At 48.7% G+C, this 71524-nt stretch overlaps 1 protein-coding gene across 1 annotated transcript; it reads right to left on the bottom strand.

Annotated features, from left to right (window-relative positions):
• Positions 1 to 41493: 41493 nt before the first annotated feature.
• On the bottom strand, positions 41494 to 71179 carry Ahnak (AHNAK nucleoprotein). Its single transcript, XM_051146101.1, has 8 exons — positions 71012 to 71179; positions 60812 to 60916; positions 60306 to 60462; positions 59674 to 59861; positions 54401 to 58672; positions 53375 to 53815; positions 46058 to 53209; positions 41494 to 45835 (listed from the first exon to the last, which is right to left on the bottom strand). The coding sequence occupies exons 3-8, from the start codon at positions 60460 to 60462 to the stop codon at positions 42347 to 42349; spliced, it is 15699 nt and encodes a 5232-aa protein (XP_051002058.1). The 5' UTR covers positions 60812 to 60916; positions 71012 to 71179; the 3' UTR covers positions 41494 to 42346.
• Positions 71180 to 71524: the final 345 nt, after the last annotated feature.

The raw sequence follows: 71524 nt of genomic DNA, 5'->3' as shown, positions 1-71524 counted from the left end.
TCACTCACCTCCTCGCCTCTCTGAAGAACATTGCAGCTTTTTGTCCTCTCAGCAAAGACGAGCCCAGCAAGCAAATGCACTCTGAGGTCAATCCATAGGCCACGCAGAGCTGGGAATAAAGGTGTGCACCACCATCCACCAGCATCACCTAAGCGTTTTACAACTAACTCTTCAAAAGCATTTTGAGTTCTCCATAACTGAGGTGTTGCGTGTGTGTGTCTGTGTGTTTTCAAAAGTTACCTTCATAAATAAAAAGAGGCCAAGATGAGGGAGCAGAAGGAGGAGAGGAAAGGGAGGAAGTGATGAAATTACATTTTAATTATAAAAATTAAAAAAAAAAAAGTCACCTTCAAGTTATAAGACAGGACAAAATGGGAGCGATGGTCCAACAATTGATGTATCTGTGGTTGGCTCAATAAAGCCCTGTCTGTGTTGATGCCTTCGGGGAATGGGTGAGTCACTTTATGAGTGAGGGTAACTGAAGGTGAAGCCTTTACATGAGGAACATTTCAATTTTTAAATAGATGTTTCAAAAATGGCCTCTTGTCCCTGCCTTCTGAAAGAGCACAAGCCAGACACACGGAGGCTTATGCTTACAATCCTGGTACTGAGAAGGCTAAAGCAGGAGGATTGACACGAATATGAGACCAGCATGAGCCACATAGTCTCAAAGAAGAAGAAGAAGGAGGAGGAGGAGGAGGCACCAGTCAAGGACAATACAGGCGGTAAACTTTAAACCCCTTCCCAGATCTAGCCAATGGTCAGAACATTCTCCACAGTTGAGTGGAGAGTGGGATATGACTTTCTCACGTACTCTGGTGCCTCATATTTGACCATGTCCCCTGGAGGGGGAGACCTGGTGGCACTCAGAGGAAGGATAGCAGGTTACTGAGAAGAGACTTGATACCCTATGAGCATATACAGGGGGAGGTAATCCCCCTCAGGAACAGTCATAGGGGAGGGGAATAAGGGGAAAATGGGAGGAAGGGAAGAATGGGAGGATACAAGGGATGGGATAACCATTGAGACGTAACAAGAATAAATTAATAAAAAATTTAAAATAATAATAATAATAAAATAAGCAAGACAGAGCATATGAGTGTGGGATGGTGATCAGGAGAGATCCATTTACCCAGATTATGCAAAGTCCCCGAGTTTGATCCCAGGCCCCACAAAAAAAAATAATAAAACAATACAGAGGCAGAAGACGGTTACTCAGCAACCTCCTAAGGTGGCACAGTGGGCCCGGGAACCCCTGCATCCTTCCTGTCCATCAGTACCTCATATGAAGCCTCTCCCTCTCCACCCCAGGCTCTCCTCTCATCCCACCTCAGCCCTCCAACAACCACAGTTATTCGGAGCTCAGCTGCCACACCCCATGGGTCAGCAGTTTCCTCTATCCATATTTATTAAAGTTACAGAACTGGAAATTTCTGACTGCGATCCCAGACCACACTGCAAATACTCATCCTACCAGTCAGCACTCTTTTGACACAGGACGAGAAGTGTGCATACTTAACCCTTACACCCTGATAAGTGGCCAGCACGGGTCACTGTGGCCACTTTTTTTTTTTTTTTTTTTTTTGCTTTTTAATGATTCTTTGTGAATTTCACATTATCTACCCTAGGCCCCTTACCTCCCCATCCCTTGATCTTCACCCTCTCTCCTTACACTTGCCCCCAAAAGAAAACAAAAACAAAAATAATTAAATTTAATTTAAAATTTAAAAAGCGAAACAAAAAACAAGCAGAAAACCATCTTGCCGTGGAAGCTACAATGTGTCACACAGTATACTTTTGCCCAAACAGCTTTACTTGGAAATGTTTTTTGCACTGAGTCATTGGTCTGGTTCCAGGCCTCTGGCTTCTGCTGCACCATCAATACGAGATCCTCACCAGGACTCCTCTCAGATATCCTGTTGTTACCCTGTGTCACGGAGATCTGGCAGCTTTGCATCTGCAGGACCAGCCAGCCCTTCATGAGCTCCAACAGTTCAAAGATGGGGTAGATGTGGAGTGGGCCAACTCAAAGCCCTGGATCTGGGCCTGGGTGGTAGCTGAGTTGGTCAGCTCTCCCTCGCTCTCCAGCACTGCCCCAGTGAGGCGTGGGGTGTGGCCACATCTTTTTGGTTTTTGGAGACAAGGTTTCTCTGTGTGGCCTTGGCTGTCCTAGACTCACTTTGTAGACCAGGCTGGCCTCGAACTCACAGCAATCCACCTGCCTCTGCCTCCCAAGTGCTGGGATTAAAGGTGTGCGCCACCACGCCCAGTTTTTAAGACAGAACTAAGCTTTATAATTAAGTGAGCTTCACAGGCACCTGATCAGTAAATAGCAGGTATATAATATGAACACTTACAGCTCCAAACCCACATGCTCTGCAAATTATTGAAGTACCCACTCTGCTTAAGGATCCATTACCCAAAATCCACCAAGAGGGCTTGGAAAATGAATTCATGGGTGAGGAGCTTGTGTCCACACGTGAGGACCTAAATATGAGTCCCCAGAGCCTACCCAAAGCCTGGCACAGCGGTATGCCTTTGTTTGTTTTTGTGGGGGGTTCAGCCTTTTTTAAATGTGAGTGGGTGTTTTGCCTGCCCCATGTGTACACATATGTATACATGCACCATACGTATAAATGTCTGTGCACCATGTGTATTCAGCCCCCACGGAGGCCAGAAGAGGATATTAGATCTCCCAGAACTGGAGTTACAGCGGGTTATTAGCCACCACGTGGGTGCTAGAGACTAACCTGCGTCCCCTACAAGAGCAGCCAATGCTCTTAACCATTAAGCCAGTGTTTTCCCGGAGAAACGGGTGGTGGAGACAGAGGAATTGCTCCGGAGTTCTTAGCCTAGCTAGCCTGGCATGCATAGTAGGTGGGGAAAAAACCAAAGAGACTGTCTCAAACAAGGTGGAAGGTAAGAGCCAACAGCAGAAGCTGACCTCTGAACTACACACACACACACACACACACACACACACACACACACACACACACACACACACACACACACACGAGGATGAAGTCGTTATTTATTCTCAAGAGGTTGGCCACTGCTGTTTCCTTCCTGGTCCTACAGGCCCAGAATGTGTTGCCAATAATGTATCCGTTTTAATTATTTTCTAACAGTCGCAGTTTCCAATGAGTCTATTATAACAGGGTGTCAGCCCTTTGGCTCACTGCAGAGAAGTGCACACCCCACATTTAGGCCGACTAGTATCCCTGGAAATGCCCCTCCCTTTATTAGCAAACCCCCTTTCTCCTTCTGCATATGATGAGCCCACACCCCTTCTGTTCCCCCAGCCTGCCTCCCCCCACCACGTCTTTGCTCTCAGATGACAACCTCACAATTGAAATACTAAGAAAATAGAAGCCAAGACGAAAGGCTACCTCATCTTCAGTCTGTGCAGCCCTCTGCCTGCGTGCCTGCCTTCATCCAGCTCTGCGTTCTCACAGCAGGCCTGCTGTCTGATGCAATGATCACTTGCCCTGCTTCATCTGCGATGCAGGGTGTTCCTGGCATCTGGGACTTTTCATCTTAAAACTGGGCTTTTAGCGCTGTAGCTGGCCAGGTAACTCTAAGTAGGGATGGGCTATGCTTGTTCCTTGCTAGGGGGAAGAGCCCCTCCCCCACCCCCTCTCCCATTCCCAGAGAGGGGCTGTCATCCTGACTTTTGCCTCTTCCATCTCATCATTGCCCTAGGCAAGGCACACATTTTAATATCTGACATCTTAGAAAAAAATTTTTTTAATTTCCCAAGGCCTGCAGAGATGGCTCAGTTGTTAACAGCTCTTGCTGCTGTTCCAGAGGACCCGAGTTCAGTTCCTAGTACCCACATCAGGTGGCTCACAACTACCTGTAACTACAACTCCAGGAGCCCTGACTCTCCCTCTTATGCTCTCCACTGGTACCCACACGTAAACACAGAGATCTACACGTACACACAGATAAAAATAAAGGTAAATAAAATTTTAAAATACTTCCCTGGCCACAGCTTTCTTTTCTCCTACCATCCTGTTTCTTGTCAGATTTCTCTGTCCTCTATCAATTTCTGATCCTCCTCAGGCCTCCTTTCTCTTCTCCCCAAGAAAGCCTGTATCACACCAGTGGGGCCAAGTACAATGTAACAGAGGAAAGATTTATTTGGGCTACAGGTTTCAGAGAAGTCAGCTATGGTCTCTTAGCTCTGTGGACTTAGAACACAATGGTGCCAGGACTGTGGGGTGAAGGACAGAAGAAAGTTGAGTGAGGGAAACACAGGAAGAGGCCAGAGAAAGAGATAAGACAGACAGACAGACAGACAAACGACTCATGCGTTCTAGGACATCTTATATTCTCAGCCTCTAGCCGCTGCCACAGATTCCCAACACGCACATCTTGAGGAGGGTCGAGCCTGCCAACACTGAGGAAATGACACTAGAAGCCATTGCACTAGCGGCTTGCAAAGGGAAGATGAACGCTTGCCAACACCCCCTGCTGCAACCCTCAGCAGTTCTTCTCAGTGTGTGCTCAGTGGCCCAGGTTCGCCATTTTGCTTTTTTGAACTGCAGTTTAGCTCAAAAAGCACTTCCTGAAGGCTTATCTCCTCTCCTCAGGCTCTCTTGACATTGGAGAGGTCTCAGAGACAAGGGTTTACAGATAAGTCACGAAGACATGGTTCCTGTCGCTCAGAAGCATGGGAGGCAATTATATTAGTTGTATTAATTATATCAAGATTAATTGTAGCCAGGCTCGGTGACCAACATCTTTAATCACAGCACTCGGGAAGCAGAGGTAGGTGGATCGCTGTGAATTCGAGGCCTGCCTGGGCTACAAAGCAAGTCTAGAATAGCCAAGGCTACACAGAGAAACCCTGTCTTGAAAAACCAATAAATTTAAAAAAAAAAAAAAAAAAGAAAGAAAGAAAGAAAAGAAAAACCAATAAATTTTTTAAAAATTAGTTGTATTCATGGAACCATGCTACAGTAACGGTATGTGTGTGTGTGTGTGTGTGTGTGTGTGTGTGTGTGCGTGTGTGTGTACTTGAATACTCAAAGGTAAAGGAAGGTGACAATTGCTTTAGTTCATAATGTGGAAAAGATGGAGTGAGCAGTAAGCACTGTCTGCCCAAGCCTGTGTGCTCTAACATAAACCAAAGTGCAAGCCAGGCCTGACAGCTCACACCCATTACGCCAGCACTCAGTAGACTGAAGTGGAGTGAGACTCTTTCTCAGAGAGAAAGAGACAGAGAGACAGAAACAGAGACAGAGAGAGAAAGAGACAGAGAGACAGATAGAGAGACAGAGGCAGTGAGAGACAGAGAGATAGAGAGAACAAGAAAAAAAGAAAACTCCAGGGCTCCTCGCTACCAAAACCACAAGAGTTAGAACCTCACACCTTGTCACCCTGACACTCAGTCATGCCACAGAGTGAGGCTTGTTTGCTGGTGAGAGCCCCAGACACTCATCCCGGAGCCACAGAAGAAGGTCTGTGAATGATGGTTTACCTTAGGTCAACCTTCATTCCTCTCCCCGTGTTTCCTTGTGGAGAAAAAAAAAAGCAAAACATTCCTACACCGGCAAACTGTTCAGTTGTCCACAATAACCCTGTGCTTACCCGGCTAGTAAACGTCAAGAGAATAGAGAGGAAGTAGAGCTATGGAACCTACCAGAGCTCCTCGCAACACAACTCTCCTTGCAGGACAACCAAGCACTTCACCACAGTAGCAAACTCTGAAAGTTGAAAGAATGCCAGTGAAGGATCTGGAGGCACTCTTGCACGGAGAGCCTCATCTTCCTTAGCTGTAGGGCTGCAATATCCAAGCAACCCTAAAGCCAAGTGTCTCAGGAGAGAGAGAGAGAGAGAGAGAGAGAGAGAGAGAGAGAGAGAGAGAGAGAGAGAGAGAATAGTGTGTATGTGAATATGTGTGTGTGTGTGTGTGTGTGTGTGTGTATGGTGTGTGTGAGTGGACCTGTGATGTGTGTGATGTGTATGTAAGTGTGCATTGTGTGAGTGTGTGTGGTGTCTGTGTGTGTAAATGTGTGTGTGTGTGTGTGCATGGTATGTGTGTGAGTGTGTGTACCACAGTTCACATGTGGGAGTCAGTTCTGTGTTTCAACCATGTGAGTTCTGGGGATTAAATTCTGAACATCAGACTTAGCAACAAGCACCTTTACCCACTAAGCCATTCTGCCAGCCCAAGCAAACAGCAATTTTATCACTGTAGATGGGACAATTTTTTCTGGTGTCTTGGAGGACTCTGCTTTGCACTGTAGGCTACTTAGCAGCAATCCTGCCACCACATACTAGATGGCAGTAGAATCCCCTAGTTGTGGCAACTAAACGTGTACTCAGGCATTACCAAGATAGCACCGTTGACTGAGAACCACTGCCCAAGCATAGAAACCAAAGACCATGAAAAGGGGAGAGCCTCCTGTGAACTGCATGTCGGGAAATGCAGGGGCAGGACACAATGGGGACAGAGGAGTCTGGAAAGCCCTCTCTGGGGCTCCTCCAAGCCTCTCCTCTGGAGAGGGGAAACAGTGAAATCTAGATCTATCTCCATACCCACAGGCCTCATAAAATTAAGAAAGTATTTTCCATCTAACTTCTTAACGAAGAGAAAATTGCCATTTATCACTAGCCAAGTCAATATCATTTTTACTATTAAATATGTAACTGCCATTTGCCTGGACCACTCTAGTCTGAGAGAGTCTGAGGCCTTTTTGACAATAACTTGGATGGTGCTGGCTCTGCCCCCTGACGGCTGCAATAGGACCCTACCCTCCCACAACCCCCCTCTCATATACACATGATCATGGATGTGAATCCACATATATGATTAGGTGTGCAAAATACATTTTAAACCTATATGCGCATGAGTGTTCTATACATGTGTAGCATATGTGTGTGCCTATATAAACACAGGTGCATGTGTGTATATATGCATGCACACTGTTACATGACACAGGCATACATACACACATACACCCATAATTTCACTATCACGAGGTTGCAGTACAAGGATTACAGATTTGAGACTAGACTGCACCCACATAGCGAGATCTGTCTCAAAAATAAAAACAAAAATAAGAGCCAGGAGTAGATTGACCCCCTGTACCTCCTCCCATTTTCTGCTTTTATTTTTTATTTATCTACCTATTTTATTTGAGACAAGGTCTCATGTAGACTAGGCTAGCCTGAAGTCCACTATGTACCCAATGATGACTTCAAATTCTTGGTCCTCCTGCCTCTAAACCCCAAATTCTAGGATTACGGGTATGTGCCTCCAAGCCTGGACTGTTTGTTTCTTTGTTTGTTTGTTTGTGTCTTACCCTATAGCCCCAGCCTAGCCTGGATCTCATGCTAGGCTTATTTCCATTTGTCCTCCCATCCTGGGACTACAGGCATGAGGCCACACCAGCTGACTGTGGATGCAATGTGACAGCTGCGTCAATTTCCTGGGGCCATGACTTCTCCATCGTTGTGCCCAAGAACTCTGAACCAAAACAAGCTCTTCTTTCCTTGAGTGCTTTGCCAGGAATTTGCCACAGCAGGGAGGAGAGCAAGGACGCAGCCCCTTTCAAATACTCCTCCCCCCAACCCCAGGCTTTCCCAGCACATCCTGACCCCATTCACCTAGGCCAGTTTCCCCTACTGTCATTCAATTGCCCCTAGGCCCAGAGCAGAACCAGCCCTCTCTTCCCTGGGCTCCTCCACTTTGGTTGTCCCAAGTGGCTCTCACCCAGTGCCCGCCCTGGGTACCACAAACCCCATTCCATTTCTGGGTTCTTCATCATCCTGTCTTGTGAGCCACCACCTATGACATCTCTCCACCTTATATTCTTAGGCCTCTGTCAACCCCACCACCACTACTACTAAGTAACAGCTACAGAAGCCGGCCGCCTCCCCTCCCCCATGCAGCCAAGGGCCCCTCTGCGGCTGTTGGCCTTCCTCCTGCCGCCTCTGACTCATACCAGCCCTCATCAACCACATGAATTCAGCCCTCCCTTAATGCCTACGCCAGGACTACACTCCCTCTCCCTCACTTCCCACCCACTACCATAATTTCTCAAAGATCCAGACCCTGGCATGAGGATGACCAGAAGCCCTTGTTTAGAATACTCGACAGTGAAATAGACCAGACACCAAGGCAAACTCTGAGCACACCTTCTGGGGTTACTCAAATAGTTCGCTATGCAGGAATAAAATGGTGGTCGCAAGAGCTCAGCCAGGGGGATTAGGAAGATAGCATCCAACAGGGATGTTCGGTGGGGTCTGAGTTTTAGCTGCAGAAGGGGAGAAAGGTTCTAGAAATGGATGGAGGCGACAGCAAATGTGAGTGTATTTAAACCAGAGCACTGCACCCTTAGTGGTTAACACAGGGGTGTGTGCGTGTGTAGCTCAGTTGGCACAGTGCCTGCTTAGCATGCATGAGGCCCTGGCTTTGATGTCCAGAGCCAAACAGGCATGAAGGTACACACTCATAACCCCAGCACTCAGGGGGAGGTGGAACAGGGGACTGTAAAGTTCAAGGTCGTCCTTGCTACAGAGCAAGCTGGAGACCAGCCAGGCCTATATGAGACCACGTCTCCAAAAAAGGTATTAAAATTGCAAAGTCTTGTTGAGTTCACTCTACCTCAATTCGTTAAAGCTATGGAAAAAAAAAAAAAGCTTTTGGGAGTGGGGCCAAAGCCTATCTTTTTCACAAGCTTGCTGGTGGCTCTTATGCACCTTATGTACAAGAACCACTTATTGCTTGTGTCCCTTTCTGAGCGTGGTATGCTGTAAGTCCAGCACTTGTGGCCATCCTCAGCCACACAGTGAGGTCCAAGACATCCTGGATTAAAAAAAAATAAGCAAACTGTAACTTCAGCCAGGTACCAAATCTGCCAGCCTCACTTTTCTTATCTATAAAATGGACACATCCCCTTCTCAGGGGCTCTTCTGAGGGATGCAGAACGTGACTACCGGCTTCTCAAAAAAAGTAAGTCTGAAAATCAGGAGTGGAAGAGCACACTTTTAAATCTAGCACTCAGGAGATGGAGGCAGGCAGATCTCCATGAGTTTGAGGCCAGCCTGATCTAGACCCTAATCAGGGCTACATAGAGAGGCCTGTCTCAAGAAAAGAAAAAAGTGAGTTTGAGGGACTGAGATGGCTCAGCAAATAAAAAGTGCTGATGATATGAGTTTGATTTCTAAAACTCGAAGTAGAAGGAATTGGCTCCTACGAGTTGTCCTTTTACCTCTACATGAATGCTGTGGCATGCACGCACCCTTAGTCATACATGCTTTTTCCATATATATGTATTCTTCAAACACACGCACGTACACATATCAGTAATAATAATTAATTAATTATTTTATTTTTTATCTTTGTTTTGTTTTGTTTTTTAAGACAGGGTTTCTCTGGGTAGCCCTGGCTATTCTGGACTCATCCCATAAGCCAGGCTGGCCTTGAACTCAGAGATCCACCTGCCTCTATCTCCAAATGCTGGGATTAAAGGCATGCTCCATCATCGCTCAGCTGAATAAATAATTTTTTTAGAGATACCTCTTTTAAAGAAAAAAGTGACTTTGTCATTCAGCCATCTCATGAACACTTACTGAATACTTGCCAGGGACCTGGGGATTGAAAGGGGAGCAGACAGAAACTGTCTCAATATCCCAGGTGCTCACAGACATCAGAAGTGTCCTTTTTCCTATACCCGCCAGAAAGAATGACCTGAACTATTACTGGGCATTCCTGGTCAAAGATTAACTCACCAAAAGTCCCAGAGACCTTGATATATTTAAGGAAGAAAAAAAAAAAAAAAAAGAAGGCTGAGGTTGGTACCTGATGAGAAATGCACACCAGGAAGCCAGTCGTTTTACTGGGAGTTGGGGTTGGGTGTCTGAATCTAGGAGGCCTTCCTATATCAGCAGCCATGCAGGAAGCCGTCTTATACTCCTCTCTCAGTTGCCCTTTCTCGCAGGAATTCCTCTCCAGAGACACTGTTATCTTCAGAGGAGAGTGTATGTGGCTCCCTTATCTCCTCATCCGTCCTTCTCTCCCTGTGGTCATTTGGAGTCTGGATTCCAACACCCCCTCCTTGTCAGCGTAGCCTGGAGGCCTGCAAGGGTGGGCCGAGCCCCTGAATAGACCAGACCCTTCCTTCCCCCCTGCTAGCTATCAGTGTTCACCCCCAGCACATACATCAGGGGACATGGTTGGAAAACAACATCTGCCCTAGAGTGTAGCTTAGTAGTAGACTGCTTGCCAAGTAATGCACGCATGCAAGGCTGAGAGAGAGAGAGAGAGAGAGAGAGAGAGAGAGAGAGAGAGAGAGAGAGAGAGAGAAACACTAACGGAGGGAAGGGAGGAGGAGGAAAAAAGAACAGGTCCCCCAGAACTGGAGTTGCAAATAGTTGTTAGGAGCCATGAGGTGCTGAGAACCTAACCCCAGTCCTCTTTAAGAACAAGTGCTTTTAGCCCCTGGGCTATCTCTGCAGCTCCCAAATTGAGGCATGTAAGTTGATTTTTTTTTTTTTTTTTTTTAAGCACTAAGGATTGAACTCAGGATTTCATGTGTGCTAAGCATGAGCATTCCCAGCCTTTCCCCACTTTTTCCCCCTTTGAGCACCCCCAGCCTTTCCCCACTTTTTCCCCCTTTGAGGCAGTCTCTCTTTGTAGCCCTGGCTGGCCTGGAAATTCCTATACAGACCAGGCTGGATGAGGGGGCTTGGGATGGTGCTAGGGAGACAGCTCAGTTGGTAGTGTTTCCTGGGTGTGATGGTTTGAATAAGAATGGCCCCCACAGGCTCATGTATTTGAATGCTTAGTCATCAGGGAGTGACACAACTTGAGAAGGATTGGGAGGTGTGGCCTTGTTGGAGGAAGTGTGTCACAGAGGGCTAGGCTCTGGGGTTTGGAAGAGCCAAGCCAGGCCCAGTGTCTCTCTCTTCCTGCTGCCTACAGACCCGGATATAGAACTCTCAGCTGCTTCTCCAGCACAGCGTCTGCCTGTGTGCAGCCGTGCGCCCCCTCTCCATGGTGATAGAGGCCTAGCCCTCTGAAACTGCAAGCAAGCCCAACTAAATGCTTTCTTCTGTAAGAGTGGCCTTGGTCATAGTGTCTTTTCACAGCAATACAGTGACCAAGACACTGAACAAACATGAGGACCTTAATTTATGATGACCTGCATTCACAGTCCCAGAGCTGGGAAGCAACGAATCACAAGCTCCAAGCCACTTAGAGACTATGTCTCAAAGCAACAAAGTGGATGGCCCCTAAGGAACAGCATCCACGGTTGTCTAAAGCCTCCTGCCACATGCATGTTTATGTACATGAGCACACACACAAAATAAACACATAATTGTATAGTCTCTCTCTCTCTCTCTCTCTCTCTCACACACACACACACACACACACACACACAAAACTAATCTTTTACATTTGTTTTTCTCCGTTTAACTTTCCCAAATTGACTTCTGCAATTGGCAAAAGCAGCACGTATTTCACTATGAGGTGGTGGCCCACACCTTTAAGCCCAGCACTCAGGAGGCAGGGATAGGCAGATCTGTAAGTTCGAGGCCAGTCTGGTCTACAGAGCTTGTTTCATGATAGCCAGGGCTACAACGGGAAACCCTATCTCAAAATGAGCAACAACAAAAACAGAAAGAGAGAAAGAAAGAAAGCAAAAGAAAATCACATTAAAATGATCCCTCCTGGGACTCTGGGCCCACAGTTGAAGATCACAGAGCACCCACATCAGCACTCAGTGAAATAAGATAATTGTACAATTTTTAGAAGACTTTATTTTTTTTTTTCCTCTCAAGAGTCCACAACTTGTACAGTTTGAGGTCTACAAGTGGTGAATGTGTGAGGAAATTACCTAAACATTTTTGTCAGGACAACATTTTTGTCACTGGTACAAGGAAGGTTGGAAGGTTGCCGAGCTGCTCAGAACTCTCTTATTAAGATGTTTCTCTAAGAGCCTGTCACCATGCAGAGGGGAGCTGCCTGGACAAAGAGCAGGCCTCCACTCCGTTACCCAGTGCCTTCCACTCTGTGTGAGTCAGGTAAGGCTCGAAATCAAAATTCCTTCCAGAACCGCCTGGGAAATTGGATGACTGAGTCTTCGGTGCAACCCTGCCCCTTTGCCTGTGGCACTGGGAAGCCGTTCTCAGCAGCAGTCCAAAGCGGCTTTCGGGAATACGGGTATTTCGCCTCCTTGGGACGTCAGTGAAAAGCTTGGCTGGCTCCAAGGAGCTGGAATGCAGGGGAGAGGCAATAAGGTGCCAGGTACTCCTTCTGGCTTGAGTCTGCCAGGTTTGTAGGAGGGCATTCCGTCAGCTAGCCTCTCACCGTGGTGGCCACTGCCTAGCAGGGGAACAGCAGGCGAGGCTCTGAAGCCCCACCCAGGCCCTGCTCCCTGCCAAGGAGGTCAGTCCCCTGACCACCACCAGGCTTGCTGGGGGAAAAGCAGGCTAGACCCAGCGTTGGCAGTCCTGGATGGGGAGCATCAATCTTACCTCTCCTCTCGTCAAAGCCTCTCCGTGGCTGATAGTTTCCAAGAGGGAGAAAATGGAGCTGGCGGATAAGATTATTACCCCTGGTCCTGACAGAGTTCCTTCCGCATGTATCAACTCAGCGGCTTGCCAGGCAAATGTGGTATCAGCACAGAAGGGCCTGGCCCTTTCCAAATGGGCCCTGACCTCCAAAGCCCTGACCTCTGTCCTCAGGGCCCTCTTTCCCGGGCTCTCTGCTATGCAAGGAATTTTGTTGCAACGTAAAAACAAAAGCTCTCCCTGGGTCTGCTTCTTTCTTCCTTCCTTCCTTCCTTCCTTCCTTTCTTTCTTTCTTTCTTTTTTTTTTTTTTTTTTTTTTTTAAGGTTTTTTTGAGACAGAGTTTCTCTGTGTAACAGTCCTGGCTATCCTGGACTCGCTTTTGTAGACCAGGCTGGCCACAAACGCACAGTGATCCACCACCGTGCCCGGCTGGACCTGCTGCTTTCTGATCTGACCAAGTGAGAATATGCAATGTGGGGGCGAAAAGCTCCTTGCCTGACCCTGCACACCGGTCCCTGAAAAGAAACCCCAGTGACTGAAGTCCTCCACGTCCCCCAAAGCCCTGTAAGTGTCTTCCAAGCATTAAAAAAAGACGTGACCCACACAGCAAACTCTAGCAGCTGGATCTAAGCCAAATGGGGAGAAAGGTGACTGGGGCGTCTCCTCTCCTTTCCTCTGCATCGTCCAGGGCTGCCTTCCTAGCCTTACACTTCCCTCTGATTCGCTTTCAAGACCCTTCAAAGACTGTGTCCTTCCTCATCAACTCAAGCCCTAAACCTACATGTTAAAGCTTTTTTCTTTTCTTTTTGGTTTTTTAATTTGGGGGGAAGGGAGGGAAGAGAGAGAGAGAGAGAGAGAGAGAGAGAGAGAGAGAGAGAGAGAGAGAGAGAGCATGCCACCACTCATGCGCAGAGGCCAGAGGACAACTTTGCAAAGTTGACCACTCCTTTCTACCTTTCTGTGCCCTCGGGGGCGGCTTGTGTGGCAAGCGCTTTCACCCACGGAGCCTGTCTTCCCTTTCAAGACAGGGTTTCACAGTATAGTTCAAGATAGCCTGGCACTCGCTGCACTGCTGTGGCAGCTATTTCTGTGTCAACTTGACACAAGCCTCGATTGAGAAAAATGCCTCCATGAAATCGGGTCCTAAGCAAGCCTGTAAAGAATTTTCTTAATTAGTGATCGATGGGGCAGGGCCCAGCCAATTGTGGGCGGGGTCATCCCTGGGCTGGTGGTCCTGGGGTCTATAAGAAAGCAGGCTGAGCAAGCCATGGGGAGCAAGCCAGTAAGCAGCACCCCTCCATGGCCTCCGCATCAGCTCCTGCCTCCAGGTCCCTGCTCTGTTTGAGTTCCTGCCTTGACTTCCTTCAGTGATTAACCAGACTGTGGAAGTGTAAGCCAAAGAAGCCCTTGCCTCCCTGAGTTGTTTTTGGACTTGGTGTTTTTCATCATAGCAACAGAAACCCTAAGACAATAGCCCAAACTAACCTCAAACTCGCAACCATCCTCCTGCCTCAACCCTTCAAGTACTGGGATTACTGATGTGAGTTACCACACCAGGTAAGTTGGGGTTGTTTGTTTGTTTTGCTTTTGTTTTTCAAGACAGGGTCTCTCTACATAGCCCTGACTGTCCTGGAACTCACTATGTAGACCAAGCCAGCCTTGAACCCACAGCAATCCTCCTGCTTCAGCCTTTCAAGTACTGGGATCACAGAAGTGCATCACCATGCCCAGCAGACAAGACCTTTCGCAATCTGTCCTCTCTCCGGCCTCACCACCTTCCCCACCACTCACCAGGTCAGGTCACTTCTTTATTTCTTACTGAGTCTGCCTCTGTGTATGGGCCATCATTCAGATTGTCCCCGTGAGCAGAAAATATTCCTTATTTCTGAATGTGGCATGTGCAGAAGGGACCTTCCCCTTCCTGATTGCATTTAACCCCTAACAGACTTAGAGGAAAGATGGAGCCAAGCTGTGCAGGTAAGACATGCTAAGTCCTAAGACTCATGCTGGTGTGTGGCTGAACACCTCAGAAACATTTACAAACACCATGATTTCCACACCAAGAAACACTGCCTGGCTGGGCGGCAGTGGTGGCACATGCCTATAGTTCCAGCACTGGGGAGACAGAGGTAGGTGAGTCTCTGAATTCTGGACCATCCTGGTCTACAGAGTGAGTTCTAGGACAGGCAGGGCTATACTGAGAAACCTGTCCAGAAAACTAAAAAAAAAAAAAAAAAAGAAAGAAAGAAAGAAAGAAAAGGAAAGAAAGAAAGCCTGCCTAGAGAGTGGCCACATCAGAGCTGGATAACTCAACTAGCATCTGCCCCTCCTAATTACAGGAGACCCCAAAAGCCCAGAGCCATGGATTGCACCATTAGTCAACAAGAGCAACCAGGTTGAGAGGCTGTCAGAACTTCTGGTTTGCCAAAAGAAATGTGCAGGCTCATGAGTCAGTCCACTCACAGCTCAGGACCACCCAGGAGTCAGGGGTATTTCACCCTCACCAGGCCTCTGTTGCTGCAGCTTCAAATCAAGAGGGACTGGTGACCCAGACAGCTAAGGAATCAGCCAGTTTTGAAATTCTGCCCCCTGTCAGAGAGTTCGGCATGGTGTGTTCTCTGCAGGTCAAGGAAAGACAGCTCGGAAAGATGAGGTTTAAACACAGCTGCCAGGGCTCACAACCACCTGTAACTCCAGTCTCAGAGAGCCCAACTCCCTCTTCAGAGCTCCAGAGAGCACCAAGCATGCATGTGTTGCACAGACTTGCATGCAGGCAAAACATTCATATACATAAAGGTTTAAACATAAATAAACAGAATAACAAATAAATAAAGGCAGTTGCTGGGTGGGGCACACTAAATGTTTCTTCCCTAGCTTGTGTGGAGCTCCACCCTCACTACCAGAGGAGGGAGAGGGGGAGGGGGAGGGAGCTGCAGTGTAGCTATCTATAGCTTGATGAGTTCATCACTGGCCCCCATCTGGCTGATTAGTGACAAAGCCAAGGATGAATCGAGCAAAGTATTCAATTCATCTGTGTTCAGTTCCCAACTCTGACACTTGAAAGCAAGTTACTCAACCACGTGAAGACTCAGTCTGTTTAGCCATTACATAAGGCTGACAATAGCTCCTGCATTCATTTTTAATGAAAGCAGTTTCCATAGCACCTGAAGCGGAGGAGGCACTCGGATCCTTTCTCCACCCCGCCACTGTTGACTGGGTGCCCACGGAATGACAGGTGCTGTGTTCAAAGGGCCAAGAGCACGGGTTTTCAGCCACAGCTGAAGTCTCTTTGTGGAGTTTACTCTCAAAGGACATAGGAAATGGTGTAATCAAAACTAAATCAAGGCCATATTTTCTCAAATACACATAAAAGAAAAACATAAAGAGAAAAAAAAAACAATAAACAAGTGAATGGGATTTGAAGTGTGATTTCTATGTTGCCTCTGTAGAAAAGGCCAGCAGAGGGCCTTGAGTACAGATGTCAGGAGACGCAAAGTGTGGTCATTCTTAATATTCTTAATATGCTCTGGGTTTGGCAGTAACAAAATATTTTCTCAGTATCCAAAAGGGCTTTTAAAATGTTATTACAAGCTGAGCGTGGTGGCACCTGCCTTTAATTCCAGCACTTGAGAGGCAGGGGCAGGGGGATGGCTGTGAGTTTGAGGCCAGCCTGGTCTACAAAGCGAGTCCCAGGACAGCCAAGGCTACACAGAGAAACCCTGTCTCAATAAACAAAACAAACAAACAAAATGTTATTACATTTATTTGCTTGTATGTGGGAATGGTACATACATATCATAGCACATATGTGGAAGGCAGAGGACAGCTTACAGGAGTCTATTTTCTCGTCCCACCACATTGGTCCTGGGATCGAACTCAGCTCATCAAGCTTGGCACCTTTACCCACTCATCCATCTCCTAGCCGCCTCCACTCCTTTTTTAAGGCAGAATCTCACTGTGTAGCCCTAGGTGGCCTGAAACTTGATATTTAAACCAGACTGGCCTCTTACTCCAGAGATTCACCTGCCTCTGCCACCTGGGTGCTAGAATTAAATGTGCTTCACCACCCAGGACTGACATTGCCCCCTTTTTCAGACAGTGTCTCATACTGTAGTTTAAGGCTGGTCTGTAATTCACTGTGCAGCCTCCACTGACCTCAGCCTTACAATGAACTATCTGTTTCCGCATCCAATGGGCTTTTACACCCAATAAAGCTCCCCAAATGGATAGCAGGTAGGCAGGAACATCAAGAGTCTCCATCTTGTTATTTATTGATTAAGAAAGGAGATCAGGGGTTGGAGAGATGGCTCAGCGGTTAAGAGCGCCGCCTGCTCTTCCAGAGGTCCTGAGTTCAATTCCCAGCAAACACATGGTGGCTCACAACCACCTATAATGAGATCTGATGCCCTCTTCTGGCCTGCAGGTGTATATGCAAGTAGAACACTGTATATGTAATAATAAATAAGTAAAATATATTTTCTTTAATTACTAAAAGCCAAAGGTGGCAGCCATAGTGGTGGCTCATGTCTGTACTCCCAGCACTCTGGAGGCTGAGGCAGGAGTACTGAAGAGAGTTCAAGGTCAGCCTGAGCTACATAATGAGAAACATAGTGAAGAGGGAAGGAAGGGCTAGAGAGGGGCTGGGGGTGCAGAGAAGCATAAAAGGTATGTTAGAAGTCTCTCTGGTCAGATGACGTTTACCAAGAGAAGAACTTATCTAACAGAAAGACATTCCAGGCCTAGTTCATAGCAAGGAATGTGACTGCCAGATCAAAGATCAGCAAAGGATCAAGGGATGGAGAGCAGGAGTCCAATGCTGTGCAAGCTTTGTCATGGCTAACCCCGGAGCTATGCTTCACAGTGAGATGGAGAGCCACAGAAAGCTATGTGATAAATGACATGGCCAAGCAGGCCTGACTTGACAGATGTATTTTTGGAAGGATCAATCTTGGTACTGTGATATAAAAAGACCAGAGGGTCCAAGACACAGAAAGGGATCAGCTGCCATCATACTGGTGAGAGTTGGCGGCTCACATCAGGGCTGCTGTGGCAGACACAGAAAAGTGACCGCGTTACAGATATGGAAGATGCATTTTGCTCAGGGCCTGTTTATGTGAACCAGCTGACGTTTATGGGAATAAAATCTGTGAGCTGCAGCAGTAGAGAGTCAAGGATTAAAAAGAACTTCCCCCAGCAAGTGTTCAAACGTCTTTTGATTTATAAAGTTTACCTTGTACAAGCTAGGGGCCATGTCTGTAGGTTCTATTACTGGCTTTTTACCCAAAAGAAGTGGAAGCAGTAATGGAGATCGCTGCTGAGCCTGACGGCCTGAATTCAGTCCTCTAGACCCATGGTGGAAGGTGAGGACCGACTTCCAAAAGCTGTCCTCCTATCTCCACTGGCGCATTGCTGTACATTGGGGTGGGGGGAGCGGAATGTTTTGATACAGGGACTCATGATGTAGCCCTGGGTGGCCTGGAACTTTCTATGTAGACCAGGCTAGCCTCTCACTCACAGGGATCTACCCGCCTCTGCCTCCTGAGTACTAGGGGATTAAAGGTGTGCACCACCATGCCCAGCAGTAAATGTAATTTTTGGCTGGAAGAGATATTTGCTCGTAGCACTGAACATTGTTCAGTGTTCACAGCAGAACTATTCAGAAATGGTAAAAAGCATCCCAACTGTCCATCAGCACATGAACGGATAACTGACATGTGGCATATACATGAAACTAACTACCATTAATATTGAAAGTGGTTACATTCTGACACATATTGTAACACTGAGGACATTACTCTAAGTGAGGAAGCCGGATCCCAAAGGACAGATGTCCTAGAGTCCCCTTATATGAGCTACTTGGAATTGTGGGTTTCATAGAGTCACACCAAGGAAGGTGGTTTCCAGGAGCTGAGTGAAGGGAATAGGGCGCTGGTGCTTAATGACTATAGAATCTGAACTGGGGAAGATGGCAAGAGTTCTGGGGGTGCGTATGGTGAGGATCACTCAAGCAAAGGAAGACACTAAAGGCCACTGAAGTGAACATCACAAAAGGGTAAAGCCAGGGGCTGGAGAGATGGCTCAGAGGTTAAGAGCACTGGCTTCTCTTCCAGAGGCTCAATTCCCAGGACCCATAGGCAGATCACACTGTCTGCAACTCTCCTGGCTTCCAATGGCACCAAGCCTCAGGAATCTAGTACACATAGAAGCAGGTGCACACGTGAGCACAACTCTCTCTCTCTCCCTCATAAATAATTTTTGAAGAAGAAGAAGAAGAAGAAGAAGAAGAAGAAGAAGAAGAAGAAGAAGAAAAAGAAGAAGAAGAAGAAGAAGAAGAAGAAGAAGAAGAAGAAGAAAAAGAAGAAGAAGGAGAAGGAGAAGGAGGAGAAGAAGAGCTAAGCCAGATCTAGTGTCACCTCAAGCCTGCAATTGGTCTTCAATCCCACCTACTTGGGAGATTAAGACGGAAGGATTCAAAGTCTGTGCTATGGAATGAGTTCATATTAGTGGAATCCTGTCTTGGGGTAAAAAGTTAAAGCAGGACTTATGGCCTGGTGGTTGGTAAAGTGCTTCCCTAGCATGCTTAGAGCCTTGGATTCAATGGCCACCCATGAACAAGCCAGGTATGAACATTCCTGCTGTAATCCCAGCATTCAAAAGGCAGAGACAAGACAGTTGGTCAAGGCTATCCTTGCAAATTCAGCAAGTTTGAGGACAGCCTCAAGGTTACCCTCAGCTACATGTTGAGATCAAGGCCAGCCTGAATTCCAAGAGAACTTTTTTTAAAATGAAAAACAAAGGAAGGGAAGAAGAAAAAGAAAAAAGAAAGGTGCTGGGCGGTGGTGGGGCATGTTTTTGATCACCAGCACTTAGGAGGCAGAGGCAAGTAGATTTCTGTGAGTTTGATGTCAGTCTGAACTACAGAGTGCGTTCCAGGACAGCCAAGAATACATAGAGAAATCTTGTCTTGAAAAGAAGAAAGAAAGAAAGAAAAGAAAAGAAAAAAGGAAGGGAGATAAGTTAAGAAAAGTAAGAAAGAAAGAGAGGCGAGGTGTTTAGACTGATTGCTTGCCTAGTAAATTCAAGGCCCTGGGTTAAATCACTCTTAGTGAAAAAAAAATTATGTTAAAATGATTTTGTTATTTTAAAACTTTTACTAAGGTCCAGTGTGAGTATGACTCAGGAGCTTAAATATAAAATGAACTGGGTGTGGTAGCACATGCCGGTTTGTAATCCTAGAACTCGGGAGGTGAAGGCAACAGGGCAACAAGTTCCAGGCCAACGTGAGCTACTCAGGAAGACCCCGCTCCCCTCTAAAGATGAACAAACAAAAAGAAAAGGCAAACACGCTGTAGCGCTGTAGCTGGCCCAGGGTTACAGCGCTGAAAAGGGACTGGAGCCCAGGCAGCTTCGGGACTGCTCCATTGAAGCAGGATGCCAGGCCTGCAGCAGCCCAGCTGGGTGGGCTGCACCCGGAGTTTCCCCACTCCAGCGTCTCAGCCTCAAAACGTCCATTAGCCTTGAAACCACAGACTGACCCGGCAGAGGACTGCAAGGCTCCCGAGGTCTGGAGGTGGCTCTGTGGACTGACTCGCTACTCTAACCAAAACAACTGACCCCAGCTGACCAACAGCAAGCTCTGCTGTGTGCAAACTCAGAGAAATGCCAAACTCCTCTTGTGATCTAGAGGAAAATGTCGGGGGCAGAGAAGGCTGGTTTTTGGAATCAAAGAAACCCACGTTTACACAGACATCCAGCTACCAAGTACAAAAGAGAGGAGACACACAAGCTATTTTCTTCTTCTGTTTGAGGGCCCAAGTGAGCGAGCGAGTGCGTGCATGTTGCATATGTGAGTGCTTGAACGCATTCGTGTGAGTGTGCGTGTTTCAGGGAGTCTTGGTATGTATCCAAGGCTTGACTTTGACCTTGCCGTATAGCCCAGATTGGTATTGAACTTGCAGAAATCTTTTCGCCTAATGAACACCACCAAGCCTACCTTTTAAATTTGGTTGTTTGAGTTTTGCTTCTGAGACAGGCTCTCGATAGACAGCTCAGGCTGGCAGGTAGGTACTTGCTATATAAAACCAGGGCAACCTAGAACTTGCAGCAATCCTCCTGCCTCTGCCTCGCCAGTCCTGGGATTCTAATCATAAAACACCATGCCTGGTGCAGGTTAGTTTCTAAGGAAGCATTCATTGTCAAGGGAGAGAGACAGCACTGTGAGGGTGAGGGAGAGAGACAGCACTGTGAGGGTGAGGGAGAGAGACAGCACCGTGACGGTGAGGGAGAGAGACAGCACCATGAGGGTGAGGGAAAGAGACAGCACCATGAGGGTGAGGGAGAGAGACAGCACCTTGAGGGTGAGGGAGAGAGACAGCACTGTGAGGGTAAGTGCAACCTTCCTCCCATAGTTTCAACCAAGGCACATGGGACTGGGCCAGAGGGTGTAGGAGATTCCTCCACGACCTGATCTTATGAGCTGACTTTTGATCCCTGAGTCCCATGGGGAGGAGAGAAATGACTCACACTTGTCTAGTATTCGGGTCCGTCATAGAAAGGGATTTGATTCTAATCTCCTTTACATTTCAAGACATTTAAACAATGATGAAATATATTTAAAAAGAAAGGAGCATCTTGTCAGGAAGGCAAAAGCCAAAAGAAGCCAAACTTGATCCCATTTTGTTTGCCAGGCTTTCTTGGCTCCCTTCCCCCACCTCGTGTAGACTACTTGAAGCCCAGCAGTGTGGAAGCTGGTGCCCAGGAACCCTGGGAAATACAGACGCTTGGAGACTGGGGGGGGGGGGGGGGGAACTCATCAAAAACTCAATCAGAGCATAAGTCAGTGGGGAAGTCTGGAATCCTAACCACTAGGGAGGCTGAGGCAGGAGGATTAAAAGTTCCAGGCCAACCAGGGCAACTTAGTGAGATCCTGTCTCAAAAGAAAAAGTAAAACGAGGGTTGATGGTATGGATCCATAGCACAGGGCTTATCCATGAGGTCCTGCATTCAATCCCCAGTGCTGCCAAAAATAAAAACAGTTAAGGTGGGGCATTGGAAGGAGGCTGACATCTCTGAGCTCTAGCAGCAAAGAAAAATAGCTAAGACAGGAAGGCAGGAGGTTACTGCAGTCAGTAAAGAAAACCCCAGGATGTGGGTGACCTGCTTGGTGAACAGAAATTAGGAGGGTGAGGGTGGGAGGAGGAAGAGGAGATAGAGTCCAAGACGGGGCACTTGAGAGTTTGAAAGAATATGCTGGTTTGGGAATCAGTGGGCCCACGAAGGTTATCCAGGAAACCCAGAGTAAGAGGGGAAAAAGAACCTCAAGACAAATTCACAAATCCATGGGGGGAATTCTACCATTTGTGAGCTTATAGAAAAAGAGAGGCTATGGTAGAACCTGTCCTCTGTGCATCTGTGCATGATATGGCCATTTCAGTCTTCTTCTTCTTCTCTTTTTTTTTTTTTTTTTTTTTTTTTTAATTTTTTGCAGGGGTGGGATGGGGTGGAACAGGGTCTATCTGTTTAGCCTTGGTTGATCCAGAACTCAGTCTGTAGACCAGGCTGGCCTTGAACTCACAGAGGTCTACCTGCCTCTGCCTTCAATGCCCAGGATTAAAGGAATGCACCACCTTGCTTGGGCCCCCATTGTGGTCTTGAAAGCAAAGCCACTATAATTATTCACACGATGGATTATTCACAAGATGGAGCAGATCAGCATTGCCTCACTGCAGGAGTGACTAGGACCACTCTCTCTGCTACGCAGCCCAGCCCCAGCTGCGTGTGGTCTTCAGGGATGCCAGCATATGTAGAGGGTGGACGGGTAACTAAAGAGACTCCAAGTTGCATAGTGATTCATGCCTGTAGACCCAGCACGTGGAAGATAAAGCAGGAGGGTTGTAGCTGGTCTTTACTACTTTATTGGCCCTTCTTTTTCCCACCCTTCATGCCCCCTCCATGGTTTCACTCACTATCCCTCGTCAGGAGAGAAGAAGGTTAGAGGGGAAAGAGAGATACTTGAACCTAATTTCTTTCTTCTTTTTCTTCTTTGAGCGGGACTACTAACAAACTGCAACCAACCCCTCTGCACAACCAACAACCAACAACCCCACCTATAGGGACTTTAGCATTTATATACCCTCTGAAAAGTTCCCAGGATTCCAACTGTATCACACTCTCAGAAACAATCTGCAGCTGGCAAAATCATGCCTCTGCTAGAGCATGAGGCAAATCATAGTCAGCTGCTGCAGACAGTCCAAAGCAGCCCCACATGCCTACTCCTGGGATTAAAACAAAAGCACATATATATATATATATGATTGATTGATTTTTATTTATTATTTATACAGTATTCTGCTTCCATGTGTGCCAGCAGGCCAGAAGAGGGCACCAGACATCATTACAGATGGTTGTGAGCCACCACGTGGTTGCTGAGAATTGAACTCAGGACCTTTGGAAGAACAACCAGTGCTCTTACCCTCTGAGCCATCTCTCCAGCCTATTTTTGTGTTTTTTAAAGAAACCAAAATTCCAGAATTCTCAAAACTGTCAATACAGAGGATCTCAAGTTTGAGTCCAGCCTGGGTTACACTGAGTCTGGGGACAGTTCAGACTGCAGAGTAAGACTTTTTACTCAGAGCACATGGGAGGTAGAGATAGGCCAGTCTTTATGAGTTCCAGCCCAGTCTGGTCTACAAAATGAGTTCCAGAACAGTCAAGACTGTTACAGAGAGAAACCCTGTCTTGAAAAACAAAAACAAAGCCAGGCACAATGGCACATGCCTGTAATCCCAGTACTTGGGAAGCAGAGGCAGGGAGATTTCTGTGAGTTCAAGGCCAGCCTGGTCTACAAAGTGAGTCCAAGACAACCAAGGCTACACAGAGAAACCCTGTCTTTAAAAACCAAACAAAAACATGGGGAGCTGGAGAGATGGCTTAGTTAAAAGAACTTGCTGCTCTTGCTGAGGACCTGAGTTCAGTTCCCAGCACTCACAGTGGGATACTCACAACCACCTATAACTTCAGATCTAGTGGATCCAAGCCTCTGGCCTATGACCTCCACCAGCATTTACACTAAATGCACATATCCCCACAGATACACACACACACACATGCACGCACGCACATACATAAACATAATTAAAAATTAATAAAAATATTTTTTAAAGAAGGAAGAAGAGGTTTTGAATTTCTAGGCCCTGGAACAGGAGTGGGCTCTGGCGTCCTGAGCCGGCCCCTTCCAGGATGGCGGTCCACAGCCCAGGAGATCAGTGCATGTGCTGGCACTTTCCTAAGCCTTATCTCTGCATACACTGAGTCACTTCTATAATGGACCTTGTCATTCTTCCAGTTCCCACCACTTCTCACCTGCATCTGGGGTGGAGATTGGAGCTGCCCCAGCTTTGCTGATGGCTTCCTTTCCCAAACTACCCACAACACCTCCCAGCCCAGCCCCACCCTTGCCTGGAAGCTCTGACTATAAGAAGGTGGCAGAGGTTCCTGAGGTCAGAGTCACCCTTCTGAGAAAGTCATATAAATTTCTTGTCTCCAGCTCATCCATCACCAGCACCAGTTCCCGCCCTCAAGGGCTTCGCAGGGGCAGGAGGAGAAACAAGACACAGTTCGACATTGTGAACAGCATGTAAGGAAGAGAGAGGTTTTGTTGGGCCAGCAAACTGGTCAGCCACTGTCTGTGGAGCACCTTTTTTCTCTGCCCAGCGCTAAGTTAGATATCATATGGCAGTGCATACAACCAGTAGGCTGGGCTTCATGAGAGATTCCTGAAGACTTACAAGGTCATCTCTATCCTGGATAAAGGAATCCCATCTGAAAGGAGAGCCCAGGTTGCTTTGGGGTTTCCTGGCCACAACCAGAGTCCATCTGACAAGCAACATGGAAACCAATTCCTGGGAAGCTTAGTTGGCGGCCGTGGCTTCAACAGGCTCCTCTTTCTCTGTCATTCTAGGAAACTATTTTAGAGATTTGTTTATTCGTTCGTGTCTAGTCTATGTAAACATGTGCACATGTGTGGGTACGCACGCCTGTGCACACACAAGGAGGCCTGGAGAGGATGTTAGGTGCCCTTTTCTGTCACCCCCTGCCTTCTACTCTGGAGACAGGATCCCTGCCTGAACCTGGGCGGTCCAATTTCTCAGCAATGCTGCATGAAGTACAGCTTGGATTATTCTGTTGCTTTTGTTTATACTAGTTAGAAGGAAAAAAAAAAACAGTGCTGGGGCTGCAGGCATTTGCAGGGACACCTGGCTTGTTACACGAGCTCTGAGCCTGGAACTCTGGTCCTGCTCATGATTGCAGAGCAAGCACTGTTAACCACTGAGAATCTCTCTAGTCCCTCATCCTAGGAAAGTTCTCTTGCCAGGCCCGGTAGTGAACACTGGTCATCTCAGCACTCAAGAGAGTGGAGGCAGGAGGATCGGGAGCTTAAGGCCATCCTTGGCCACATATCCAGTTTGAGGCCAGCCTGGGCTATATAAAACCATGTCTCAAGAAAGATAGGGGGCTGGAGATATCCCAGCGGCTAAGAACACTTGCTCTTTCTGAGGCTCCGGGTTCTGTTCACAGCACTCACATAGACTTCACAACGTATATGACTTCAGTTCCCAGGAACCCAACCGCTCGTCTGACTCCTTCAGCCACCAGTCGCGCATATAGTGCACACGCATGCATGCAGGCGTGCACAGAAACAAAAAGAAATAAAACTTGGGTTTAAATGGCATGAAATTTCTAAGGCTCTTGAAAAACGGCACATAGGGATGGATGGTGGTGGCCCTCATCTTTAATCCCGGCAGGAGGCAGAGGCCAAGGAAGGAGACTCTCTGAGTTTGAGGCCAGCCTGGTCTACAGAGCTACACAGAGAAACCCTGTCTTAAAACAAAACAAAACAAAGGCCAACCAAACAAATAAACAAAACACTGCACATAGGTTAGTCCCATCACACTGATTCTTCTTTAGAACACATCTCCAAAATTTCTGATAGATTAATCAGATATTAAATATTTTAAATAAAAACAATCATGGCTTTCCCAGAAAGAGTTTTGTGTTTGATAGCTGGTTCTTTTCTTTCAATTTGTTCAGTATTTAGTTCTAAAATGCATCTCAGGATAAGTCCAAATACCACAGAAGAAAGGAATGCTTTTTCCTTTCAGCAACAATGGTCAAATAATATGGGCAAATACATTAGCGCTGACCATGTGCCAAACAGGGCCAAATAGTTTTCATTCACATGTTAACACGTTACAGCTCTGGAGACAAGCTATGAAATCATGAGTCGGCTCACAGCCATCAGTAATTCCAGGTCCAAGGCATCCGACAGCCTCTTCTGACCTCCTCAGGCTCTCACGTGCATGTATGGTGCACATACATACACTCAGTCACATACACCTGTTCATAAAATAAAAATTTAAATGTATGGAGAGGTGGAGAGAAAGCTGAACAGTTAGAATTCTTGCTGTTCAAGAGTGAGGACCTGGATTTGGATCCCTAGAAGCCCACATAAATGGCAGGTCGGCATGACAGCCTGTCTGGGAGCCCAGTCTCAGAGGGCACTCTACAAGCAAGCTGGCTAACAAACTCCGGGCTTGCTTGAGAGACCTTGACTGAATAAATAAGATTGAAGGGCATACAAAGCCAATCATGCCTACACACACATACACACACACACACACACACACACACACCACATGTGTATGTACACCCACATATATTCACATGTTCCCACATGCACGCAAAAATACACATTCATGAACATTCACATCACACCCACACACAAATGGAAAAAAAAAAAAAAAAAAAAAAAAACCAAATGGAGTTGCCAGCCAGTCAGGGGTGTGGTAGCACATGCTTGTAATTCTGGCACGTAGGAGGTGGGGGCAGGAAGATCAGGAGTTTAAAACAAGCTTCAGCTACGTAAAGTCTCCTCTCAAAAGGAAAAAAAAAAAATAATAATAACGTGGAGTTTCTCTTTCGGTGGGGTTTATCATGTCATAACCTTGGGGTAGGCGGGGAGATGTCTGGAAGAGCCACCTGGGGAGAGACGACAAGATCACGCAGAAGCAGATCCTTGCCATCTTTTAGTGGCCACAGAAAGAAAAGGAGATGGGTGGAGCTTAAGGCTTTAGGGCAGATGTGTAGCATCTGGCTAGCCTCTCATTATCCAGCCTCCGGGTCTGCTCAAGCAGTTGTATAAGCTGAAGGGTCTTCAGCCCCACTGCTCTTCTCCACTCCCCAACCCTAGGAGGGACTGAGAGTGGGTGGCCGAGCTCTGGTCTGGTTTAGGAACACCTCATGAGAATGCCCTTCCTGCGTGAGACTGCCTAGCATGAGGATGGCCGAGGGAGAAGAGAGGATAGAGCATAAATGCAAGCAGACAGTGGGTGGAACCGGTTACGAACAGAAGAGTCCATACAACCCCCAGCTGAGCTCCACTTTGGCCAAGCATCTTCTTTTATATGCCATTCCTTTCCAGACCAAGGTCCATGTGGCAAAGCCTGCTGGTCCCCCAAGCCCTTGTTTCTGGCCATTCTGTCCCTTACTAAGCCGTCCAAACAGAACAAGGACTTGGGTAAGCAAAAAGGGCTGCACAGAGGCCCGATACAAAAAAGTGCAATGGAGTTTGAGGCTTACCAAAAGATTATACATGGCTTAGTTGAACTTGTATTATTTAAAGGGAGAAGATTAAGGGACTAGTGTATCCCAAACCAACTACACTCAGGAAGCTATGGAAACAAAAAGATAAATGACTCGGTGATGGTGAAATTGTAGACATCCTTGACAAGCCGGTAGAAGTGATATTTCTGGCTAGGGCAGCCTATCCTGAGGCCCTCAGATCACACTTCACAGGACTTGGTTGCCTCACCAGGCTTAGGTGGGGCAACACAGTCTTAGCCAGCTTCCTTGAGTGTGGGTTCACACAGGTAGTACAAGGCGGGGTGATCTGATTGGCCCGGAGATTCGTGGTTGCTAGGGAAGACAGTTTCATTAATGGCCTGGATCAGGTTTGAACCTGTTCTTCTCATTCCTACATAGCCCCGGGGTGAGACGCAAGGTCTGATCAGCTGGTCTGATTGTTCTAGCAATTAGCAAAATGGTGGTGGGTTTGAAATGACTAAGCCTGGTTGACCATACTGAATATCAAATTGAAGAATTACCTTAAAGTCATTTTGTTTCCCCTTTGAGGTTAAAAAAAAAAAAAAAAAAATCAGTGGTGAGATTCCTGAAGTGAATAATCTTTTTATCTGTTTTAGCCACCAGAAGAGGAACCCACAGAAGAAATCTGATGAGGCTGAAGGAGCCGGCGAGACACTGGAAATGCTAGCCCGGCACAAATCCACTAACCACTCAGTCATATCTCTCTCTCTCTCTCTCTCTCTCTCTCTCTCTCTCTCTCTCTCTCTCTCTCTCTAGACAGTCTTTCTCTGTGTAGCCTTGGCTGTCCTGGACTTGTACTGTAGACCAGGCTGGCCTCGAACTCACAGAGATCCACCTGCCTCTGCCTTCCAAGTGCTGGGATTAAAGGCATGGGTCACCACCGCTCGGCTAACCAGTCATTTCTTAAAGACAGAATTTATTTCTTTCAAGATTTCTTTATTTATTATGTATAAAATATCCTGCCTGCAAGCCAGAAGAGGACATCAGATCTCATTATAGATGCTTGTGAGCCACCATGTGGTTGCTGGGTGCTCTTAACCTCTGAGCCATCTCTCTAGCCCCAAAGACAGGATTTCTTATATCCCAGGTTTGCGCTGAACTCTCTATGCAGCTGAGATTAAGATTATAGGCATGTGCCATCGTGCCCAACTTATATAGTACAGTGCTAGGAATCAAATCCAGCAGATCGTTCGTGGTGGTCAGTCACTGTACCGATGGAGCTATGTCCCCAGCCCTCAAAACTGCTTTTGAGACGGACTTTGTCTCAGCTTGAGAAACATAAACATATGCTTGGGACACCACAAATATTTTTCTGTGCTCACACACCAATATGTCACAGCCAAATGCCTCCTAGCAAAAGGCACAAGGCTTTGTCTCATTTTGCACTGGTCTGCACTGGCTACCTGGCCACTGCCACAAATCTGACAGGCTCAAACAGAACGGGATGACAGGCAAGGGTTAGGGACAACACACCGTAATAAAGACAAGGCCAGTCATCACTTCCTCAGAGGAAAACATGAGTCCCTACAGTCTGGCTGAGTTCTTAGGAGTCAAATAAATAAATAAATAAAAACTGCAGAGAAAAGAAGAGAGGGTAGAATGAAGGAAGGAGGGCAAATAAAGGTGTTTTATTTTAATGTCTTGAAAAAAAAACCTGAGGCTGGGGAGGTGGCTCGGTGGGCAAGAGTGCCTGCTGTACAAATCTGAGCAGCTGAGTTGAAATCCCCAGGACTCGTGTAAATATCTGGGTACTGACACTCACCTATAAGCCCAGCACTGTCAGGATAGTCTGTCGAGCCCCAGGTTCAGTGAGAAGCTGTCTCAAGGGCAGAGAGTGATAGAGCAGGACACTGGATGTCCTCTTCTGGCCTCCATACATGCCACATCTCACCCATATATATCTGTATACATGACACATTCATATATACACACACGCATCCATGCGTACACACACAATAGAAAAAATAAAATAAAATAATATACATTTGGAGTCCCGCTCAGAATTTCATGTCATTAAAAGCTGTAGGTGTGGGTGTGGATATGCACGCACACATGCACACATTTGTATGTTGAAACAAGGTCTCTCTCTATAGAACAGGATGGTCTTGAGTTCATGATCCTTTGCCACCATACCCAGCTATCTTTATTTAGAGGGCGGAGAAATAACTCCATGGTGAGGAACACTTACTGCTCTTTCACAGAATCTGAATTTGGTTTCTAGCACCCACATCAGAAAGCTTGCAAGCACCTATAATTCCTGCATCATGAAATCCAATACCCTCTTCTGGTCTACAAAGGCAACACGGCAACACACACACACACACACACACACACACACACACACTTTATTTTGGAGGGTGTCTTAGTTAGGGTTTCTGTTGCTGCAACAAACACTATGATCAAAAAGCAAGTTGGGGAGAAAAGGGTTTACTTGGCTTACACTTCGATATCACTGTTCGTCATTGAAGGAAGTCAGGGCAAGAACTCAAACAGGGCAGGAACCTGGAGGCAGGAGCCGATGCAGAAGCCATGGAGGGGTGCTGCTTACTGGCTTGTTCAGCCTGATTTCGTATAGAATCCGGGACCAGTAGTCCACAGATGACAACATCTACACAGGCTGGGCCCTCCCCATTGGTTACTAATTGATAAAATGCCTCACAGCTGGATCTCATGGAGCCATTTCCTCAACTGAGAACCTTCCTCTCTGATGACTCTAGCTTGTGTCAATTTGACAAACAAAACCAGCCAGTACAGAGAGGTTGTTATGTTTTAAATATTTACTTATTTTAATGTATGTGGGTATTTTACCTGCATGTATGTCTGCATGCCATGTGCATACCTGGTGCCCTCAGAGGCCAAAAGAGGACATCAGATCCCCCTGGCATTCCAGGTGGCTGTGAACCAGCATGTGGGTTTGGAACCTTTCTTCCTCTCCTCTTCTCCCTCTCCTCGCTCCTCTCTCTCTCTCTCTCTCTCTCTCTCTCTCTCTCTCTCTCTCTCTCTCTCTCTCCACCCTCTGTTTGTATTTGAAGACAGAGTCTTGCTTTGTTGCTTAGGCTAGTCTCAAACTCCTGGGCTCAAAAGCCCTCCTGTCTTAGCCTTCCAAGTAGCTGGAGCTACAGAGGCACACCGGTCTAGCTTTTTGGGGTTTCGGGGAGGGAGTGGATTTAAGGTCTCATTGTGTAGCTCTAGCTGTCCTGGAACATGTGCTGTATAAAAGGCTGACCTCGAACCCACAGAGATCTGCCTGCCTCTGCCCTCAACAGTGCTGGGATTAAAGGAGTGTGCCACCATCCTGGTGATAGATAGATAGATAGATACAACTAAAGGGCAACAGAATAACCCAAAGCACACTTCATTGACTGAAGCCACGAATGACATGTCAACTGCCTGCCTCTACTTTGAAACCTGACTGATAAATAACTTTCCTCCACTCACTCTCCTCCCACAGCAGCTACCCCCAGCCTGCTCTTCTCAGACTTTGGGTTCCCACTTTCTGTGTCCCCAACATCCTACCTGGCCATCTTTCTACCCATACCATTCTGGAAGCTGGAAAGGTGAAGATCTGAGGAGTGCCGCCACCAGCCTGCAGAGCCTGCATTCCTGACCACAGCTGAATCCACACGCTAAAAGCTCAAGGGAAGCAGCTGGCCTGCAAAGCCCTGAACAATAACTCAGAGGAGAGTTCCGAGCGTCTGTTTATTTGTGTTTGTTCTCACCCTGAATCTAGGAAAATGTCCCTGAGCCTACACAGCAAGGGATAAAGGGAAACAGGTGTACTCGCTGCTGAGGGAAAGTGTATGCAGTGATAAGATAGTGGCTTGGTGGCTCACAGAGCCTCTGCCATGTGCTGGGTGCCACATGTCATGTGCCTGACACTATGCCAGAGATAAAATAATAAACAAGAACGCAGCATCCCTCCCTCACACAGCTGACAATGTGATGAGGGAGGAAGAGCGACGAGCCATCAGTCACTGATAACTGAACATAAGTACCACTGAGATCGGGAAACCAGAGTAACAGGAGCACACGGAACCGAAACCATTGCGGAGGATAGAGGAGTCATGGCAGGTTTCCAGGAACAAATGCTCCTTAAGCTGAAACCCAAGGATGAGAAAAGAGAAGGCTGCACCCACGCCAACAGGCTGCTGGGGGGGGGGGGGGGGGGGGGAAACAAGCTGAGTGTGGCTGCCAAGGCCAATCTGGAGGTTACAGAAATTGACAACCAGCACAGTAAAAAGCAGAGGGGAGCCTAGAGGTCAAGGGTTTCCTGGGCCTTGATTAGGTATGGACAACCTGAGATGCCTCCAGTAGTGTAAGCCTGTCAGGCTGTCTCTCTGCAGCATGTTCATCCAGCTTTTTTGGTTTTGGTTTTGGTTTTGGTTTTGGTTTTGGTTTTGGTTTTTGACACAGGGTTTCACTGTGTAGCCCTGGTTGTCCTGAACTTGCTGTGCAGATCAGGCTGGCTGTAAACGCTCGAACTCTGAGAGATCCACCTGCCTCTGCCTCCTGAGTACTAGGATTAAAGGTGTATACCACCATACTCCACAAAGATTTTTGTTTTGTTTTGTTTTGTTTTTTGTTATGTTATGTTTTTTGAGACAGGGTTTCTCTGTGTTACCCTGGCTGTCCTCCTGGACTGGCTTTGTAGACCAGGCTGGCCTCGAACTCACACAGATCCACTGGCCTCTGCCTCCCAAGTGCTGGGATTGAAGGCATTGTGCCACCACTGCCCACATTCACAAAGATTTTTTTTTTTTTAATGGGTATGTGTGTATCTGGGAGAGCAGGAGCCACTCTTAACCACTAAGCCATCTCTCCAGCCACCTTACCGCCACGCAAAGTTTTAAATCTTACTAGTGAGTATTAAGCAAGCGCTAGTAGATACACCACAGCCTACAAGTCTAACTCACTGTTGGGGCACAGTGCTGGAGACAAGCTGCAGCCCCCATGTTTTCTCTTGTACTCATTCCTGTGACCCACAAAAACTATCAAAGGTTCTCCACAGTTATGTAATAAGAACATGGCAAGTGACACACAGGATCCAACCATTTCCTGTCTAGAAACAACAAAAGGGAGTGTTTGTAGAACATGCAGTAACAGGGCTTTGTACCTGGGAGCTTGGCAAGGTCTGGAACGGCCATCCAGGGGCAAGAGTCCGGCTAATCCAAGCACTCGTTTCCTTCTGAGACTCAGTAATCTGTAATTTCCCACTTTTGGGGGTAGTAATTACTCCAAACAAAGAGCAGTAACCAAAAACAGTACTTAAAGGGAGTGGTTTTGTTTTGTTTTGTTTTGTTTTGTTTTCCTCCAGAAGAGATCTGCAGCTCAGTTAAACAAAACAAAACTTAGTTCAAAGTTTGTCTAATATGATTCAATAGGCAAAATAATTTGAAGGAAAATATGCTATGCAAACCAAAAAAAAAAAAAAAGTCAAAGCCTGCCTCCTGCCAGGCCCCCACCCCCTGCAGCAAGTTTTGCCTGAGTTTAGTCTACCTGACCCACCTTCCTCCTACAGCTGAAATTCCTAGAATTTATTTTCTAGGAATTCAGACAATTCAAACGGGCTGCCTCTGCTCTCTCACCTGACGTCCCTATCAGCCTGAAGGGCCCACTCAAAATTCAAGTGGCGAGCCAAACTCGCAGGCTTACAAACAGAAAACCGCCTTGTCATTCTTCTCTCAGGGGATTCCACATTCCAGCCCTCCCCATGGCCAGGCTGCCTGGTGGAGAGGACAGAGCCTAGCAGCTATGTACCCTGGAAGAGATCCCACACCCAGGACGAAACCCACCGAGCAGAGCAGGCCGCACTGCACTGGCTGGAAAAGCTCAGAGCCTTCCCCGCAGGGCAGACAGGAAGCTAAGCTCTTCCCTTGGTAGGGTACCAAGTGTGACTACAGCTCAGTAATGAGAGCGGTTGGACTCTAGGAGATGGGCCTTAAATAGTCACGCTGGGGGAGTGGGGGGTGGGGGTGGGGAGCACCCCTTCTTGTGCAGCCCAAGCTGACCTGGAATAAAGCTACCAATGGGAGGATGACCTTGAATTTCATATTCCCCTGCCTCCACTTCCTGAGTGCTGGGGTCTCAGATGTGTGTCACCACACTAGGACTTAACGCATGCTACATTCCGAGCCCCCTCCCCCCTACACACACACAAGTGCTCTTATTTTTATTGTTATTTGTATTTGTATGTATGTGTGTGCATATCTATGCATGTGCACATGTGCCTGTGGGTACAAGTGCATGCGTGTAAAGGTCAGAGGCCAAAGTCATATGTCTTTCTCAATCACAAGCACCTTGTCCTTTGCTTCCTTCCACTCACCAACTGGCTAGACTGCCAGGCCAGAGAGCTCTAGGGGTCCTCTGTCCCCACCTCCACCCCCAAGTAATAGGGTTACAGATTAGAAGACCATGCCCACTTTTCACGTAGACTCTGGACATCAAAACTCAAGTCCTCATGCATAAGCAGCAGGCACTTGGGTACCAAACCATCTCCCCAGCCCCACAAGCCATCTTCTAAATACCAACATTGAAAAGTGTAAAGCTGAGATGCCACCATATACGAAGTCATCTTTTAGGCAAAGTCTGGATAAAGGAGAAAATTGAGGCTGATGCTGCATTTTAGAACTTAAGGTCCCACCAAGTAAGGGGTGAGACCCAGAGGCAATCAATGCATGACGTGCGAGCCATAGGCAGCAGCTTCCAGCTGGGCTCAGCTGATCTTTTTCTGTGATTGCCCAGTGTCCTCTGCTCAGTCTTGTCTGGCCCTCAACAGGCCCATTGCTTCAAAGAGGCCGGTCTAAATAGATTTAAAAAAAAAAAAAAATCCACCTAGGAAGAGTGACAGAACTCAGATTAGTTGAAGGATTGGCTCTTTGGCTAAAAGTGGCTGCAGTTATGCCTGGAGCCAAGCTGGTGCTCCCTTACTCCCTGGACATTAACAGGCCGGGATTGCAGAACTGGGGTAAGAGGCAGGGTAGGGGTGGGGTCAGATCATTTGGCTTGGTGTTAGAGCAAAAATTTTGCCTCAATGTCACAAGTGCTCTGATTTACTTAGAGTATATTTATTTGGGGCGTCCAGAAAGACAGAGCTCAAGCCCTCCGAGGTCACCCTTTGGGGCTGTGCCCATGGTGAGGAATAAAGGCAACGGTTTGCTTGCGGTACTAGACCGCTGAGTCACACCCCTAGCCCCTCTTCTTCCTTTTTCTGGTCTTCCTCCTCCACACCCTTTACATTTCTCAAGAGCATTCTAATCCTCCTGGCTCTGACTAATCCACTCTTGCCCTGACTTCCCCTTGGATTTTGACTTGTTTCCTTCTAGGCTATAATCTTCGAAATGAAGAGCTCTAGGTTACCCTGAGAGGCAAGTGGTGGGGGGGGGGGGGGCGTGGTGGGTGGAACTGCCCCATGCCATTGGGGAAAAGTGGAAACCCTGCTCATACGGCAGGCTGTTGGCTGATTCTCAAACTGGAGTCAAGCAGGCATGGCAGGTACAGAGATATGAGGGCAAACACCATACTGGAGAAACTCTCTCCCACTGCCAGTCTCTGTGTGGAAGCCCTTCACATTCCCAGACCCTCCCACAGACTCAGGCCTCAACCTCCCAGATTGATCAGAACAGTGTTTGTTGGCAGTCAACCTGTCCACTCTCTAGAGCAGATGCCGGAGAGGGGCCCCTGGGACCAGTGGGTGTGGCTAACTATAATATATTCACTTCAGTTGTAGTTTCTCTCTTATTTATTAGTATCATGGAAAAGTGGAGAGCAGATAGGGCAAAAGGCTGGCAATCACACAGGGTAGGAGGCCCAAAGAAGAAACTGACAGCTGCCCAGGAGGGCAAGCCTGGACCAGTGCCTCACTGCTCTTAATCTCACCCCTCCCCTTGCAAAAAAAAAAAGAAGGAAAGAAAGGGAGGAAGAAAAAAGAAAGAAAGAAGGAAATTAACAGGAAAAGGTCCAGGGCTGAACCTGAAACCCACATGCCTCTGGGGCCTCAGGGTTCAGAGTTTCCATCCTTCCTGCTCCTCCTCCTCCTAGTCCCACCCTGCTGAGCCTCCCTCCCACACTTTGCTATTAGCTTTCACTCCCGCTCCCTGCTTAGAAAACCTCCCCCAGCTCCTCTACAAGCCTTAAAGCATGGTTTACTAACCCAGCGTTCCTGGTAGTAAAAGGGACAAAACACTGATAAAAGCATGAGGCTTCTCAGAAAAGACTCCAGTGAGAGTGTTGGCCTGCTTTACTACATGGCCCTACACACAGTGCTCGCCGTGTCGGAGCTTGTCTATTAAATGCAAAACTGGGGCCCACCTTATGGAGCTGCATGTAACACATAGGATGCTTAGCACAGAGTTAGGAAGCTGGTCACAGGAACAGCTCGTGCAGTGTTTACTATACACTGAGTGCACACTACGTTACTTTTTCATGAAGCAGATGTTGGAGGTTATTAGGAAGAAAATATGTGTGTTAGTTTACATTATTCTTACAATGCTGTAAGAGAAATTCCACAGCCATCTCCTAACCCAGGTCCTGAGGACTGAACCGGGGGCCTGAACATGCCAGGCAAGAACAGCACCAGCTAAGTTATTTCCTCAGCCTCATGTCCCAGAGATAGGAACACACAGAACTGATAGCCTTTTGTTTTTTTTTAAATGGTTTTTCAAGACAAGGTTCTTCTGTGTAGCCCTGGCTACCCTAGAACTCACTCTATAGACCAGGCTGGCCTCTGACTCTGAGATATTCCTGCCTCTGTCTCCTTAAGTGCTGGAATTAAAGGCGTGCACCACCACCACCACCCAGCATTTGATAGCCATTTTTTAAGTACTTATGTTTTTAATTTCTTTAATGTGTATGAGTGTGTTGCTTGAATTTATGTACATGGACCACATGTGTGTCTACTGCCCTAAGAGGTCAAAAAGCATATCTGGTACTGGAGTTTTGGATCATTGTGAGCCAACTTGTGGGTGCTGGGAATTGAACCCAGGTCCTCCTGAAGAATAGTAGGTGCCCTTAACCACTAAACCATCAATCCAGCCCCAAGATTTAGTTTTTAAATTTATGTGTATGTGCACCATACGCATACATAAAACCCTGGAAGTCAGAAGAGGGGGTCAGATCCCCAGGAACTAGAATTACAGGCAGTTGTAGATGGCTGGATGAGAGCTGGAACTGAACCCAGGTCCTCTGCGAGAGCAGTATCTGCTCTTAACCACTGAGCCATCTCTCCAGCCCTGGCTATTAGATTTTTGTTGTTTGGTTATTTGCTTTGAGACAGGTTCTCACTATGTAACCTTGTCTAGCCTGGAGCTCACTATCTAGACCAGGCTAGCCTTGCACTCACAGAAAGCTGCCTGTCTCTGCCTCCGCAGTGCTGGGATTAAAGCGTGCGTTATCTGGTCTTTATTACCATTCCCTTAATACTTTCAGAGATGAGAAAATGTCTAAGATGCTACAAATTTCAAGAGACATTTAGTGTTTTTTTTTTTCATGCTCACCCCCCAAAAATTTCCCCGTTCCTTCCGGGAACTATCACACGGAAGAAAAACAACTTTGTTGCTAAAATCTAAAAGCTTTGTTATCCCTGGATAGGACCCCTTCCAGGCTCTGACTAGAGGCGGCTCTGTGGTGTTACATCTGAGTGCCTCACCTCTCTGGATGGTGAGATGGAGTGGGTAGTGCCTGCCTTCCTGGGCGGAGCTGAGAACACAGTGCGAGATGTCCCGAGATAAAGCACATTGTGCACTAGAAGGACCTGTCTGTCCAAAGAGGGAACAAAAAAAAGGCGGGGGTGGTGGTAGGGGGGGTGGGGGGAGGGCGTCTCATCTGTAACTCTTTCTAGCCTCAGCCATCTTACTGGGAAGTCTTTCTGTGCTGGCCAGACCTGGAGCTTGTTGTGGGGGTGGGGGGGGGGGGAACAGAGGCATTTTAAGGGGAAGTGAAACCACCCTCCTTGGCAGAACATCTCCCCCTCCCCGCCGCGCACACACACACATTTGCTGTGGTACAAGGCTGGTACTCTGCAGGGACCATTCAGCCTCAAGAGGCCCCTGAAGCTGCCTGACGCCACAAGGCAATCCAGAGGCTGGTAAACAGCTCGTGGTATTCCCAGCTCTTTGGCAAGGATTCATGCACAGAATTCTTTGTCCTCGTGAGGAAAGACAGAAAGCTGCTGTGTGCCGCAAAGCCCGAGGCCAGGGCCCCATTTTCAAAATCCCCAACAGGAGCTCATACCAAGGCCAAGCATGCCACCAGCCTTTAAAGCGCACTTGCGAAATAAACTTGCCCAAACTTGGACTCCTCGCTTGAAAACTTAGATTTCCTTGTTAATTCCAGAGGGAGAACATGGCAAGGTTACAAGAAGTCTGGCGAGCTCCTACTTAATTGGAGCGAGCACCCGTACGTGCCCTCCAAAGGATGAGCTCAAACACACCCAGCACCATACTTCTGCGAGTGCCCTGCTCCTAAACGCATCACCTGCTACGGTCACAAGGAATGTCATCAGACCCACCAGACCAAGGGACATTGCTTCAAAACAACTGGCTCTATACCCTTCAAAAAGGTTAGTGCCAGGGCCAGCAAGAGGGCAGCAGCTAAAAGTACTTGCTGCCAAGCCTAAAGATCTAAGTTTGATCCCCAAGACCACAGGGTCCCATGTCCCAAGGCTTGTCCTCTGACTTCCACACTTGAGCCACAGCATATACCACACACACACACACACGCACACACACACACACACACACACACACGTTAACTTTTTTAAAATGAAAAAAAAAATTACATCTGCTACTTGTGGCTGTATACACTTGTAGTCATAGCTTTGGGAGGCTCAGGCAGAAGAACTGTGAGGCTGAGGCCAGCCTGGACCATATAGGGACCTCCAGAGCAACCTGAGTTACATAGTGAGATCTTCTAGATTGAAGAAATCCTGAAATTTGTGATGCTGAGGCAGGGGGATCAGCAATAGTGTGGAACCATACGCAAGGGGCTTCAAGTGTGACACTGTGTCAGACAGCATTAGAAACAAAACAGTAGACTGAAATAACGGAACCGAAGACAACTACATTCCAAGGGGCAATCAGAAATGGCTGAAGCCTCTCTGGAGGGGCAAAAAAAAAAAGTGCAGCTCTGTTAACAAAACTGCAGGAGTAATCAAGAAACTTCTGAGTGGGCCAGTCATGGTGGCGTGCGCCTTTAGTCTCAGCACTCAGGAGGCAGAGGCAGGCAGATCGCTGTGAATTTGAGGCCAGCCTGGTCTACAAAGCGAGTCGAGGACAGCCAAGGCTACGCAGAGAAACCCTGCCTCAAAAAAAAAAAAAGAAAAGAAAAAGAAAGAAAGAAAAGAAAAGAAAAAAAGAAAGAAGCTTATGAAGGGATGGCTTACTGAGTGGTCAGGGTGGGACCTACTGAATTTAGTTGTCATGCTGCTAAAGTGTCCACACATAGTAAAGCACGTAGGGCTTAAAGTGCTATGACATATGCAGGCAGCTCGCAAATAATTCAGCACAAAATAATGATTATTAAAATATCTATATGGAGAGAGCTTAAAATAAGTGAGTCCTTAAGAGAAGTTTTCAGAAAAAGAAAAAGAAAGAATCCAGGTGGTGGTGGCGGCAGCACCAGTGGCAGCAGTGGCAGCGCACACCTTTATAATCCCAGCACTCGGGAGGCAGAGGCAGGCGGATCGATGTGAGTTCGAGGCCAGCCTGGTCTACAGAGTGAGTTAAAGGACAGCCAGAGCTACACAATAAATACCCTGTCTCGAAAAACTAAAAAAAAAAAAAAAAAAAAAAAAAGAGGACACAAGCACAATGTGTGTTTCACCACATTATTCTTGTAACTTCTCTGAAGGTTTTAATTTAAAGAATATATACTTTAAAAGAGTGAGAGAGGGACAGAAGTGATGTGCACATCTTTACTCCCAGCACCCAAGAGGCAGAAGCAGGTGGTTCTCTGAGAGTTTTAGGCCAGCCTGGTGTACATACTGAACTCCAGGCTAGCCAGGGCTACATGCATAGTGACATCCTGGGGGAGAGGGGGAAGGGCTGAGGGGATAGGAGGTGATGAAAGGAAGGATGGAGGAGGGACCAACACCTTCCATTGCATGCTTAGCTGAGTCTCACAGGTTGTGTTTCCTAACTTCACAGCTCAGGTGGCACTCTGAAATGAGGTGTGTGCATCAGCCATGTGCGGGTCCTGGTGGGGCCTGCCCTTTTCGGTCTGGGATGCTGGAGGCTCGGCTACGCTTCAACACTGACACTTCTTGAAACATTTCAGACAGTTCCCTGCCACACAGGAAAATAATTACTCAGCGTTACAATCACACCCTGCTTTTCACCCAAAATGACACCACTCTCCAGCCTGCTTTCCAAAGGTGTCATGGACTGTTGGGACTGGAAGGACCCTAGAGGCATGACCAGGAACTGAACAGAGGTTCACAATGGACTCTAATGTACCCAACATGGGAGCCTGACCCCAGTAACTCCAAGGCCAATACTCTTTTGCAGGTCCTGGGAACTCTACAGTAGCTTCCAGTCCCTTTGGCTCTTTGCAAAATTAAGAGAGATAATGTTTCCCAGAGGAAATTATGCCCCCCCTCCTTTTTAACTTAATTACCCTCTCTTCTTACATTTTGTGTGTGTGTGGGGTGAGTGGGTGTGTCTGTTTTTCTGTCTGCCTGTCTGTCATCTGTCTGTATGTCAGAAAACAAGCTGTAAGAGTCAGTTATCTCCTCCTACCCATATGGGGTACCAGGAATTAAACTTGGGCCATCAGGCTTTGCAGCAGTCACTTTTACCCACTGAGTCATTTCTTTAGTCCAAATTATGCTTTTTTTTTTTTTTTAATGTATAGTTAATTCTGTTTTTAATCATGACAAAGAAAGAACAAAAATGTTATTTCTGGAGATGTAGCACATTGGGTCATGTCAGCCTAGCATACCAGAGGTTCATACTGGGTTCAATCCCCAGCACCGTCTAAACCAGGGTGGGAACACACGGGATTGTGATGCCAGAGGAAGAAGCCGGGGAATCCTCCAGCCCTTTATGCCGCCTTCAGTGCTGCTCCCGCTGTGGGGATGGACTCTGCAGGATGGAGACCTCCTGTTCTGTATCATTGCCTGCAGCCTGCACCTGGTATAAGAATGCCTGAGAGGTTCCTCCCCAGGCTTAGTAGCCAGTTACTGCCCACCATTCTACCCAGGACTCCCAACTGTCCCAACCAATAAGGTATCACCTGGAGGACTTGGCAGCCTCATCGTCTCCGCTAGGCGTGTCATTTGCCCCCAGCCCGGCCCCTTCCTTCAGAGTTCAAAGCATATGTCGTCTGGTCTGTAGAAGTCAGCAAAAGAGGATTTTGAAATCACTGGGGCATGGTGACGCATGCCTTTAATCTCAGCACTCGGGAGGCAGAGGCAGGCGGATCGCTGTGAGTTCGAAGCCAGCCTGGTCTACAAAGTGAGTCCAGGACAGCCAAGACTACGCAGAGAAACCCTGTCACAAAAAAAAAAAAAAAAAAAAAAAAAAAGAAAAAAGAAAAGAAAAGAAAAAGAAAAAAGAAATCACTGGGGCTTGGACAGCATCCAGACATGGTGCTCAAAAAGTACTGAGTGGGTGGACTCCTCAGACCACACTAGCCCAGATCTCCCCTTCCTCAAGCTGAAAGCAGATGAGCAAATGTACAGTGGGACATTATAGTTCTGCCCAGGAAATCCTTCCGACATCCCAGTGGCCCCCTTCCCAACAGCGTACATGGGTAGACCCCGTCCCTGAATGTGATGGCTCACACTTGTAACCCCAACCTCAGGATGATGAGACAGGAAGATTATGTCAAATTCAGGACAACCTTGGATACTTGGATACAGTGAGTCTCAAAATACAAAATGCCTGTCTCAAAAATTTTAAAAAAAATTTTAAAAAGGATCCTTCTGCCTCCACCCCTATGTGCTGGGATTGCTGTTATGAAGAGTCTTACACGTTTCTGGGGCCCTAACCCAGGCTCTCATGCACACCAGCCAAACACTCAATTAACTGAATTACACCTCTGCCCCACCTCCACTCTCTTCTAAGGTCTTGCTCACACTAAGGTAGGTGCTCTCCAGGGAAGTATGGCCACTAGCCACTCTCAATCGCTCAGCAATGATGAGAATCAAAAAGCAAAGTCTTCCTCCCGGTACGTAGGCAGAGGTCAGGCCTTAAAGTCACTAACAAAACTAGCAATGCGCCCGGGCGGATCGTGCTCAGCGAGGGCTGCGTGTACGGCCTCCTTGGGCTTCGTTCCCTCCACACAGAATGCAGGAGCCCAGCGCATCAGGGTTAATAAACAGCTTTATTTGCCTTAAACAGCATTAACTTTCTTACATCCTCAATGAATTTGACATTAAAGTGCCAGACACTTCTTTAATCATGATGACATTTGTTAAAAAAGAAAGCAGAACTTTTCTCACGGATGAACACTTTTCTTACCAAGCCCAGAATGGAAGGCCCTCACATTGACCTGGTGGGCAGGGAAATTTGCAAGCAGATTCAAATCCCCTCTCACCTTGAGCACCAAACTAGGCTGGGACCAACACAGCTGGAGATAAAAGTCAGGCTCCAGAGGTTGAGAAACACCACCTGCTGGCCATCACCTCCTCAGGGCCATGCCAGGATGTCGCTGTTCGTACAGGTCCACCCTTCAGAGCAATGAAGACCTGGCCCCCTCTGCCACCTTTTATCCCACCCTCCCTTACTCACAAAAGCCCCCAAAGTCATTACAATGGAAAAAAAATGTGGGTTTCCACTACCCAGGTACTAACAATGTTCAGGAAAGTAAGGATGATAAACATAAAAGCTTGCTTGGTAAACACGAGCTCTCAGCATTCAATGCAAAAGGAAAAAAAAAAAAAAAAAGAAAGAAAGAAAGAAACCAAAACACTGAAATCTTAAGGCAAGTACTGTTGACTTTGCACATGGGCCAGATGAGCTTAGTTAGAACTCTTTACCTGGCTGCAGAGTCCCAGGAGCCTAGAGGCCTTGGTTTGTCAGCACTTGCCATCGGCAGAGGCAAGATCTTTGCATTATTGCTGAGGCTGTTGGGGTGTTTCTCTTTGGAGTTTATATACAAACACACCCAAGGCTGATGCATTTATACATATGTATATGTACACACATACAGAGCCCACTACTCTTTCTTTGTGGAAATTGATAGCTCTACCTCCGGAAGCTGGATGCCAGCCTTCGTCCCACTGTCATTGCTAGAGGAAGAAGACAGTCGGGACTTCTTTGAGGCCAAGGACACTCCACTCCCTTGTAACTTGCCTGCCTCATCATCACTCCCAGTCACCTCATAATGACCTTTGCTCTTTGACCCTAACCCACCGAAGGTACCAAATTTCAGCTTCCCATGTTTGCCTTTAGCTTCTCCACCTGCAAACTCCAAAGTCCCAGTCGGGGTGGAAGGCGCCGAGGACTCCCTCTCGTCGCCGAAGGAGTTGGAGCGGGGTCGTGGCTTCTTACTTTTAAATAGGGAGAACTTGCCTTTGGGTGAAGACACTTCAGCTTCTGCCTCTCCCTCCAGAGAGCCCAAGCTGGCCTTTGAGCTCTTCAGGTCCCCTTTGGACCCAGAGATGGATGCTTCTGGCGAGCCAGTGGCACCACCTTTTCCTTTAGGTTTGGAGAAATTGAATTTGGGCATTTTGATTTTGGATTTTTTCAGTTTCACCTCAGACTCTTCCCACTCGCCTTCTCTGGCACCAGCCTGCACACTGGCCTCCACCTTAGGGAAGTTGACATCCACACCTACTTCTCTGCCAACGAGCTCACGGCCAGAGAAGGTAAACTTGGGGATCTTCATCTTGGGGAATGTTACTTTTCCAGATCCACTTTCCAAGTGACCTTGAGGCCCAGATACACTCAGACCAGGGCCCTGGAGTCCAACCTGACCTCCTTTCACGCCTCCCTCTATCTTTGGTCCTGAGAAATGAAGGTTCCCAGCAAGTTTGGATGTATCCACGTTGAGAGAGGAGGAGACCTGGGGTCCCTTCCACTCAGCTCCAGAGCCTTTGACACTCATATGCCCTTCACCCAGGCTGATATCTGGGACACTGACACCGCCTGAAACATCTACACCTCCTTTGACTTTGGGGCCTTTCAAGCTGACACTAAAACCTGACTCAGGAGATGCCACATTAAAGGAAGGTCCCTTAATGCTGATATCGGGGACAGCCCCATGGAGATCTATTCCAGAACCTTTCAGATCTCCTTGAATTTCAGGACCAGAAATCTGCCCTGTTGGGAGTTTCACACCACACCCAGAAGCCTTAACCCCGGGCATTTGAAGGCTTCCTTCTAGGCCTTGAACGCTGATGCCTGGAAGACCTCCCACAGCGGCCCCGAGGCTCCCCTTCACTTTTGGTCCTTCCAAGTTAAAGTCCATGCTTGGCGTGGAGGTCTGAGGCCCTGTCAGGTTCACATCCATCCCTGGCCCCTTTAGTTCTCCACAAACTTGTGGCCCCTTGATGTTCATGTCCAAGTCAGACCCCGGAGTGGAAACACCAAACTGAGGCAGCTTCATGCGGGGAAGTTTGACACCACCTTCTGAGGCCTCTAAGCTGAGATCAGGAGTACCCACAGAAATTTTAGGGCACTTGATGTCCCCAGACACAGCCAAGTCTCCCTGTAGGCTTGGTCCCTTCAGTGTCACATCTGGTGCCCCCACATGAAGTGCTGTTGTGGCATCAATCCCTGACACGTTCACACCATCTCCTCCTATCTGTACTTTTCCACCAACACCTTTGAGGTCAAGACCTGGAGCGTGTAGCTTCATGCTGGGACTGGATGCTTCCAGGTCTCCCTTCAAACTTGGTCCTTTCAAGTTCAGGTCAAGGTCAGGCCCAGAAAGTTTAGGCATAGAGATGTCCACTGAAGGCAAGTCCACTCCTGGGCCTTTTACAGAAATATCAGGCCCTTCAAACTTAACATCTGATGTGCTCAGGCCTCCTTCAAGAGAGGGAATCTGGGCAGAGATCTCAGTGCCCTCACCTTCCATCTTCACTCCAGGAGCACTGATCTTGGGCAATGAGAATTTAGGGAACTTGATTTTTCCTTCTGGACCTTGCAGATCAGCATCAGGTCCTTTCAGTTCCGCGCTGGGAACCTCACCCTTTACCTTTGGTCCTTTCAACTTGACATTCACATCGGGTATGGAGACTTGAGGAGCAGAAACACTAAAGGAGGGTGCTTTGATTTTAGCATCGGGGCCTTCAATGTTGACGTCAGGTGTGTCCAAGTTTGCCTGCACTGTGGGACCTTTCAAGTTGCCCTCTATCTTTGGCACCGAGACGTCCACACCTGGAACCTTGAACTTGGGAGCCTTCACATGGATATCAGGTGCTTCCACGTGAACCCCTGGTGAAGACATATCCACACCAGGTGCCTTGATCTCACCTTCCAGCTTGGGGCTAGGTAGGGGAGCCTCTGCTTTAAATTTAGGTGACTTGATGTCAAATTCCACATCTGGGAAGTACATCTTTCCAAACATAGTTTTCTTGACTTTGGGAGATTTTACGTCAGCTTTGAGTGCAGCGTCAGGCCCTGAAACACTGACATCCACGTCAGGGGTCTTGAGATTGGCCTCAAGCTCACCTCCAGGAACATTCAAATCAAATCCCTGTTTCTTGGCTTTAACTTTAGGGCCGCTCATGTGAATTTTAGGCATTTTGAACTTGCTTTTCTTGCCCTTGCCACCTATGTTTACTTCAGGAGTCTCAACACTCAGCTCTGCTTCAGGGACAGTCACATCAACTGAGGGTGTCTTGATATCAACTTTGGGGCCTTTTGCACCAAATCCAAACTTGGGTTTCTTAAACTTTGGTACTTTAACATCTGGCCCCTCAATATTAATATCTGGGCTCTCCATGTGGACATCTAAGCTTGGAGTGTCCAAATCCACTTTGGGCCCCTTGAGGTCCACTTCACCACCTCCTAACTTAGGCCCAGAAACTCCAATTTTTGGTGCCTTGATATGCAGATTAACATCAGGAGCAGATACATCCAGGGATGGCATCTTCAAGTTAGGGCCACTAAGTTTAGCATCAGGGCCTTCAAAATCCAAACCAGAACCTTTCAGGTCTATCTCAGGTCCCTTGAGAGTACCTTCAATCTTAGGAACAGACCCATCAAAATCTCCTTTTACTTTGGGGCCTTTTAGCTCGAGATCAACACCCGGCACGGAGATCTTGGGAGCCTTGATGTTCATCTCAGGCATCTTGAACTTAGGACCCTTCACTTTCATATCTGGACCCTCAAGATTCACATCTGGAACCTCAATGTCCATTTTGGGTCCTGAGACATCAATGTCAGCCTTGGGTAGGTTCACATCCACTTCAGGGCCCTCTGCTTTGAAGCCAGGCATGCTGAACTTGGGCATTTTCACCTTGGGCATCTTCAGGTGCCAGTCTGGGCCATGAACATCCACATCTGGAGCGTCAATGTCCACTTTGGGGCCTTTGATGTCCACTTCAGGCACTTTAATCTCACCTTCCACTTTGGGCAGAGACACGTCCACATCACCCTTCACTTTGGGGCCTTTCAGGTTTAAGCCAATGTCAGGCATGGAGATCTTGGGAGCTTTGATGTTCATCTCAGGCATCTTGAATTTAGGGCCTTTCAACTTCCCTTCTGGCCCCTCAATGCTGACATCAGGAACCTCAATGTCCACTTTGGGGCCTGTAATATCCACCTCTGGGCCTTTGAAGTCACCTTCCACTTTGGGCAGAGACACGTCCACATCACCTTTCAATTTTGGACCTTTCAGATGCAGATCAATGTCAGGCATGGAGATCTTGGGCGCTTTGATGTTCATCTGTGGCATCTTGAACTTAGGACCCTTCACTTTCATATCTGGACCCTCAAGATTCACATCTGGAACCTCAATGTCCACTTTGGGTCCTGAGACATCAATGTCAGCCTTGGGTAGGTTCACATCCACTTCAGGGCCCTCTCCTTTGAAGCCAGGCATGCTGAACTTGGGCATTTTCACCTTGGGCATCTTCAGGTGCCAGTCTGGGCCATGAACATCCACATCTGGGGCATTAATGTCCACTTTAGGGCCTTTAATGTCAATTTCAGGGCCTTTGAGGTCACCTTCCACTTTTGGCAGAGAAACATCTAAATCACCCTTCACTTTTGGCCCTTTGAGATTTAAGTCAACCTCTGGCATTGAGATCTTGGGTGCCTTAAGGTGGAGATCAGGCATTTTAAACTTGGGGCCCTTCAGTTTCCCTTCTGGCCCATGAATGTCAATGTCAGGAGTGTCGATGTCCAATTTAGGGCCTTTCACATCCACTTTGGGACCTTTCAAATCTCCTTCTAGTTTAGGAATAGAGATGTCCAAATCTCCCTTTACCTTGGGTCCTTTCATGTTCAAATCAATGTCACTCATTGAGATTTGTGGAGTTTTGAAATGGACATCTGGCACCTTAAATTTGGGACCTTTTAGTTTTCCTTCAGGACCCTCAATGTCTATCTCTGGCCCTTTGAGATCACCTTCAACCTTAGGGAGTGCAATATCCACATCTCCTTTTACCTTAGGCCCTTTAAGGTTTAAGTCAAAGTCAGGCATGGAAATCTTGGGAGCTTTGATGTGCATGTCTGGCATTTTAAATTTGGGTCCTTTTAATTTTCCTTCTGGACCTTCAATATTGACATCAGGAGTGTCAATATCCACACTGGGGCCCTTGATGTCAATACCAGAGCCCTTTAGTTCACCTTCCATTTTAGGCAGGGAGGCATCCACATCTCCCTTCACCTTAGGACCCTTAAGATGCAAATCAAAGTCAGGCATAGAGATTTTAGGTGCTTTGATGTTCATCTCAGGCATCTTAAATTTGGGACCCTTCGCTTTCACACTTGACATGCCAACATCCACATCTGGAACCTCAATGTCCACTTTGGGTCCTGAGACATCAATGTCAGCCTTGGGTAGGTTCACATCCACTTCAGGGCCCTCTGCTTTGAAGCCAGGCATGCTGAACTTGGGCATTTTCATCTTGGGCATCTTCAGGTGCCAATCAGGACCATGAACATCCACATCTGGAGCGTCAATGTCCACTTTGGGGCCTGTAATATCCACCTCTGGGCCTTTGAAGTCACCTTCCACTTTGGGCAGAGACACGTCCACATCACCTTTCAATTTTGGACCTTTCAGATGCAGATCAATGTCAGGCATGGAGATCTTGGGCGCTTTGATGTTCATCTCAGGCATCTTGAACTTGGGACCCTTCAGTTTTGCATCTGGACCTTCAAGATTCACATCTGGAACCTCAATGTCCACTTTGGGTCCTGAGACATCAATGTCAGCCTTGGGTAGGTTCACATCCACTTCAGGGCCCTCTCCTTTGAAGCCAGGCATGCTGAACTTGGGCATTTTCACCTTGGGCATCTTCAGGTGCCAGTCTGGACCATGAACATCCACATCTGGGGCATTGATGTCCACTTTAGGGCCTTTGATGTCCACATCTGGCCCTTTGATGTCTCCTTCCACTTTGGGCAGAGACACATCCACATCACCCTTCACTTTTGGGCCTTTCAGATTTAAATCAATGTCTGGCATTGAGATCTTGGGTGCCTTAAGGTGGAGATCAGGCATTTTAAACTTGGGGCCCTTCAGTTTCCCTTCTGGCCCATGAATGTCAATGTCAGGAGTGTCGATGTCCACCTTGGGGCCAGAGACACTAATGTCAGCTTTAGGCAAATTAGCATCCACTTCAGGACCGTCTCCTTTGAAGCCAGGCATGCTGAACTTAGGCATTTTTACTTTGGGCATCTTCAGGTGCCAGTCAGGACCATGAACATCCACATCTGGGGCATTGATGTCTATTTTGGGGCCTTTGATGTCAACCTCTGGCCCTTTCAGGTCACCTTCCACTTTGGGCAGTGACACGTCCACATCACCCTTCACTTTGGGGCCTTTAAGATGCAAATCAGGCATGGAGATCTTGGGAGCTTTGATGTTCATCTCTGGCATCTTGAACTTGGGACCCTTCAGTTTTGCATCTGGACCTTCAAGATTCACATCTGGGGCCTCAATGTCCACTTTGGGTCCTGAGACATCAATGTCAGCCTTGGGTAGGTTCACATCCACTTCAGGGCCCTCTCCTTTGAAGCCAGGCATGCTGAACTTGGGCATTTTTATTTTGGGCATCTTCAGGTGCCAATCAGGACCATGAACATCAACATCTGGAGCGTCAATGTCCACTTTGGGGCCTTTGATGTCCACTTCAGGAACTTTAATCTCACCTTCCACTTTGGGCAGAGACACGTCCACATCACCCTTCACTTTGGGGCCTTTCAGGTTAAGATCAATGTCAGGCATGGAGATCTTGGGCGCTTTGATGTTCATCTCTGGCATCTTGAACTTAGGACCCTTCAGTTTTGCATCTGGACCTTCAATACTCACATCTGGAACTTCAATGTCCACTTTGGGTCCTGAGACATCAATGTCAGCCTTGGGTAGGTTCACATCCACTTCAGGACCCTCTCCTTTGAAACCAGGCATGCTGAACTTGGGCATTTTCACCTTGGGCATCTTCAGGTGCCAGTCTGGGCCATGAACATCCACATCTGGAGCGTCAATGTCCACTTTGGGGCCTTTGATGTCCACTTCAGGCACTTTAATCTCACCTTCCACTTTGGGCAGAGACACGTCCACATCACCTTTCACTTTGGGGCCTTTCAGGTTTAAGCCAATGTCAGGCATGGAGATCTTGGGAGCTTTGATGTTCATCTCAGGCATCTTGAATTTAGGGCCTTTCAACTTCCCTTCTGGCCCCTCAATGCTGACATCAGGAACCTCAATGTCCACTTTGGGGCCTGTAATATCCACTTCTGGGCCTTTGAAGTCACCTTCCACTTTGGGCAGAGACACGTCCACATCACCTTTCAATTTTGGACCTTTCAGATGCAGATCAATGTCAGGCATGGAGATCTTGGGCGCTTTGATGTTCATCTCAGGCATCTTGAACTTGGGACCCTTCAGTTTTGCATCTGGACCCTCAAGATTCACATCTGGAACCTCAATGTCCACTTTGGGTCCTGAGACATCAATGTCAGCCTTGGGTAGGTTCACATCCACTTCAGGGCCCTCTCCTTTGAAGCCAGGCATGCTGAACTTGGGCATTTTCACCTTGGGCATCTTCAGGTGCCAGTCTGGGCCATGAACATCAACATCTGGAGCGTCAATGTCCACTTTAGGGCCTTTGATGTCAACCTCTGGTCCTTTAATATCCCCTTCTAATTTGGGAATAGAAACATCTACATCACCCTTCACTTTTGGGCCTTTTAGGTTAAAGTCAATGTCAGGCATAGAGATCTTGGGAGCTTTGATGTTCATCTCTGGCATCTTGAATTTAGGGCCTTTTATGCTTCCCTCTGGACATTCTACATTGAGTTCTGTGCCCTCAATATTCATACTTGGACCTTCTATATTGATTTCTCCCTTTGGCAAGTCCACATCAGGCCCCTCCGCTTTCAATCCAGACACACTGAACTTGGGCATTTTCATCTTGGGCATCTTCAGATTCCACTCTGGACCATGAACGTCCACATCAGGTGCATTAAGATGCACTTCTGGTGCTTTAATATCCACTTTGGGACCTTTAAAGTCTCCTTCTAAATTTGGGCCTGCTACATCTAAGTCTCCTTTGACTTTAGGGCCTTTCAAGTTTAGCTCCACATCAGGCATGGAGACTTTGGGAGATGAAATGCTCAGGAAAGGCATTTTGAACTTTGTTCCTTTCACTTTCCCTTGGACTTCAACTTCTGGAGCACTAATATCAACTTTTGGAGCTGTTACATCAACATCTGGCTTCTTAACTTTGACATCCACTTCAGGTGTCTGAACTTTGGACCCAGAAAAATTAAATTTAGGAAGCTTAAAACGAGATTTCTTTGATTTCCCATCAATATTGACCTTAGGAGCAGAAATGTCCACTTCTGGGACCTTCACCTCTAACTTGGGAGTTTTAATGTCACCCTCCAACTTGGGTCCAGAGATATCAACATCTCCCTTGAGCTTTGAGCCCTTCAAATTCAAGTCGATTTCTGGCATAGAGATCTTGGGCATGTTTACATGCATGTCAGGCATTTTCAGTTTAGGACCTTTCAATTTGCCCTCAGGACCATGAATGTCAATATCTGGAGCACTGACATCTAATTTGGGGCCCTTTATGTCAAGAGAAGGCTCTTTCAAATCACCCTCTACATTTGGAAGTGAAACATCCACATCTCCTTTCACTTTGGGGCCTTTAATATTTAGGTCCAAGTCAGGCATTGTGATCTTAGGAGCCTTGATGTTCATCTCTGGCATCTTGAACTTAGGACCCTTCAGTTTTGCATCTGGACCTTCAAGATTCACATCTGGAACCTCAATGTCCATTTTGGGTCCTGAGACATCAATGTCAGCCTTGGGTAGGTTCACATCCACTTCAGGGCCCTCTGCTTTGAAGCCAGGCATGCTGAACTTGGGCATTTTCACCTTGGGCATCTTCAGGTGCCAGTCTGGGCCATGAACATCCACATCTGGAGCGTCAATGTCCACTTTGGGGCCTTTGATGTCCACTTCAGGAACTTTAATCTCACCTTCCACTTTGGGCAGAGACACGTCCACATCACCCTTCACTTTGGGGCCTTTCAGGTTAAGATCAATGTCAGGCATGGAGATCTTGGGAGCTTTGATGTTCATCTCAGGCATCTTGAATTTAGGGCCTTTCAACTTCCCTTCTGGCCCCTCAATGCTGACATCTGGAACCTCAATGTCCACTTTGGGTCCTGAGACATCAATGTCAGCCTTGGGTAGGTTCACATCCACTTCAGGACCCTCTCCTTTGAAGCCAGGCATGCTGAACTTGGGCATTTTCACCTTGGGCATCTTCAGGTGCCAGTCTGGGCCATGAACATCCACATCTGGAGCACTGAGTTCCACTTTGGGGCCTTTGATGTCCACTTCAGGCACTTTAATCTCACCTTCCACTTTGGGCAGAGACACATCCACATCACCCTTCACTTTGGGGCCTTTCAGGTTTAAGCCAATGTCAGGCATGGAGATCTTGGGAGCTTTGATGTTCATCTCAGGCATCTTGAATTTAGGGCCTTTCAACTTCCCTTCTGGCCCCTCAATGCTGACATCAGGAACCTCAATGTCCACTTTGGGGCCTGTAATATCCACTTCTGGGCCTTTGAAATCACCTTCCACTTTGGGCAGAGACACGTCCACATCACCTTTCAATTTTGGACCTTTCAGATGCAGATCAATGTCAGGCATGGAGATCTTGGGCGCTTTGATGTTCATCTCAGGCATCTTGAACTTGGGACCCTTCAGTTTTGCATCTGGACCCTCAAGATTCACATCTGGAACCTCAATGTCCACTTTGGGTCCTGAGACATCAATGTCAGCCTTGGGTAGGTTCACATCCACTTCAGGGCTCTCTGCTTTGAAGCCAGGCATGCTGAACTTGGGCATTTTCATCTTGGGCATCTTCAGGTGCCAGTCTGGGCCATGAACATCCACATCTGGAGCACTGAGATCTACTTTGGGGCCTTTGATGTCAACCTCTGGCCCTTTGAGGTCACCTTCCACTTTGGGCAGGGAAACATCCACATCACCCTTCACTTTAGGACCTTTAAGATGTAAGTCTAAGTCAGGCATAGAGATCTTGGGTGCCTTGATGTTCATCTCAGGCATCTTGAACTTAGGTCCTTTCAATTTGCCCTCTGGTCCTTCAATCTCAATGTCTGGCCCTCTCACATTCACATTTGGTCCTTTAAGGTCTCCTTCCAATTTGGGAACATCTACATCCACCTCTCCCTTTATCTTTGGACTCTTTAGGTGAAGATCAATGTCTGGCATGGAGATTTTGGGAGTTTTAAAGTGCATGTCTGGCATCTTGAACTTGGGGCTTTTCCATTTGCCTTCTGGGCCTTCCACAGCAACTTCTGGTATGTCAGCATCTAATTTGGGGCCTTTGATATCCAGTTCTGGACTCTTTACTTCTCCCTCAAGCTTTGGGACCGAAACATCAATATCTCCTTTGATTTTAGGACCCTTTAAGTTGAAATCAACATCGGGCATGGAGATCTTGGGGGCCTTGAAGTGCATATCAGGCATCTTAAACTTGGGGCCTTTCAGTTTCCCTTCTGGTCCTTCAATGCTCACATCAGGAACCTCAACATCCACCTTGGGTCCTGAGACATCAATGTCAGCCTTGGGCAAGTTTACATCCACTTCTGGGCCCTCTCCTTTGAAGCCAGGCATGCTGAACTTGGGCATTTTCATCTTGGGCATCTTCAGATGCCAGTCTGGGCCATGAACATCCACATCTGGGGTATTAATGTCCACTTTGGGGCCTTTGATGTCCACATCTGGCACTTTCACTTCACCTTCTATCTTGGGTACTGTCACGTCCATGTCCCCCTTGACTTTGGGGCCTCTCAAGTGTAAGTCCACATCAGGCATGGAGATCTTAGGGGCCTTGAAGTGCATCTCAGGCATCTTGAACTTAGGGCCCTTCAACTTTGCATCCGGACATTCCAGGTCAACATCTGGTACTTCCACATCCACACTGGGGCCTTTTAATTCTCCCTCTAATTTTGGCACAGTCACGTCCATGTCCCCCTTGACTTTGGGGCCTTTCAAGTGTAAGTCCACATCAGGCATGGAGATCTTAGGGGTCTTGAAGTGCATCTCCGGCATCTTGAACTTGGGGCCCTTCAACTTTGCATCCGGACATTCCAGGTCAACATCTGGCATCTCTACATCTATACTAGAGCCTTTCAAATCTCCTTCCAGTTTGGGAACTGTCACATCCATGTCACCTTTTACTTTAGGGCTTTTCAAGTGTAAGTCTACATCAGGCATGGAGATCTTGGGGGCCTTGAAATGCATATCAGGCATCTTGAACTTGGGGCCCTTTAGTTTCCCTTCTGGTCCTTCAATGCTCACATCAGGAACCTCAATGTCCACTTTGGGTCCTGAGACATCAATATCAGCCTTGGGAAGGTTCACGTCCACTTCTGGGCCCTCTGCTTTGAAGCCAGGCATGCTGAACTTGGGCATTTTCATCTTGGGCATCTTCAGATGCCAGTCTGGGCCATGAACATCCACATCTGGGGTATTAATGTCCACTTTGGGGCCTTTGATGTCCACATCTGGCACTTTCACTTCACCTTCTATCTTGGGTACTGTCACGTCCATGTCCCCCTTGACTTTAGGGCCTTTCAAGTGCAAGTCCACATCAGGCATGGAGATCTTAGGGGCCTTGAAGTGCATCTCTGGCATCTTGAACTTGGGGCCTTTCAACTTTGCATCCGGACATTCCAGGTCAACATCTGGCACTGTCACATCCATGTTGGGGCCTTTAACATCAACTTGAGGACCTCTGAGATCAGCTTGTACTTCTGGCACAGAAGCATCTATCTCTCCTTTCAGTTTGGGCCCCTTTAAATTCAAGTCCACATCTGGCATGGAGATCTTGGGAGCCTTGATATTCAACTTGGGCATCTTAAATTTGGAGCCTTTCAGTTTTCCTTCTGGTCCTTCAATATCCAAGTCAGGAGTATCAATGTCCACTTTGGGTCCTGAGACATCAATGTCAGCCTTGGGCAAGTTTACATCCACTTCTGGGCCCTCTCCTTTGAAGCCAGGCATGCTGAACTTGGGCATTTTCACCTTGGGCATCTTCAGGTGCCAGTCTGGGCCATGAACATCCACATCTGGGGCATTGATGTCCACTTTGGGGCCTTTGATGTCCACATCTGGCACTTTCACTTCACCTTGTATCTTGGGCACTGTCACATCCACGTCCCCCTTGACTTTGGGGCCTTTCAAGTGTAAGTCCACATCAGGCATGGAGATCTTAGGGGCCTTGAAGTGCATCTCAGGCATCTTGAACTTTGAACCTTTCAGCTTCCCTTCTGGACACTCAATATCAATATCACCCACATCCACATCAACTTCAGGACCTTTCAAATCTCCCTCCACTTTTGGAAGAGAAACATCTATATCACTTTTCAGTTTAGGTCCTTTCAGATTAAGCCCAACATCAGGCATAGAGATTTTATGTGTCTGTATAGTCATGCTTGGCATCTTGAACTTGGGACCCTTCAGTTTTGCATCTGGACCTTCAAGATTCACATCTGGAACCTCAATGTCCACTTTGGGTCCTGAGACATCAATGTCAGCCTTGGGTAGGTTCACATCCACTTCCGGACCCTCTCCTTTGAAACCAGGCATGCTGAACTTGGGCATTTTCACCTTGGGCATCTTCAGGTGCCAGTCTGGGCCATGAACTTCAACATCTGGTGCCTCTACTTTGGGGCCTTTGATGTCAACAACAGGGGCTTTTATTTCCCCTCCCACTTTTGGAACTGACACATCATAGTCTCCTTTTACTTTAGGGCCTTTCAAGTTCAAGCTAACATCTGGCATGGAGATCTTCTGAGGTTTTATATTCATTTCTGGCATCTTAAATTTCAGGCCTTTTAGTTTTGCATCTGGACCCTCAAGATTCACATGTGGAACATCAACGTCCACGTTGGGTCCTGAGACATCAATGTCAGCCTTGGGTAGGTTCACATCCATTTCGGGGCCCTCTGCTTTGAAGCCAGGCATGCTGAACTTGGGCATTTTCATTTTAGGCATCTTCAGGTGCCAGTCTGGGCCATGAACTTCAACATCTGGAGCGTCAATGTCAACCTTGGGTCCTTTAATGTCCACATCTGGCACTTTTACTTTGCCCTCTACCTCAGGCAATGATACATCTACATCTGCTTTTCCTTTGGGCCCTTTAATATTTAAGTCCACATCAGGCATGGAGACCTTAGGGGCTTTGAAGTGCATCTCAGGCATCTTAAACTTGGGGCCCTTCAGCTTCCCTTCTGGTCCCTCGATGCTCACATCTGGGGCCTCAATGTCCACTTTGGGTCCTGAGACATCAATGTCAGCCTTGGGTAGGTTCACATCTACGTCTGGACCCTCTGCTTTGAAGCCAGGCATGCTGAACTTGGGCATTTTCATCTTGGGCATTTTCAGGTGCCAGTCTGGTCCATGAACTTCAACATCTGGAGCGTCAATGTCCACTTTGGGCCCTTTAATGTCCACATCTGGAATTTTCATTTCACCTTCTACCTTAGGTACTGTCACTTCCATGTCTCCCTTGACTTTGGGACCTTTCAAATTTAAGTCCACATCAGGCATGGAGACCTTAGGGGCTTTGAAGTGCATCTCAGGCATCTTGAACTTGGGGCCTCTCAGCTTCCCTTCTGGGCCCTCAAGGCTCACATCTGAGGTTTCGATGTCAACTTTAGGTCCTGAAACATCAATGTTAGCCTTAGGCAGGCTCATGTCCACATCTGGGCCCTCACCTTTGAGAGAAGGCATGCTAAACTTGGGCATTTTCATCTTCGGCATTTTCAAGCTCCAGTCTGGGCCTTGACCTTCCACATCCGGCACTTTAATATCTACATTCGGACCTTTAATGTCCACATCTGGAACTTTCATCTCTCCCTCTATTTTTGGTGCAGACATGTCTAGATTTCCCTTCACTTTGGGTCCTTTGATATCCAGGTCCACATCTGGTAGGGACACTTTTGGAGCCTTAAAATGCATCTCAGTCATCTTAAACTTGGGGCCTTTCAACTTCCCTTCCATTCCCTCGAGGTTCAAGTCTGGGGCACTAATATCTAGCTTTGGTACAGAAACATCCACATCAGCCTTGGGCAAGTTCACATCCAACTCTGGGCCTTCTCCTTTGAGACTAGGCATGCTGAATTTGGGCATTTTAATCTTTGGCATTTTCAAGCTCCAGTCAGGACCATGAATGTCAACATCTGGGGCGCTGACATCTACTTTGGGGCCTTTCAGGTCTCCTTCCAGCTTTGGCACTGTGACACCATACTCTCCTTTTACTTTGGGGCCTTTCATGTGCAAATCTACATCAGGCATGGAGATCTTGGGGGCTTTGATGTTCATCTCAGGCATCTTCAGCTTAGGACCTTTCAGCTTTCCCTCAGGTCCTTCGATGCTCACATCTGGAGCTTTGGCACCCACCTTGGGTCCTGAGACATCAATGTCAGCCTTAGGAAGGTTCACCTCCATTTCTGGGCTCTCTGCCTTGACGCCTGGCATGCCGAACTTAGGCATTTTCATCTTGGGCATCTTCATGTGCCATTCGGGACCTTGGACATCCACATTTGGGACATCAATGTCCACTTTAGCACTTTTAAGTTCAACATCAGGAACTTTAATCTCACCTTCATGCCCCGGCACTGTGACATCATATTGTCCCTTTACACTGGGGCCTTTTAAGTGTAAGTCCACATCTGGCATGGAAATCTTTGGCGCTCTGATGTTCATCTCAGGCATCTTAAACTTATGTCCTTTCAACTTCCCTTCTGGTCCTTCAATGCTAACATCTGGACCACTGACCTCCACCTTAGGGCTAGAAACGTCCATACCTGCGTTTGGCAGGCTCACATCCACTTCTGGGCCTTCTGCTTTGAACCCTGGCACACTAAACTTGGGCACTTTCATCTTGGGTATCTTCAAGTCTAGGCCATGAGCATCCACTTCTGGGGTATCAATGTCCACTTTGGGGCCTTTCAGTTCTCCCTCAAGCTTTGGTGTTGCTACGTCAAACTCTCCCTTCACCTTTGCACCTTTGATGTGCAGGTCCACATCAGGCATAGAAATCTTTGGCGTCTTAACACTTAGGTCAGGCAGAGTAACATCAGGACCTTCAAGTTTGCCACCCAGACCCTCTATGTTGATATCTGGGGCTTCTACATTGACCTTAGGCCCTGAAATACTGATAGCTCCTTTAGGTAGAGTCACATCTACATCTGGGCCCTCTCCTTTGTCTCCTGGGACATTGAACTTAGGCATCTTCATCTTGGGCGTTTTCAAGTTCCATTCTGGGCCATGAACTTCCACGTCTGGAGCACTGATATCCATTTTGGGGCCTTTGATGTCAACATCGGGGACTTTGGCTTTCCCTTCTACTTTGGGGAGCATGACATCTACACCCCCTTTCACTTTCGGTGCAGCTACATTTAAGTCTACATCTGCCATAGAAATCCTACAGGCCCCTATTTTTCCAGAAGGGCTGCTGAGCTTGGGGCTTGTCAAGGGCCCCTCTAAGTCTGGTGTCTCTATGTCCACCCTGGAACCTTTAACTGACACCTGAGGGCCTTTAACATCACCTTTCATCTCAGGAACAGACACCTTCATGTCGCCTTTCAGTTTACAGGACCCGAGGCTCAGATCCACATCCTGCATGGAGAGTTTAGGTTTCTGGACAATCATTTCAGGAGTCTTGACTTTAGCACCCTTCATCTTCCCTTCTAGCCCACCAGTAGCAATCTCAGGCACACTGACTTCCCCAGAGACCCCAGGAAGGGTCACTTCACCTGCAGGCAGTGCCACATCAATGCCGACCCCCTCTCCCTTTGAACCCGATGCACAGAACTTAGGGACTTTCATCTTGGGCACGTTGAGTTTGCCCCCTAGCCCATGAACATCAACATCAGGGCTTTGAATTTCCACACTGGGACCAGTGATGTCGCCCTTGATTTTAGAAGCACAGGCATCTATTCCTATGCTCCCTTGCAGCTTGGTACCTTTCAAGCCTAAGTCACCCTCAAGTGATGACGGCCCAGTGATCTGGGGACCCTTTAGCTTCCCTTCAAGCCCCTCAGTATTGACAGAGGAGGTACTGACTTCCAGATGAGGGGCCTGGATGTTCTCAGCCATGGTCAAGCCTAGCTTCTCACCCTTGTGCCCCACAGAGAACTCAGGTGCAGAAACATTCATCCCTGCCTCTGGTATCTGTCCCTCTGGGCCTGCTGAGACACCAAATTTTGGCATCTTCATGGTAGGAATTTTAATTTTCCCAATGTCGCCACTCTGGAGGGAGGGACCCCGTACCTCTACTGAGCCAGCCCCAAGAGAAGACGAGATGTCCACTCCTGGAACTTGGTTCCCTCCTTTGCCACCCAAGTCCAAGCCTTTTGCTTTGACATTCACGCCCGGGCTTCCCACCTTTATCCCAGGCACAGTGACCTGGAAATTTGAGTGCCCGGCACCTTCGAACTCTGGCCCTGAAGCAGAAATGGCACCTGCCCGGATATCCACGGCAGAGCCTGCGGCTGGAGAGGCTGCCCCAGATCCTGAAGGCAGTCTGATCACTGTCTTCCCAGACTGGGTTTCCACGTCTCTGTTGGAGATTTCAGTCACTTCATGTCTTGGTATCTTGATCATGAACTCGGGGCTGCTGATGTCAATGTCCTTCACCCCTTCTCGACCGGTCACATCCACAGTGTAGGCTGTGACCCTTCTGGTCACTGTGATGGTACGGCTCTGGGTCTCCCCAAGGTCCCCCTCTACTCCATCCTCTGACCTCAGGCGTGGCTTGATCTTTGTGGTGTAGATGCGCTGGTAGTCCTCATCAGCCCCGCTCTGTAGAAAGACATGCCCAGCAGAGGTTGCAGCAAAGCCCGCCCAGTTGGCAGAAGCCTGGCTGCAGCCCAGCCAACAACAGGGTTTGCCTGTTTCCCAAAGGTGCTCAGACCATAACAAAGGTCCAGAGAGCCTCCTAGGGCAGAACACAGGGGACTGACAGTCACATCACAAGAGGAAAATAGAAATTATCTGGAAGAAAATTCTGATTAGCAAAAGTCATGACAGGGCTAGGAAATAAGTAGGTTCCTGGAGTATGCTGCCCAGGAAGAGGCTCTGCTCCCGGTGATAGTCCAAATCAACCTGTTTCAGGGACCCATCCCACCCTGTATCTTCACCCTTCAATTCTCAACCCGCTGGCTTGATTGGTTAAGAAGGTCTCCCAGGAGCCTTCGCACACTGGAAAGCATTTGTCAAGCACGATGGGCTGGCTGTGTCTGGGTAATACTTCACGTTGAGGACACGTGGCGTATTCAATAAGCAAGCCATCAGGAGGAAAGGTGTATTCCCCCACAAGCCTGTGCTGCTCATTTTCTCGCTCATGGAATGTAGAGAGGCAGGTTGAACGCCAGTGACATCATTTCAAAAGCTCCAGGAAAGCAGCCGACCTTCCTCTTGGCATCTAGGCCCCCACTGCTTGAGCTGGTTCCCACGCCATAGCCCAGTCTCAGGAGACCGAGGGCATGCTACACTTGTAAGAACAGAATCAGCCCAGCACTTGGGAGGAGGCATGTGGATCACTGTGAGTTTGAGGCCAGCCTGGTCTACAAAGCAAGTCCAGGACAGCCAAGGCTACACAGAGAAACCTTGTCTCAAAAACAAACCAACAAAACAAAAAAACAAAAAACAGAATCAGCCACATGCCGCACACAGACAGGAAGAAAGGGGCAGAGAGAAGTCACAAGAGAACACAGAGAGATGAAAAAAGGAGAAAACTCAGAAAATGGGGCCAAGAGGCCACCAGGGTCATGGGGAGCAAAGGTGGGTCACCAGGTACTCACCAGAACGACTTCAGAGCCACGGGAGCTGAAGACGTCCTGGGTCCAGGTCTGTCCAGGCTCGGGGGAACGGTCCCCCTTCCGGTGCAGTTTCAAGCCAACAGTGTGATGCCCCATGGTGTTTAACAGATGGGTCACCTCACCAGATTGCAGGTTGTCAAAGTAGATGGTGGCACCCACGATCTGGTCCCCTAAGTAAGGCAATACTAGAGTCAGGTAACAACCCAGAGGTCTCAAGAAAGCACCACAAAGCAGCCACTGAGACTGACTTCCCTTTAGCTTCGTGCGTATCATGCAGACACGGCATTGCCCACTTGTACAGACGAGGAAACTGGCTGGGAAAGTTGACTGTTTTACACATAGTTGCAGAAATGGCAAGGAGAGCAGGATCAGATCTAAAGACGAGGTCAGTCTCCCAGACCCCACATGACCTCAGCCTCCTCTGGGATTCACAAGAAAGACACAGAGTCGCGAGGAAGGACAGGGCTTGCGTTCTGTTAGTCCTTATGCTGTAGGACCCAGGCCTTCCACAGCCATTTGGTCATTTCTGCCTGCTCCCCCCCACCTCCCGCCCCTACCTCCCACCCTTCCCTCTCTCATCCCCAGTGCCCAGTGACTACGATGGGAAGACTCACCCTCCTTGACCACCCCGGTGCGAGCCGCGGGGGAGTTCTGCACCACCTCCTGTACAAAGACTCCATCGTCCCTCTGGGCAATGGTGAGCCCGTGGGAGCCACTTCCCTGCCAGTTAGGCAGCAGTAGCTCCCGTGTTGTCTCCTCCTCCTTCTCCATCTGGGATGAGGTGAAGACACAGAGCTCTGGTCACAGGGATATGGAGGGCAGAAAGGCATGAGAAAACCAGAAATCTTTGGCATTGTGCACATGCAGAGAATGGAGCCCACCCTCCATGCACCTGCTCCCTCAGCTCTGGCTCACTAGCCGTGTGTGTGTGTGTGTGTGTGTGTGTGTGTGTGTGTGTGTGTGTGTGTGTGATACATCTCATGTTTTTCCACTGAAGAAGTTCTCTCAATGTACCACAGAGAAGATAGAAATGGGGTAACTGGCCAGTTCCAAATGCCACACCGTGTGCCCAGCACCCCCATCCTAACCTCTATTCCTCTGCACCATCCCATCTACTGACCTTTGCAGGACTCTATTCAGAAGAAAACGCCTTGCCAGGAGCCCGCCCCTCCTCCTTCTCTTCCTGTGCCAGTCTCTCTCTTGTTGGGAATCTCGGTCACACAACCTAGGAAAAATTTCACCACGATATTTACACTCAGCTTCTCAAAACCTCAGTACCCTGCCACCCAAATGGTAGATGAATGCCGGTTCCCGGCCAAGGCCAAAACTCCGGTCCCCACTACCGTCGGCAGCTATGTGATTCTGAAGCCTGATGCTACCGAAAATGAGGTTAAAGGAAACCAGACAAAGTCTCCAACGCTGACCGCATCCTCCTAGCTATAGGATTCTTGCCAAAGACACTTGATTTCCCTGAGCCAATGTCCCCTTGTCTGTGAGCATGGAAAAGGGAAAAGTTCCGTGCAAGTGGAAAGAACAGAGGACAGCAGCTAGTCCACGGAGGTTCCACAAAATGCCCGTGTTTGTCAGCCTCTGGAATAGCTGGTCCTGCTTTGCAAGCAGAGAGACGGAGATTCTGATAGACCCCATTTGCCTGGACCGCACACAAAGAAAGTGATGATGCTGAGGCCAGGCCCTAGCCTGTTCTCTCTGGGTCTTCCCCCTCTGCCATATAGGCTGTCTTCCACCTCAGTGACAGTGACTCAGTTTACTACCTCTAGCTGCGCCCTCAGGACCAAAAGGAGCCCTTACTAGCTGGAAGCTCCAGAAGCCATGCTCCTGATAGTGGCTTAAACAAAGACAATCCTGACCCCACGAGGCTCCCATAGCCAAAAGGCTGCAGCTGGGGCCAGCTCAGGCCCATGGTGAGTCAAGGCCCATAGGGCTGCCCACACTGGGTTCTAAGCCAGCACCATAGGTAAAGGCATCCCTCCTTGCCACAGGACGAGAGTAATCAGCTGCAGAGGTACCCTAGGAAGGCACCCAGCAGGATGGCTGTGAACTGTGGCCACCCACACGAAATGGCACTGGCAGCCATCTAAAGTGCACCCGTGAAATTATGTGAGGGACTCCAAAAATTGTGGTGAACCTCACCCAAGGCCCCACCCTGAAACTATGTACACTCAGAAAGTAGTCAGCCAATCGATAAATATATGCATACTGATCGCCTCCTGTACGTCTGAGTCTGTACTAGATGCTGCAAAGGATATCAGCCAGAGACGAACACAGCCCAGCCCAGCTCTTAATTGTACACTGCATTATATTGTTGCCTCCCACCACTCAGGTATCCTCTAGACACTTATTCAGTGCACTTCCTGTGCCAGATATGGAAATGTTAAGCAAGGGACTCTGGGTGTGGCCAACTGGGGTCCACAATATTCTAAAAGTCTCAAGACCCATCTCGGAGAACGAAATACAAATGAGGCTTCCAAGGTGCTGCTGTCTCAAGGATGAGACTACAGCTCTTAGGACTCCAAGGTACTCAGCAGGTCCAGTCTCAGGCAGAAACCAACATGGACAGAAGATAAAGACAAAGATAAACCCTAGATCGCCACACCCATTCTCAAGCTCAACAAAGTCATAGATGCAGCGTTTATCATGGACCTACTTGACAACACAGGTGCTGGCTAGAGTGTGAGCGAGGACAGGAGAGAGGCCTGCTGGTACAGGCCTGAGCTAGGGGAAACACCCCCTCCCTTCCAGCAGGCAGGAAAGGCTGACTCTTCCCAACTTGAAACTGGACCCCTCTCTCTGCCCCTGTCCCCGGACCAATCCTGAGAAGCCAGCCCGAAAGACAGAAGCCAGGCAGAAGCAGGAGAGTGAAAGTCTCTAGCTCACATATCTAAAAGAACGAAGCCACCCCCTTCAGGTTTCCCCAGTACCCCTGTCTTCCTCCTTGTACAGGGCCCCTTGCTCAGCCAAGCTTCCTGGTGCTGAGCCAGCAGAGAAGAAAGAGCCAGCTCACTCTCACCCACATGGTGGCCCCACCCTTGCCCCCCCCCTTCCATAGTGAGTCACTTCAGTCTGCAGCAGCAACAGCTCCAGACATGCACAGGGTCACGCCTAAAACCTAGTAATGCAGTGCCTCATAGGCCGGGCCCCCAAGTACCAGAGGGGCTAGGACTTCTCTAGATTAAAGCTTAGGACAAGGGCCTCAAGATGCAAAAAGTACTGAGACCCGACCTGGACTTGCTATATGCTTTACTCAGTATGCTACTGAGGGAAGTCATTCTGAAAATCTCTCAACCACTGCAAACAGACTCATGCTGCAAGTTGGCCCTGCCCCGGTGGGCCTGCCAAGCACCTGCCTTCTCTGCCATTGGCCAAGAAGGACTCTCTTCTCACCAGACCTGGCCCTAAAAAGACATGGGAGGCATACGATAGATGTGAGGCCATGGTGGCAGCGGCCTTGTTTTCTGCATCTGGGCCGCAGCTCTTGGTCTGTTCTCCACCTGTTGCCTGTCCAGATGTTCCTCTCTCTCCTCCCACACACACACAGTTAGGTTAACTCGGGCCTCCACGGAAATCCAAAAAGTCTTTGGAAGTTGGGGGACAATTCAGTCACTCATCGCATGCCTTTGGGGCTTAAAGATAGTCAAATGTGTGCTGCTAACACAGTAGCCACATGTGACTACTTAAATTTAAATAGGTTAGCCTGGCATGGTGGCACACACCTATAATGCCAGCACTCCAGAGGGCAAGCAGCAAGATCAAGAGGTGGATAGCCTGAGCTACAGCACAAGTTCAGCGCCAGCCTGGCCTACATGACAGCCTGCCTCCAAAACCCAAAATTAAAATAATCTTAGGCAGATACTTAAAATTATTGTGGCTCTCCCCCTTCCCACCCTGCAGCCCCTCCCCCGGGGCGGAGAGGGGGGAGGGAGGTGGAGGGGGGACATGAGAGATGACTCAGTGTTTAGGAATGTTTGCTGCTCTTCCAGAGAACCCGAGTTCAGTTCCCAGCAGCCATGTCAAGTGGCTCACCGCCACCTACGACTCCAGTTCCAGGGGAATCCTATGCCCTCTAGCTTCCCCGTAGACCCCCACATATGTGGCACACACTCTCATGCAGGCCCACATGTATACATATAAATTATTTTTAAATGGATGTGTTCGTACATATGTGCATGTGCCGCAGGTGCTCATGAGGCCAGGGGTGTCGAATTCCCATGGAACTGGAATTACAGGTTGTAAGTGGCCCAACATGGGTGCTGGGTACCAAACTTGGGTGCTGGGAAAAACTAGTGCTCACTCTTAAACACCAAGCCATCTCTCCAACCCTGTGGGGGTCTTTTGTTTTTTTAGATTTTTGGATTTGTTTGTTTTGGGTTTTGGGGAGGTTGGTTTGGTTTGGTTTGGTTTGGACTGGTTTGGTTTTTCCAAGACAGGGGTTTTCTCTGTGTAGCCTTGGACTCACTTTGTAGACCAGGCTGGCCTCAAACTCACAGAGAGATCTGCCAGCCTCTACGTCCCTAAGTACTGGGATTACAGGGCGTGCACCACCACGCCCAGCTGTTTTTTAATATTCTGAGACAGGGTCGCATATTCTCCAGGCCGACATCAGACTTGCTGAGTAGCTGAGAACAACCCTGAACTTCCTGAGCCTCCTGCCCCCCACCCCCACCCCCGCGCCCGCGCCCGCCACCGCCTTCTGAGTTCTGAGATTTCAAAGCTGTGCCCAGCTCAAAGTTAAAAACGTAATTCCTCCAGCTACATTATAGATGCCCAACAGCCACTGGCACAGTTAGACAGCAAGGACACGCAAAATCTCCCTTACAGTAGCAGTCTAGAAGACAGTACCAGCTGCTGCTCCAATACAGGGAGAAGAAGGCTCACAGAGGCTGGAATAGGAAGGCGGTGAGAGCCTGGAACCCAGGCCTGCTGCCTCCAGTCCTGTGTCCCAACAGAGATGGGCGCCGCGTGCAGAACCCCTGAGCAGAAGGCTGCTTGCAGGACAGATGAGGAGTGAGGTACTGGTGGGTGATCTAGGTAAAGAATGGAAAGGATGCAGGGATGGAGCACAATTCCAGCCAAATGCCACGACAGAATGCAACTCAAAACCGCAAAAACGCATGCAGCGGCAAGGCTCTGCCTAAGCCCACTACCATACTGAGCAGATCCAGAGGGTGTCCAAAAGCAGAAAGCAGAAAGTCCCTGCCAAGGGTGACCTCCAGAAGAGCATTCTCTCCTCCCGTCATCAGGGAGAGACCTTTGCCCTCCACAGGTGAGAGAGCTCAGGGCAGTTGCCACTGCAAATACAGAAAGCCATCATCTACATCAAGATGGCAGGATCTCTCTCTCTCTCTCTCTCTCTCTCTCTCTCTCTCTCTCTCTCTCTCTCACACACACACACACACACACACACACACACACACACACACACACACACAAGCCCTAAGGCCTCAATAGCTGAACTCACCAAACCTGAAGAGAAGCCCCACACCAGAAGGATACATGAAGCGGACCTGCCTAGCACAATCTGCACACAGAAGGGGAGGGAGGACCTCAGTGACCGAGCCTTCCACATGCCCTAACCAACCATCTGTACACATGAGGCTAGGACAAGCAGTTTCCATCCCAAGAGCATAATGACTCACAGCTAGGATTAGAGATCTCTAGCAGAGGGAAAAGCCCCAGACACTCATAACCAGGTGAGGGGTTGTATAGTCATAGAGGAAAGACACACCCAGGGCGATATACTGTCATAAACACTCCCCAAAGGGGAAGAGAAAGCTGTGCCATGAAGGAAACGCCACCATTGACAGTTAGGAAAAAGAATTCTGCAAAACACTGCAGGCCAGGATTGTGCTGCTCATGTGCCATGCTTAGGGTCCAAACTCATGTACAAACAATCCTGGAGAGAAAGGATTAACAACATAACTTTAGCAATACGGAGAAAGGCCCCAATCCAACAGTCTTCACCCAAGCAGGGAGACCAATACACACACGTATATATATAGGATGAGACACGTGAGAAACCACAAAGGAAGATCCGAAAGGGAAGCACACAGAAGCCAGTCCTGTGCTGGAGCAGGAGCGCGTGAGCCAGAGGTAAGTAGCCAGCAGAAAAGGGAGTGAAGCCTCCCCCTCTCGTGCCCACCCTAGCATCATGACCACCCCTCCTAGGCAGAGTTGTAGGCACCTGGAGACCTTTGATCCCGGGTCTCTTTAAGGCTGGGTCCCCAAGGGTCAGGAATTACAAGCTCCCAAAAACCTGAACTCTCCAGAACCTAGAGATTCTTTTTTCTTCCTAGCACTTCACCTGAGTTTGATCAACAGAACCCACGTGGTAAAAGAAGACAATTAACTCCTGTAAGTTGTCCTCAAACATTTTCACATGTGCCACAGCACCAGGGCGCACACACATGCGCGTCCACAGAAACACATTTATAACAACACTAGAGAAACAGTGGTTTCGCAGAGACAGGCATAACGCTTGCATGCTTAAAAGCCCAACGCTTAAGCAGGTGAGCCAGGAGGATCACTGCAAGCTCCAGCCCATCCTGGGCTACATAATGAGTTCAAGGATAGCCTTGACTACATGTAATCCTCTCAAAACAGACAAATAAATAACTTCACAGGGATGGACCTTGTGTGCCATGCCACCTATAATCCTCATGAGGCTAAGACAGCATATCTAAAGTTTTAGGCAACCGAGGCTACTTAAGTAAATGTGACAAGGGCACCTTCCACTTATGGGAGGGAACAATCAAAGAAAATTAGACCACAAGACACCTGCATACTGGAGAGATGTTCAGAGAAACACATAAGGGGAAAGACATACACACACACATGCGCGCGTGCCCTCTTCCCCCCCCCCCCCCCGCAGAAGCGCACAGAGACCCTTGTCAGTCCAATCTCTGCCTTCATAAGCTTTATCCACTCTCAGCAGGTGCTGCCACCTGTTCACTTGGTACTCAGGTCCCTGGGTGTGCAAGCCTGGGTGTTCGTGCACCTTCCTCTCTGTGTGTGCACCTGCGAGGGTTAGGCCATGCTACCGAGCCCAGAAGAAGAGAAATGGGGCTGACCCAGCCCACAACTACCATGAGGAAGTTTTAGCAGCCTCCTCACTCTAGCCCCCCTTCCCATCAGCCTTTCCCCAGCATGCTGGAGTTTTGCTTATTGACCTCTGGAGCAGTCATAACCAACCAGCCCCGTGACTGCATCCTGATTTCCACCTCCACTTCTGTCTAGCCACAAGTCTCAAAGCTCTAAACTCTCACTTCCAGCGGGAAGGGAGAGTCCCTCTCCCTCCCCTAGCCAGGGGACTCTCCACCTCTCATAATGAGAGAGTCTGAGCATAGCATATTACCCAGTGGGAAGTTCCTCATCAGGACACAACGTCAGGAAGAGCTGGCCTTAGACAGGACAGATGGGATTAAGATGTCAACTTTGAGGACAGTGTCCTGTGGTTAGGATATCAGGAGAAGTATGTTGAGTTGCCTGGGGGGGGGGGTAGATTACAGTTTAGACGATACCCTGTGCCCCACCCAGCTCCCTGGTAGATGCTGCATGTTCGCCCCCTAGTGGTCAGGCCAAGTAGCCAAAAGACTCAGAGCCAGGTTTTCAAACAGCACTGCAACGCCGCCGCCACCAGCACCACCACCCCCAGCCTAGCGAGGACACGTAGCCAGGATCAGCTCCAGGCACTTCCTCTTCCCTCCAGAACCTCCGCTCCAGCCCCCAGGGACCAGGCAGGATGCCGCTCCCTGACAGGCTGTGTGCAATGCTTTGCCCAGTTCAACGTCCATCTGTGGGGACTGTACTCAAGGCAGCCCCCTGTCCTTCTTCAGGGCCTCTGGACACAAACTTCAAGGCCTGGACCTATGCAGGACAGAGGAGCTCACTTCAGTCCATAACTGCAGTCTCTGTACCCTGACGTGGACCTTCCACTCTAGAGCAGTCAGGCATGGTCTCTGCCCTCCAAGTCCCAGGAGGCCAAGAGAGGTGATACATCCAGGCTTACTACAGTGTGAGGGCCCCGTGAACAACCAACAGGACATCCTCTCACAGGCACTAAGACAAACTTCAGTGAAAGACACAGAGACTCAAGGCCACAGTCTAACACACGCCCAATCATTTGAGCTTTAGCCCCGGTGGGAACTGAGGCTAGGAGAAACGGGGGCGGGTCATCGAAGCACACATAGACATTTCTGCAGAAACATTCTGTGACACCCGCCCCTACACTGGCACTTCTTGGACACACCCAGACATGGATGATACTATGATCAGGGAAGCTTTGGAAGCCAGCCACATGGTCCAGTGGTCAAATCCAGGAACTGCAAGTTCCTGGGAGCCTGGCTGAAGCTCTCTCCTCCCTGTGGCCCAAGTGCACCGCACATTCTTAACTGGCAGCCACCTCCCTTCCTCTAACCCAAGTAAGGACAAGCACGTGGCCAGCCCAGCCGCAAGGAGAGAAACTTGGGGGTGTCCAGGCAAAGATCCCTTCAGAAGTCAGACAAGCTGTCCCAGTCAGCCTCTCTTGTCTGTCTCCAGGCAGTTCCCAAGTTCTGAAAAAGGTAGTGACACACCCCAGTGCCCTACACACTTGTCCACCCCCACAGCTTTAACCCCAACCCCTCAAACCAGCTCCTCAGGCTCAGAGTGGTGCGCTCTGCCAGAATCTGACAGGCAGTTCCAAGTGGAGCAGAAGAGTGGGGCCTAGCACTGCTCTGAACCTCCAAGCAGAGCCTTCTGGGCCCCATAGCTCCTCCTCTGCCCTTGACTAATGCCCCCCTCCTTCTTCCACACAGCTCCTCGGTCCACTCTCTCACCTGTCCTTTCCTGGACCTAGAGCTGTGGGGTGCTAGACCAAGACCCTTTGCATCGCTGCTGACCTCCATATAATTAGCACTAAGCCCTGAATGACTCACCCGTCTCCCCAAACGTCCTGGTTCTCTTAGCTATGGCCCTTTGCGTAATCTCTTAGAAACAAGGGCTTTAGAAATAGGTTCAAACGTCTTCCAGATGTCATTCCTATCAGCACCCACGGCCTCCGAGTCCTCTTCTAGCTCAGCTCCCATGCTCCCAGTTTCTTTCCCATACTGCCATGCCCCATAACTCAGCTCAGAGCAAGGAAGTGGCCCTCAAATGAGGAGTTCTCTTCTCCCTTCACAATCTGCACAATCGACAGACCAGATACAGGACTAGCCCTCATAGTTTCTCAGGGTGAAAAAAAGAAAGCTACTGGTTCATTCCAATTGGGAAAGGGAAAAGAGACCCACCTTACCACAGGAGCAAAGCAGCTCTACCCACCTCAGGGTGGTGTAGAGACCCTTAACCTGTCCCCAAGACATCTTCCTGTCTGCCCTCCCTCTCCCATGCTGTCCTCACCTACGAGGAAGGCAACCAGCTGAATCACTGGATCCCATGAACTCAGCCCAACATCTAGCATATGTCAAGTTGCTGTTAGGAAAAGGGTGTGGTATGGTGGTCTCTGAAGCTACATTTTAAGGGCAGACTATTTCAAAACCATTTTGGGGGAGTCCAGCAGTGTTCTCGAGACAGAAGTAGACCTCTGGGTCCTTTTTCTCCTGGGAACTCCAGTTCACTCCTCAAGGATCCCAACTACCTCTGGAAGATTTTCTACAAATCCCTTCCACAGAATAGTACCAGCACCCTGGGAGCACCTCCTGCCCTCAGAGACAGCCCAGGGCCACACCCTGCCAAACTAGAGTGCCAACCCAGGCACCATACGTGCAAATCTTCTGTGGTCACATTGTGCAGAAGTAACTGAGTGTGCAGGCAGAGAGAGAGAGAGAGAGAGAGAGAGAGAGAGAGAGAGAGAGAGAGAGAGAGAGAGAAGAGGAGAGCGGAGGGGCAGAGGTGGGGTGGGGGGAGGGACCACACACACACACACCACGAACACTCTACGTTGTCAGCGCTCAGTCTGAGTTGTGGGATATCCCTGGGTCCCCCCTAATAGTCTTCCAATGCTCACCGCCAAGTAAAGCTAGTCCTTCTGCCAACCCAGTGCCAACAAGGGTCTGTGTCCCAAAACCCACGCTGGCACTGCAAGGGGCTCTCACCAGAGGAGGCCTATGTCCTCGCACACTGCACATCCCCTCCCTGCATGGGAAAGCCTTACATAACACAGCTCTCTGCACACACCCTAAGCACACTGCCTTTCCAACCCCACAGCAGGATCTCCCCCCCCCCGCCCCCGCCCTCTCCGCTGGCGCGCACTGCAAAAGTGGAGGGTTCCAGAGAGAGCAGTGTAGTCCTTCACCTACGCCCAGTGCTCTGGCCCCCACCGCCCCTTTCCCCCTCCCATTTGCCCCTCACCACTCCGCCCCCCCTCGAATTCTGGTTTGAATTAGTCACCGGCTCCAACCACTACATTCCTCAGGCTTCTGGCATCCAGCCAGGCGCTGGGGCGGGGGCCATCCCGCCCGGACGAGTTTGAGAGTGGGGTGGGGTGGGGAGAAAAGCACCCGCCTCCGCCTCTAGAAGGAGCAAGGGAGGTGCTGGGGACTGAGCAGATTGCATAGCCCCCTCCCCGCCCACCCCAGCGTAGGAATCTCCCTAATTATGCCCCCCCACACACACACCCCTATTCCCACCCATCCTGCATGGAGGCGCACACAAACTTCCAGCCTCCGACGCCCTGGAGGAAGAAGGGAGCTTTCTGGATCTGGGAACACAGAGGGGCAAGACTAGGGCGGGGCAGCTGAAGGAGAGCTGCTGAAGGCCCCGGTGGGAGCCAGAAAGGGAGAGGCTGGTGGTACAGAGCAGGGTGGGGCTGTCGGGACTCCGGACACGAAGTTCAGGGCGGAGGTGTGGGGAGCCGCGAAGGACAGCAGAGGGGGCACGCGGTGCAGGGGCGCGGGAGAGGCGGGAGAACTGCGACAGGGATCTTGGAAAACTTCTCCAGTAAACAGGGAATAGGAACCCAGCAGCGCTCTGAGCCACCGCCCCAAAGACAGGGGGTGGGACAGGGGCCATCAAGCCAGGAACGCAGAGCCTTGTAGTGCAGTTAGGACGACAGTCCGCCGGCTGGAGAAACGTAAGCGCAGCAAAGCACACTTCGAAGCGATTTTCTAACTTAGTCCAACTTGTTCCCCAACTCCGGGGAGAGACCTTCACTCCCGAAGCACGCGACGCATCTCCTGCCCCGGCAGCCACAGGCGGCCCGGTTTGCTCCAAACGGTTGGAACCCTCGCACTGACACTACTGCAAAAGCACCTCGCCCGAGCCCTTCCCTCCCTCCGGTCACCCGTACCCTGGCCCCAGACAGCACCACCCTGCGCTTCGCCCCCCATACCTGCGGGCTCAGCCCTGGGACACAGCCATAGCCAGCGTAGGGCCCGAGGTCGCAGTGCTGAGACTGCTGGCGACGGCGAGCCCCAGTCGGGGCGGGTCTGGCAGGGCAGACAGTGCAGTCCCCGCGGCAGAGCTGCTCCAAGTGGCCGGGCCCCCGCGCGCGGAGGCGGCTCTTGTAACTCGGGCGGGTCTGCCCCGAGCTGTGGGGAGAGGGCGGGGCCGGGCGGGGCCCAAACAGGGCTGGGACCCGAGAGCGAGACCAACGCTGAAGCCACCCGAGAGTGGGCTGTTGAGGGAAGATCGCCCAGGGTGCTCAGAGTCGAGGAGTCCCATGGATTGCTCCTGTCCCGGGTCTGGGTCTTCCCACTCTAGTTTGAACAGTGTGTGTGCGTGTTCACCGGCAAGAAATCCCTGGAAACACGCAGAATCAGGGGCTCACCCTCAGTTGGAATCCAGGGTCAACCCATTCTGCTGGAAGAGCCACGAAGCTCAGATGATTCAACCTCGACCTCCA

The sequence above is a fragment of the Acomys russatus genome, chromosome 5 (genome assembly GCF_903995435.1).
Source record: "Acomys russatus chromosome 5, mAcoRus1.1, whole genome shotgun sequence".
NCBI classification, from domain to species: domain Eukaryota; kingdom Metazoa; phylum Chordata; class Mammalia; order Rodentia; family Muridae; genus Acomys; species Acomys russatus.
Note: the sequence above shows the minus strand (reverse complement) of the source record. Positions and strands in the feature narration are given on the sequence as shown.

What these genes read in the sequence shown, in the direction of transcription:
- Ahnak (XM_051146101.1), bottom strand. Translation starts at nt 60,462, where the DNA reads ATGGAGAAGGAGGAGGAGACAACACGGGAGCTACTGCTGCCTAACTGG. An exon ending in CACCGGGGTGGTCAAGGAGG is followed by an intron (nt 59,862 to 60,305) that starts GTGAGTCTTCCC and finishes TGCCTTACTTAG; the next exon opens with GGGACCAGATCGTGGGTGCC. An exon ending in TGGATGTGAACCTACCCAAG is followed by an intron (nt 53,816 to 54,400) that starts GCTGACATTGAT and finishes AACTTGCCCAAG; the next exon opens with GCTGACATTGATGTCTCAGG.